This window comes from Coturnix japonica, chromosome 2 (genome assembly GCF_054131305.1).
Source record: "Coturnix japonica strain WE chromosome 2, WE-NBRP24, whole genome shotgun sequence".
NCBI classification, from domain to species: domain Eukaryota; kingdom Metazoa; phylum Chordata; class Aves; order Galliformes; family Phasianidae; genus Coturnix; species Coturnix japonica.
In genome coordinates this window covers 40,728,335-40,780,414 of record NC_140664.1, presented here as the reverse complement: position 1 = coordinate 40,780,414, position 52,080 = coordinate 40,728,335, and the positions used below count along the sequence as shown (strand labels likewise).

At 38.6% G+C, this 52,080-nt stretch overlaps 1 long non-coding RNA gene across 2 annotated transcripts; it reads right to left on the bottom strand.

Moving 5' to 3' along the window:
* Nucleotides 1–5,925: 5,925 nt before the first annotated feature.
* On the bottom strand, nt 5,926–51,875 carry LOC116652954 (uncharacterized). 2 transcript variants are annotated; one of them, XR_014942596.1, is made up of 5 exons: nt 51,793–51,875; nt 49,613–49,775; nt 11,625–11,761; nt 9,182–9,264; nt 5,926–7,358 (listed from the first exon to the last, which is right to left on the bottom strand). It is a non-coding gene; the product is annotated as an uncharacterized LOC116652954 (long non-coding RNA). The 2 variants fall into 2 exon arrangements; XR_014942597.1 differs by lacking the exon at nt 49,613–49,775.
* Nucleotides 51,876–52,080: the final 205 nt, after the last annotated feature.

Genomic DNA, 52,080 nt, shown 5'->3' with positions numbered 1-52,080 from the left:
GACATTTAAGAGATAAAGAAAACATGTCCTCAGAGGTAGGTATAATATTCTCTGAGTTTTTATGACAAACATGAAAGATATAAAAATCAGAGAAACGCATGGCTTACAAGATCTAAATCCTCAGAAAAAGCTCCATATATTTATTCATATTGTAAGTTGTAGAAAATCTCATTAGCTGTTAATTCCTCACACTGGGGAATTATTCAAAGTTTTAGAAATACTTTAAGGTTGCTACTCTTTACTCACACACATTAAATCCTAATAGCAAGAAGATTTTGTAAGACAGCTTTTATCATTAAATACAGGAGTAATGTCTTTTGTTCATGTCCTGCATGGAAATCATCCCCTCCAAATTATGGACACAACATACACAATATCTACTAGGATATTATGAAAATTTTAACTAGGAGGAAAAATTTTACATGATTGCATCACTAATGAAGTGATTTTATCAGACAGGAGAGAAGCTTTCAGACATGCTTAGCGTGTCAAATTTCTGTAGTTTGGTAAATGTTGAGAACTAGTAATGCAATATATTACGTATTTAGTGATTCGTTTAAACTACTCAATAACCAATATGTGCAATTCAAGATAATTCATATGTATATTAATAGGCATAATAAATAATTAGATTCCATTTACAGAACACTTAATCTGTACTTTAATGATATCTAGAAAGCAGAGAAAATTGAAATGATTGCTTTCATTCAAATGACAAGCTGAGAATGTGACTAAAATTCCCACACTGATTGTAGATCAATGTACTTTTAAAACTGAAAAACACAAGTTATGCTCTGTGTCTTTTTCTTCAAAAAGTTTTTAAACCACATTGCCTTTTGTATTTTACCAGACAGAAGAATTTAATCCTCATCAAGAGGATGAGAGTTACACAGGAGCAGTGGTGTGAAGATACATGAAGAGTATTGTGTTTTGTTTTTCTTTATAACTAAACATACATTATCACATTGATACATCATCAGTTTGGTTTTTTTTAAAGAACCTCTGTGCCTGTATGAAAATGAAGAGAAAGGTTTTTGCAACCAAATCTCCAACCAAGCAACTATTTGTTTTCCAAAATTCAGAGCATAGTTATCAAATCCATAAATTGACAGACACTGAGTATGATCTCTGATATGTCTTATCTTTCCAGTTCTATCCAAGAAACCAGAAATCTACCATTACTTTGAATATGTTTTTGCATTTTTTTCTTGAAGTCTAGAAATTGTTTATTTTCAGTAGGATCTAAACACTTTCTTCACTTCTGAAATGCCTCTAGTCTAAAGAGTTTTCTCATGGCTGAAACAGAATTTATAAGTAGGCTGGCTACCGTGAAAACACCTCCTTGCCTGAACCAAATTAATTTAGACAGTCACTGAATCCTAAGTCTGCTGAATCTTGCTGGAATAACATCTCTACATTGTGAAAATTTTAAAAGACCCTCTACACTTGAGAATGAATTGATAAGTGGTAGGTCTTCACAGAATACCTGAAGGTGTAAAGCAAAATGCCTTCAAGACTTAAATTACAGTAAAAGAACAGCGCAAGTTGAGATTTACGGCAAACTAGATTTACAAGTTAGAAAGCCTAGAAGTTAAGGTTGACAGGCCAAGTTTACAGGATTTTGTTTAACACCTTGCATACTTTAAAATAGAAAAGAAAAATAGTGTCTTGTGTTTGGCATAGAGAAGGAGAAAAACATGCCTGAGCAGAAGCCTGTGGATGAGTTGTGTGTGAGAATTTGGTCACATTTTTTTAAACAGAATTTGAGTTTTTGCTGAGTTATTTTAATTACTATTTTTTATTTGGCAGATAATGCTGTAACTCTCACAAAGATGTAGGAATGGATAAAGTTATGCCTAGTTCATTTGTTTGTAGTTAGTAGACCTTTGTATTTGCTGCCAACATCTGCTAAGCTTGTATGGTTGAAGATATGTAAAAAAAAGTCAGTTTAGTATATTAATGCATATGTAATATCAGCCAACATCACAAGCTACTCTGCAATAACTTCTTTGTTCCCCTACAAAATAAAGATGATAGTACTGTTTATATTTACTTTATCTTGGTGCAGTATTGCGCTCCTTAATCATGTCCTGCCATGCAAGTACACTTAACCTTTGGAAGTCCTTGAGGAAAAGAAAGAAAAAGGCAAAGAAAGAGCAAGACAATGTGAAATCAAATTATATTGGAGGAAGGGGGAATTCTAAACCTGGTACAAACCAGGATTGGTTGGATGTTTTTGAAATAAAAACATCATGTGGTCAATGTTTTCCCTTCACTTTTATGGAAGATATTTATAGTTTTTAATAACTGCAAAGACTCACACTCAGCATCTAATGTTGCATGCTCTGTTGTGGCTATTATGTGGACAATGCCATAAAATCAGCATTATAGTACCTCAATAGGAAGACATCATTGTATGTTGTATGTCATATGGGATGTGACCCCCTCCTCTATCACTTCCCCACATCCTGTGGGTTTTCCTTGGCTGCTTGGCAGCCATTTGCTGTTTTTTAGTAAGTGACAAAAAAAAACCATCTTCCTTTTTCGTTCCACTTCTTCCCAGCACACATACAGCTTCTGCTGTCATCAAAGGTGAATGGACCTTTGGAGAAAGATGATGCAAATCAGGGAGGGGACAGTCAGCCCATCTGACCTACAGCTGCTAAGATTTAGGATATTCCTATCCATCACTAGGATCGTTAGGATGATGGGGAGATAACTCAGTTTGTGAGTTTCAGCTGAGAAGGGGAAAGAGGGAGTGGAAAAGAAAAACATAGAGAGTGGACCATGGAGTAATGAGAAAAGAAGGAGAAGTTAGAAGGAAATTGGAGATTGCAATGAAAAGAGGGAAAATGGAAAATTAAGAGAGTAAAAGGTAGGGTACAGCATCTACGAGAAGGAGTTAGGAGAAAAGGAAGAGAAAGTAAAAGGAAGTACTGAAAATTGGTTTGGAGTTTGCTGACACTGTCAAAAAATGTGTAGCATCAGGAATTTCCCAGAACTCCCCAACTCTGCAAAAAGGAGAAGATAGGCAATGGCTGAAAGTGCTGGTCTCAGTTTAATTAAATGTTTATTCAAGTCTAACGTATTTGAAAATTATAATTAGTTTCCCCTAGCAATGCCCTTAACCAAGCCCCTCTGACAAAGATCTTTGAAAAGCAGTAACTCACAAAAAATCCCAGTTGGCAACTCTTTTTCCCTGAAAAAGAAGTTTACCGAAATCTTCAAAGGCAAGGGTCTGGCATAATTTTCTGTTGAGTAGAGTTAACTCTGCAAGTTAAAGCCCTGCCAAGCAGAACAATGTACTCTAGCTATCTGCAAGCTTGGCCTGACCAAGCTTGGCCCCAGACCTATGAGCAGGAGTGACTGATGGTGCTGCCCATAGGGAGGACCAGTCTAGTCCTTCTGCATAATCCATCCCTGCTCGTGGACCACTAAGCGTCCAGCTGTGGTACTACAGGTTGCTGTTTGTAAGTATAGGATATCCCCACAGTAAGAACAAAAGACATGAGTTTGCACAGTTTCATTCTGCAAAGTCTCACACTGCCATTCAGTGTCAGTGGAGATGCACTACCAGATAAAACACAACATGCAGTAAACGTATATCTGAGCAGTGTTGCCATTCAAAGACCACATAGCCAATACATGGCTCAACTGATCATTTCTAGGACAAAGCTTCTGCTCATGATCATTAGCTGTAAAAAGTGTGTTGGAATGACTAATTGTCCAAAAGCCAAAATAGACAGCAAAAAATCTGTGTATGTCTGATACTGGGAAACAAGGGACCTGATGTTCTATAGATATGACCTAGGTAGGACACTGTTACACTCACATCTCATGGCCTTTGTAATTCTGGCATTGGAAGAGACAGAATAAAAGGTCAACGGGATAAAAAAAGAAAAAAAGAAAAAAGAAAAAAACCAAACAGTAATGATGCAAAAAATTGAAGTCATGTCTTTAGCAAATATAGAGTGGAGCTGGCTAGGAATGTTTAGGAGGAACCATTTTTCAGATATAAAAATCAGTTTGTGAAAAAAGGCTCTCAACAATAGAGTATCTGCAGTTTCAAAGTGGAAAGAATTTCTAGTCAGAATGCATATAGAACCAATTATGCACTGGCTATAGCCCCTGCTGGCAGGAGGAACAGAAAGTCTTAAGACCTTAATTCTCATCAGCTCAACTCAGAGAAGAGTGTTTTAACTACTGGGCTACAGTGTGAGGCAGTTTGAGGAGAATATTTAGAGCTGGACAGTATTTTACACCAGCTTCTCTGCTTTCTTCTCCTTTCTTGTCCCCCACCCCACTCCAAACAAAGCTTGGTAGTTATGACACTTTTCTGGGATGTGCGTGGAAATCTAAAATGGGATGTCTCCCATGCCATAGAGGAATATGAAAGACCTGAAGTATCACTCTCAGCGAAACCTCTTGGTTAGAAAAAGACTCATGCTCTATCACTCTTTGTGGTTGTTAACACCTGAGGAGTTCATAAGAGGGAGTTGAGTTTTCCACTTCTGAAGAAAAAAACAAATGACTTGCATCTGAGTCCAGGACCTAGGCAGACACAAATAAACAAAGTATAATTTTTTAATTTCTTTTATTTTTTCATTTCTTTTATCTATAAGACCACCTAGATGCACTCATAGCAATAACAACAACAAATCAGTGTTTATGAGGAAATGCAGTTAAGTATTAAGATCTAATAATACACTGCCTTGGAAGTAGCTGTAAAATTCTTTGTTTCCCTTTACAAGCAGAGTGTTATGAATGCCAAGAACCAACAAGTGTCTAATATTATTCTTTCCCAGATGAAATGAAAAGATATTGATTTCTACCAAATAAATTCCCTAATACGTAAACTCATTATTCTAAGGCTTAGATGAATCATATACTTTTATTTCTGTACTGAACACACTCAAAATAAATGTTTTATGAAAATAAAGTGTTGTGTATGCTTCTTGAAAAATGTACCAATATCTAAGGCACCTTTTCACATAGTGGATATATACATTCCCAATTTTGCCTTATACAAATAAATAATAAAATAAATAATAAATAAATAAAATACTTATTCTAATAAATGTCACTGAACACTGAAAGGTACAAGGTTGCACCAGTGTGATAACATCATGTGTAGTTGTGAGGTTGCATTTCAAAAGCAGATCTCCTTGCTCTACACTCTGTTGCCCTACTCTAGCACAAAAAACACTGAAGAGATGGGGAATAGGGATGAATCAGATACAACAAAACTCCTTTTATTGGAGTGCATCTGCAACTGAAAGTGTTTTCTCATTAAATCCATCATTCTTTTCCTTCAAAAGGGAAACATTTAGAAAGATTTCAGAATTTTACTACTAGTCTTTCAGTCATCTATGAGTCATCCCAGTTAATGGAATGAGAAGCAGGAATGCTCCAAGTACTGCAAAAGAAGAATAGATACTGGCACTGTTTACAGCCTAACTGGGGGCAGAAACTGTCAAACAACTAGATAATATTCTGAAATATTTTCCAATTAAATCCTTGAACTACTTCTCAGAGTCCCTTGCCTGTACCACAAGTAAACCAGGAAATCCATGGCTATATCTAGCTGTTTCTATATACATAGACTGGAAGAAACTTTTCAGGCTTAAATGTTTTAATTTTAGAAAGATCTTGTACTCTTTTGTTGCTGTTTTTGTCCCCTTCTTTTGCTCAATATGGAATGCCATCATTTAGACTTATTTGAGGTACAGGCTCATCAGCTGAAGTACATTTGTTCCAGAGTCTTGTCAGTGGATACTACTGTTTCATATCTTCAGTTTTCCAGCAGCTTTGCCTTTTCTTGAGCACATACATATTGAAAAAGGAACGGCCTCAGTTACCAGCTGCTTGGGAAGGACAAAGAACATTTCTGTATCTATCAGAGAACTATACAAAAAAAAAAGCAAAGAGGAGAAACAGGTTTTTTATTCATTGCTAACCAGGACAGCATAAGGAGAAGGCAACTCTGAGAGTAACAGGAAAAGAAACGATCTGATTTGTGATGGCCATAATACCTAGTTAGGAAAGAACATATACTGCAATTCATGTTAAATAAAAGCCTGTTTCTGCCTAGTACTTGGGAGAATTTGTCCATGAGCACTTCATTATTAAACAGTGTTCCTGTGGTACATCCAAGTTTAGAAAGGTTTTATTTAACATGCCATTACAGCAATTAGCCCCAGGGAAAGTTCAGCTTGCATACCCAGCTTTTAAATATGCATTAAATTTATATTTTTCAATTGAGTTTCACCCTCCCCTCCCCCCAGTTATAAACTTTCCCTTTTCTCCTCACCTCACAGCTACCACGAAGCTTCCAAACCAAGCTCTTTTATCAGCAACCAGTCTGTCAGAGCCCCAACCCACCTTCCCTCTCAGCACACCAGTACAATACCAGTCCTCAGCAAGGTTGGCCTGTCAGGCCCCAAATGTCAATGTGTCACATGTGATCACCACCACAGGAATAAGTCAGTGATTCTTCTGCAAAGCAGGGTGATTAGGAGACAGAAGGTAGGTTGAGAATATTGAAATTTGGTTTCAAGCTCTGTTGTGTCTTGTGGGAAGTCATTTAGTCACTACTGTACCTCAGCTGTATGTGTCTGCATGAGGATATTATCATTAGTTTTTGTCCATCTTGTTTATTCGGTTCATAGTAGGTGAGCTATCACTTGCAATGCTCATTTACAGGACTTAACACACCTAGGGTCCAACCTTTCCTCTGGCCTCCAGACACAACCGTTCCTCACAAAGCTTTCTGATCCCCATGGCTTTGATCAGGTCCTGGTGACAAAGTAGGATTGACACACAGTGTGGCAGAGGAAATGAGCTCTGGTGACTGAAACATTCTGGTTTTAAGTTTGACAAGTTAACTATCATCTTAAAATACATAAATAAATGATTTAACATTCTTCAGGTTTTGACTACATGTCAGAAGAATAAGGAAACAAGCATTCCGGGTTCACACAAATGCTGGTGTGGCACTGCTGCTGTGCACTGATCACCAGCAAACTTTCAACATTATTTTTTGAGTATGCATATTATAGTTGTAATGAATTACGAGTGTTGCAAAATAAAAATGTTTCAGAGCCTCTTGCTGTACATATGAACACTGAGAGGTTTAGGGAACGCCATTGCCTGAATTTTTAAGGGTAATATTGCTTTGACTTTTCCAATATACATGAAAAATTAACCTTTTTAGTCTGTGTGCAAGGTCCTTTTGCATACCATGCAGAATATACATTCATTATACTCTAACTCAGTACAAAGCACAGAGAAGTCACGCTGCAGTGATATCAGGGGAAGTTTCTCTCAAGCAGCATCAGGACTGGCCAAATTCTGAGTTGCTGGAGGCAAAAATAAATAAGTAAATAAATAAACAAATAAACATATATACATACATAGAGAGAGTTTTATTTTCTATCACTTACACTATCTAGCACAAAACCGAAGCCAAAAGCAATAATACTTCCAGCAAATGACTCAACCTACAAAACCATCATTCCCTGACAGTTTCAACTATTGGATTTTTTATTTTTTTTTTTTAATTTATTGGTTAACCAGTATTTTGACCCATCTGTTATAATAGTCTCCATAAATTAAAGCCTGAATATTTCCTAATCTATTTTCCCAGCATTATTTCATTAGCATTACATCTCAGCTGTTCAGGATGAATGGCTGCAGCTAGAAGGAGGAATTTCAAGGTCTTCACGAACACTACCCAACATACAGCTGCAGTATAAGATTAACTGATATCAGCTTGATCTCATGTCTGCCTAAAGGAAAATGATCAGATAGCATTTGGTAATGTTTATGAGATGTTAGTTCCTACTGTGGTGTATGCAGGTCTTTAATTTCTTGTAATTTATGTAGAGAAGGCTCCCTTAGGCACACTGCTTTGTCCCAGAAGCAGTAGAGAGTCAAACTTCAAGCCTGTGACCTCTTTATTCTAACTTTTCCCTGGTATCTTTTGGAATGAAAGGAATGTGAAAGAGCACAGTGCAAGCATGGTGAATAGACTTTATGGGGCATAGACTTTATGGGGCAGTCATGAATAAAACTGAAATGGGTTATGTAAGAGAAAAGATATGCAGCTGCTCATAACTACTTCCTTGGTTGCACAGTGGTTATTAGAACACAATTTTCATTGTATTAATTTTTATTTAAGAAAAATTATTACTTGCAGTGTAGTTTGGAAGAAACAAAAGTTCTGCTTCCTGATCATAAAAGTTAAGGGTCTGTGTCACATTTGAAACTTGCTTTAACAAATGAAATGAAAAATAATACAAAGTTATACTAGAAAAATAAATGAACACAAGCTTTTGAAATCAAACTAGCTTTGATCAAGAGCAAACTTCTACGAAATTTTAGGAAACCACTTGTACATTTTAGTGGTAAAAGCTGTCTGGTTATAAAGGAAAATAATCACATCTGCTTTTCCCTCTGTAAAGTCTTGAAAATAATAGGGAATGGCACAGTGGCTGTGAGCATTTCATAGTTCCTAGAGTGGAGAAGAAGGAAGTATTTCTCACTGATTTCTAGTGACCCCCTGTGGTAAGCCAAACTGAATAGCATTGCTGAAGGCTGTGGCATCTGGGCGATGTCCACCATGGCCAGGAAGTCTTAGGAGTTGAGTCTGACAATCTCAATGAACGTGACACCTTAGGCTGTCCAGAGCCTAGGAGATGATCAGAGTTCAAAATGTGCTTTTTGTGAGAAGATACCAGACTATGAGCCCTACTTAGTATACCAGGATGTAATTCTATCCAGCATGCTGTAGAGATAGCTTAATCCATAGGCAGAAATTGAAAACAATTACTCCAGTTACACACACACAAAAAAATCATAGGATGAAATTAGAGTCTAATCTATATACTTTTTATATTGCACTAATATGGAATATGATTGTCCATATAAAGGTCTTTCCAAGCTAATTTCAGCAATGAGGTGAGCAGTAATTCAAAGGAGGGAGCTGCCAGCATGCTGGGTAATTTAGTTTAGAATTCAGCCTGAAAGAGAGAAGACAAGCTATATGAGGAATATCTTCAGGCAGTTCAACTTCTAGATTTTCTGAAATGCACATTAAGTCCATCTGTAAGACCAGAAGTTTAAAGAAAGTTCTACTGGAAAAAGGATTTATTAGAATTTATGCTCACTCACAAGTACTTACAAATGCTTCATAAATTGCATATTCACTGTGCAAACATTCCTTCAATTGGGAACAAGCCAAGGTTCTCACTAGTTCCATTTGTCCTAGAAATAAAGCCATTTGCAGAAGAAAAATGAGCTAATAGGAATATTAAAGAGCATGTAGCAATTTGGTTTACATAGAAAGCGTACATCTGGATCTCATATAACTTCTATACCTGGAAACTGTACGTTACAGATTTTGTCAGCTGTCAAAACACAAAATGAATAGCTGAAAGGTAGTTATTGTTTATTGATGAGGGTAAAAATCCATATAAGCTGTTCTAAATTTCATGTCATGTTTCCCTAGGGTTTGCAAAAACAAGAGGGCTGCTTCCTTATCTGATATGCCTTCATTACAGTTGGTGGTTAGTTACATTAGTTGGGAATCTGTTGCAGGTTATTTAACACATATGTAATCAAGTCCATTGGCTCAGTCAGTATTGTTGTCATTCTTCTCCATATTATGAAAAAATGAAAAAAAAAAAAAAAAAAGAAAAAAAGTTGGAATTATGAATAAACTTTATGTAAGTTGGCTAAGATGACAATGTACTGTATACATAAGCTCCCCTTTCCATGTGTTTTTACTTGTTTCACGTTCTTCCCGTAAAATTGCTTTTGTAATGTCCTTGAAAAGGAAGGGGAAAAAATGCCATTAATATTTTGGGTCTCTAAAAACCAGACTATAAAGACAATAAAAACAATGGAACTTTTAAATTTTGAACAAAATAACTGGGCAGCAAATTTTGCAAAAGCACCAAGCAAAAATATTTATTTAGATCTAAATGAATCTGGCCCTAACCAAATCTCCCTGTCTTTCCATATAAAGGAATGTGCTCTTGAGAAAAATCTTTCAGTTTAACTTTTGGACATGGGAATAACACACCACAGTCGTGCCTGACAGACCACCCACAATGTTTAACATGGAACTTCTGACACCAACAGAAATGGGAAAGTTAGGTTAACTGATGGATTCTTCCCCCTCAGCTGTAGAAGTAATATCATTACAAATCCAAGAAAATCATCCTGAAAAAAGTTTAATCTTTCAGGGATACTGCCCTGAAAAAAAATCCATTTTTCCTTTATCAATTTGAAAGAAGTTTCACTGGAAAATTTCCAATAGTTCCACTCACCGAGTAAAACAAGCAAGCCATTCTAAAGGTATGTGAGCTATAAGTTTGGAGTTTAGTTTTTTTTCCCCATTTAAACCAGGCTTTAAAAACAGTTCTTAAATATATTTATTGAAATCTTAAGATTTCTGGTTATGATCTCTACATTTTCATAAGTTTATACTCAGAATATCCTTCTAGAACAAAATTCATCATCATATTTTCCTCTTTGTTTATTTCATCATCAGTGCCTCTTTAAAATGCTTCTGGACATTTTTGGGAGGGGTGTTTTCAGAACATTTTAGATATCTGAACAGATGTAGAATTAGTCAATGTTGCAAATTAAACAAGTTATGTACTGCAGACACACTTGTCACAAAATTCAAATATGATATTTATCAGCTTCTAAATGAGAACACAACCATCAACTTCAACTCAGTGTAGGATAATGTAATGTTTGCAGCTGAAGAATAGCTGATTATACTTACAGAGGTGCTTGCATTTAATGGCCACATTTTCCAGTCTCATGGTACAACAGCAAGAAAAAATCTTTCTTTCTTTCATATATGCTAATTTATAACAACAATTATTATGATTTTTATATCTATACAATGCTGCCTACAAAATATTTAATACCTGAGCAGCTGGTGCACTGTGGCTGATGCTTACTAAATCAATAAATGTTTTGTCTTCTGTTTCCCCCGTGTACTTGCATCCATCTGTTCTCTTGTGTCTTTTTTTGATTGAGGCTTAGGGGCATGATCACAAAACAAATAATGTCAGTTTTGGTTTTGTTACCAGGGGGGCCAAGAACCCCACTTCCAGGCTGAGAACACTTTGGTCCTTGCTGCTGCAAAGAGATGCTTTTAGCTTAGACACAGTAAAAAGCCACACATTAGGGTGTGCAAAAGTTAGAATGAGAACTTTAAATTGGTATTCATTACAGGACAAATAGTTTCATCAAGTGCACACTCTGAGTGAAAGCAGATTTACCAGGCTGGCAAGGGAAATGTTAGTTCCCCATAATAAGCACTGTAATTGAAGCGTGTTCTCTGGGTCAAACAACAGGCGAGCATCTGTTTCATGTCCCAGCCACCACATCCTTGCTGTGCCTGCAACCTGCCCTCACTGAGAAAGGAGCTCTCAACCCATGCAGAAACCCACCAGGGCCATGCTGTACATGTGCTTAGCTCTCAGCTGTGCTGCACTGGCTGTACCTCCTTGATACTGCTGTACAATCACTCTGCTGAGCTGCAGTACAGGGCCGTGCACCTGCCTTGTCTAAGTCCTTTCTGTACAGAGGACAATAGTTCTCACCTGCAAGGCTATTCCAGGCAGCCGTGTTGGGGATAAGGATGACTGATCTTGGAAAGATCTCCTCCCTCTTCGCTGACTGCAGGGAGAGACTGACTGGCTTCCTCAGTAGATCGATTCTTGTGCTTGACACCCTGAAACTTTTCAAATACATCAAAACCACTGCTGGGTCAGGATCAAACAGTAAGTTCTGAGGATTTCTCTGCTCAGCTCTGGCATTAAATGAATAAATTATTATTAAATGAATACCTGGATTTGGGTGATGCATTTATGAACCCATACAACCATATGCATTTACAGTTATCTCTAAAGGAATTTTATTCTTGTATAACACCTGAAAATGTGCTGGTGAAGGTTCACATGTTTGAGTTTTCATACACAGAAAAGTTTCTACACACCATGTAGTAACAATTCAGCAAACTGAGAGTGAACCTATTGAAATCTGACTTGTCCAAAAGCAATCATGTCTCTTTCATTAGAAAGAGATGGAGTTGCAGAAAGAGTAAGACTGAAAAGGACCAAGAATTGCATCCGGTGGTTACAGACACACAGGAGACTGTGCTCCAGTGTATTTGAATAGGAAACTTGAGAGATCCAGCATTGGTCTTCCATTTCTAAATCTTGGGCTCACTCACCTTACCTATGTGACCTACCTTTTGATTATGTGATCATGAAGAATAACTCAGGAAAAGGTGAGAAGGATTTTGTCCCAAATTGGAGAATTCTAAGATATGTCTGTTCCCTATCTCATAGACTGTGAGTTCAAGTTTCGCAAGAAACATCTTGGAGTTGTCTGTCTGCTGAACAAACAGCTTCAGGGACAAGGAGCTGCACCCTGAGCTGAGTGAAGTAGATTGTCCCTGACACCTCTGTCAGGACAAGTTTTTCTCAAGAGAAAGACACAATCACTTTCTCTTGCAACCACATAAGAAATCATTCGGTATGGCCATATTTGACAACTAAAGTAAATACAGCTATATTCAAGAATTTCAGCCAAGTAATTCAGTATCGTAGAATTATTTTGACATACAGTTGAAGCTAATGACCCATTTTCCATTTTCTTCAATCCCAAATAAGACATATTAAATATTAATTACTATCTGTTCAAGAGCATATCACTGAATCTTGAAGGCCATTCCTTCCGGAAGCTAGAATAGGAAGAAAAGGGAATTTTCTCACACATTCAGAAGATTTATTCTGTTTTGTAAGATTGCAGGCATGAGTACAATCCTTGCCCTCAGAAATGGCTGCATATCAGATGTATCCAAGTAGTCTGAAGCACCAAAATTAATGAAGACAGATACAGCAAAGCTCAAAAACTACTTGGGAGAAACTGATCAAACATCTGGTAACTTCTATCATCTTCCTTCCCTTCTAACATAGAATGAAGTCATACACTGGTCCTTACCTTTGACTAATTATTGGGATGAAATTATTTCTGTTCAGAAATCTTTTTTTCCTAGTTCTGTTTTTATTCAAATAGTTGTGGAGACACTGACTACTGATCATTCTTTTGCTACTAATTAAAGATTCCTGGAGTCAAGGATGGTTTCTATCATCTCTTTCTTTTTCTTTTTTTTTTTTTTTTTCTCTCTCTCTCTGCATTTTTGGTAGCAGTCTAAGTAAATTAATAAATAAATGCTTGATTAGCTAATGTAGCAGAGGTGCTCCTCTGAGCTCTTCTTGCACCACTTGAGTGAGCCAAAGCCTGATGGTGGGGCCAGACCCAGATCCCTGAGATTATTATTACTGCTCCAATAGCTTCTACCCCAATTAGGATCAGAGCCTCAGTGTTCTAGGCACTGCATACTACATAGTATCTCTATACTTGCTGTCCTCCAGAGCCTTCAGGCTGATATGAATAACAAACGAAGCCAAAGGCTGTTCTGCCATTCACTGGGGAAGCAGACTGAGTGGTTGTGCTCTGTGGATTTTGTGTGAGAAGTGTCTTCGACTGCCTGCATTTCCAGCCTTTGTTGGATCCCCAGAGCATGACTAAGAAAAGGGGAAAAAAGGTAGAAAGATGAAGGTAAAGTCAGTTACAAAGTTGTGTATTTGATAGAAAGCTACATGGGGAGTAAAAACAAAATTACAAAATGACAGAACACAAATGCAGTGGGAGTTGAGGAAAGATGAAAGAAGGAAGGAAATTGGATAACAATAGTGATCAGAAAGAATAAAAGCAAAGAAAAATAATGACAAGCAAGAAAGAAAGAGGATCAGAGTTGAATGATGAAAGCTATGGAAATAAGGATGGTAGCTGCTATCAGAATTACAGGAAGTTATTTTATTTAAGATGTCATTGTTAGAAGTCTGAAAATATATTTTTTTAAACATAGACAATCCTAAAATGAGGAAGATTTCAAGGCAAAAGAGACTTAGGGGAAATGTACAAAATCTACAGAGAATATGTTTACATGGCACTAGCTGCTTCTGGAGTTAGTTCAGGATTGCCTGGATCAGTGTAAAAAAAGCAGTACAGCTTATGTTAGCACAAACTTTCACATAGCATAAACAGTCCCATTAAAAAAGTAAGGAATTATAAAGTGCTACTTGAAAATACTCTTAGATGCTTTTGAAAATTTCATCTGAGCACGATCCACTGTCATGACTTGCTGCTTTCTTTTCAATTATTTAACAATGTCAATTTCTGTGCAGGGGGGATAAAAAATTGCTTTGTCAAGAATATCAGCAAACTTCCTTATGAATAGTTGATGCATGTTGAATAGCATAGTTTCTGGAGTTTGTTTTACAGGGCTGACTCTTGGGATTCCAAACCTGAATGATTGTTAGGGCCAACCGGTAGAGCATCAAGTCTTCAAGTCTGAAATGCGGCTGAATCTCCTTCTCTTGCTTCTCTATATATGACTCACACCCTAAACAGACATCCAAGATGCTCTTGACAATATGCTATACTTACATTATATAGCACTGAATGTCTTATTTAGGGAGCAGATACCCGAAAAGCCATTTGTCATATAGTTGGGATGAGGGTAGTGAGGAGAAAGACAAGGACAGGAGAAGAAGAGCCATGGGAGTCAGGATATAGATGACATTCTGGCCAGGCACAGAGTCCCCCATGGCCAAGTGATTTCCAGCATTCTGTGTTTGCAAGGTAAGATTCTGGAGCTACCCAAGCTGTTGTGGCTAACAACACTGATATGAGTTTTGCAGCACCCAGGTTCTGAGGCAGTTAAAGAGACTTGACAAATTTACCACTAGGAAAAAATAAAGAGGTATGAATCACAGCTGATGTACAGGCCATTTAATTTAAAGAAGTCCCACCAAACGTTAATGTTATATCCCAATTCTGAGTTCAGTAAAAACCACATTTCTCTCATTCCTTGTAATTATGTTTTGATGTCCCTAGAGAATAATGTTATTTTATTTAATTGCAGTACATGTGTTCTGCTAACAGCTAGAATACTGTTAATAGCTAGAGTTTGTAAACCATGTAATACCTGAGTTCCTAAGTAGGATTGGTATATCACGGTACTTCGTAGCAAGGATAGTCAAACAAGCTTAGTTTCTCTGAGGATTATATTTCATAGGTTTTCTTGTCATTCAGGCTATTCAATTTAGAATAAAGGTAAAATTTTTAAGGCTTGACTTGTCTAAAAGTGGTGCTAGGGTTTTGGAAAATCAAGGGTCTTATGGTGCAGGACAGCCATACATCTGGGAAACTGGGGACACTAGTAAGATGGACATGAGTCAGCAATATGTCCTGACAGCCCAGAACGCCTGGAGAGGTGGTGGACATCCTGGGCTGCATCAAAAGTAGCTGTAGGTGTCCCTGCTCACTGCAGGGAGTTGGACCAGATGACTTTAAAGGTCATGACAATTCTATGATTTTATGATTTTTTGACTAAAATGACACAGTAGCAGAGATAATATTTGCAGACTTTTTTTCAGCCAAAGCTCTTGCCCAGATCAGCTCACAGAATGAGAGATATCTGGCTGCAAAGAGATGCATAAACATCAACTATCAGAGCTGGATGGAAAAAGATAATTCCAGCTTGGGGAGGATTTCAATATTTGATGAGCACTTTCATGCCCATTTAAAATGAAAGCTCAAAATGTCAACGTTTTGCTTAGCCAGACTCCAATCTCAGTTTAAAATCCAGGGCAAGATGCAAACTGCTCCTGAAGCACCACAAATTTTGAAATAGAAACCCTGATGACTAATTAATCTTTCATGTGAAAGGTTTTCCCACCAGGAAGGGGAGGGTTTCTGAGGGAAGGCTTTTTGAAGCACAGAGCAGGCAGCCTGGCATACACAACCAGAGGCCAGTGGTGAAAGCTTTGCTCTCACAAGAGTTTCTTCCACTGAACCCCAAGCTTTCTCTGAGTATGACCACATCTCTAATGAAAGACCCCTCTATGAGCCATCACTATTCAGAAGGAACCATCTAGAAACTGTGCTCCTTTCCATTCAGAATCCAAGGCGGTTACAGAGAGTGCCATGTTTCATCAACATAAATAATTAACTGCAGAAGGACATGTAATATTCATAGCTGAAAATCATTAAACAAAATAAGCTGGGAGAAAAAAAAAATCTTAAACATGAAGCAATATTAATCATTTAGCCACAGATTCAGCTTAGAGCTTCTCTTTTGTTTAATTTAATTATTATTTCTTTAAATCCATTCACGGGCAGATGTTTCTCTGCAAACCCACGCAACTAATTCCCACATGTGAGGCAGTCAGCCTGAGGTTTAGCCTCCTGCAGTATTAATTAACATCATGAGGCACTGTTGATGCTAGTGGACAAAACCAAAGTGAAGAATTTGCACTGCTTGCTGAAACGGGGATAAAAATGGGTCAAAAGAGCAATGCTTTTCAAGCAGTGTTGTCTTCTCATCTGTATCATGCACTCTCAAGTTTGTTCGTTTATGCGAGATGAAGAAGAAAAGCTTTTCTCTCCAAGCATGCACAACAGGGGTCTCTGAGAGCTGAGGTGTTTACAAGCAGAAAGTACCCCAGCATTCAAAGGATCCCCAGCTTGGGATTTCCAATCAGGAAGACAAGAAAGTATTTCCATGTAAGAGCCAGAATCTTCTCAGCAAGCAGCAACACCCAGAGCTACACCTCTGCTCTCACTGAAGAGGTGATGTCAGGGCAGACACTACTAGCTGGCTTTGTTCAGCTCATGGCCTGGAGAGCCATCACACACAAATTAGCAGTGTCACATCTCACTAAAGGTCTCATTGTCCTCGTGCCTTTCTGACATCCCTTCTCTCTTTCTGTTCTTCTGCCCAGAAAACAGGCTCAGCCTGAAACTAGCCTCTGTGAAATGGCTACAGTTTTGACAGTTGGGAAGATAGTGTAGAAAACAAGAGGGAAAAGTGCAGAGACAGAATGGTCAGAAATGTCTCTGCTGGCAGCTGGAGGTGGGACTATTTGATTCTCTGGGGTCTGAGGACTGCTAGCTGTCAGGAAGCTACACGGGATCTGAGCTTAAAGGAGGAAATGTTACTTTTTTCTCATCTATTTATTTCTTTTTTTCTGTGTGTGTTGTTTCTTTTGTGTGTGTTGGTTTTTTTTTTCCTCCTGGAATAACGACAATGACCCACGGTGGCATTTACATGGAAATATTCAAAGCTGTTCAGAAACACTGCATTTGCACCACTTTTCCCTGCAGTGCTGAGGTGCAGAGGGATAGGACCCTGGATGCCTGAGTTGTAAAGCATTACCTACTTGAAGTGATAGACATTATTCTCTTAAACACAGCTGAATGCTGCAGCCCTTTTATGTACAGGTCTGTAAGCTGTACTTGTACCAGAGTACTTCACACACAGCTTGGAGCTGCAGACAGATCTTGAACCTTGCAGAAGCCCCCTCACAATATACATAAAACAAATACGTTCTCCTGGGTAGATGGTTGTTAACCTGGGCCTTGAATGTAGCCAAACATCTGTGAAAAATGCATCTTAGTGCATCTTAAGGTCCCTTTTATTGCACGTATGCTTTGGAAAGCAGGTGTAAAATCAACACAGAGAGGAATCTTCATTCACTCTCACTTCACAGTTATTTTTAATGTCTGTTTACAGTCACTTCAAAAGGCTGGAGGGGACTGCACCAATGCACAACAAGGGCTTATGCACTTACAGGTCATATACAGTTCTTTCATGAAAGGTGCAATCATACAAAACACCTACAGTTCATATTTATTTTTTTTTCCAGCAAACTGTCTGTGACAGTAAAGTGAGAGATCTTCTTTCATTATCTAGCCAACATCAGGCCCAGATGCTGAATATTTTATGCTTCCGTAAGGGAGTTACATACACATACATGCTTTTCTGTTTCATCCGCAAGGTTATTCAGTCTTTAAAAACAAACAAGAAAATTCTGATTATCCCATGGTGCTTAACTGCACTGTGTTGGGACGGTCTAAACTATATGGAAAAGGATTTCATTTCTATTTTCAATGAAAATCATAACACAACCTTAACGATGCAGGGGTCACCAGTGTCTCCATGGCAATTCTCAAATGTGTAAGCAGGTAGTCAATGAAAGCTTCCAGCGAAATAATTTTAATTGTATCATTTACTTTTTCTTTCCCTGTTTATCTAACTCCCTGTGCTGGGCTGCACTCTCAATCAAGCTGTGAGGTCTCTAGGACACAGTGGCTAGTGTGATGCACACTTATCAGCGATCTTAGCTCTCACTTAGGATAAATAGGTCATCTCGCATGCTATGTGCATGCCAAGATGGTGAACACTGAAACCTCTGTGTTGTTTTCTGCCAAGGTAGGATTTTAGGATAATATTCCTACTAGTAATGTAAAATGTAAGAAAGACAAACAAACAAACAAGCAAATTTTCCTTGATGGGAAAGTAGGCAGCAAGACGAACAGAGCAGAACTCTGGGTGGCAGTGTATATTGTATGTACAGAACAAACAAACAAAATTGATGCATCAAATCTATGTGTGCTACGAACTGATCAATGAATCTGGCAGGAACCAGAGCTCTCTATTTCTACTGTCAAGATCTGAGGGCATAATTACATGAGCCTTAGCACTTGTAAGGATGTTCAGTGCAGTCATGAATTTATTAGAAAACAAGGAAAACACATTTGCATACTGAGTTAATATTTCTAGAGGAAGAAATCAATGCACTATGCCAAAATAAGAATTTAAATGATCTAATAAAAATTGTGAAATGTTATGAATGATTTAGTAACATCATCAGCATTAGCACAGATGGCTCACCATGTTGGTGTACCACTCTGTCTGTATAATGGGGATGACTGAGAAACGCCACACATCTCTATTACACAGTATTACCCTGAGTGCCAGCACAGTGAACTACTGAAGAAGTTCCAGCACCAGAGCATGAAAGTTATCAGTTGGATTTCAGCTGCAGGAAAAACTAAAATAAAATAAAAAATAAAAAAGTCTTGTTAATTTATAACTACCATGATGTTCAGGAGAGAACAGAAATGATCTTTGGTCTTCTCTGGGAGACATATACTCTGCAGAAGTTAACAAAGTGGACTTTTGTATGGAGCATTATTGCTAAAAACTTTTCTCCCTGAGAAAAGAGGGATAATTATGAACAAATTCCTCTGAAGCTACTTGGTTACACAATATAAACGAACTCCAGAAAATTAATAGTGTTTAAGTGCACTGGTATCTTCAGTATGACTTAAGTTGCCTTTGAGGGAAACAGGTTATTCAAAGGATGATTAGACATTTACTGAAATTTCTGAGATTTGCAATTGCTAGTAATTGATGAGATGATAATGAATGTGTGTTTAAAAAAAGAAAGCAAAAAAATGCTATGTTCACATCTCTAGCTTGATTAAACATGCAGTCTTACAAAGTATTATGATTTGTGCTTTGGAGAATAGGTGGGAGAAGCAGGGATGGGGACTAATCACAGGTGCAAATATGTGAAGGCTTCTTGAGCCAAGCCTGCCACCAAAACAAATGTACATTAAAATATATGCTTAAAATCTGATCAATAGAAGACTCATGGGACTCACTTGAGATCCATTATTTTCTTACACTAACAGTGGTAGCAAAGATGTGGCTGCCTTGGATAGGATACAGCAGAAAGCATGTACTTCTTAGAAAATTTAAACATATCATTCATGGTTGGCATATGGCAAAGATCAGAAAATTTTAACACAAAACCTGAGAGCAGGCAAATGTCCTTCCTGTTTCAGCCTGCATTCCAGATTGTCTAAAGAAGCAGAAAATTATTCTTATTTTAATATTTTATTCAACGCTGCCTCTTCTGGTTTCATTAAAACAGGGAATTACCATGAAAAGCAACAGAGCATTAAGAAAACTCTGCTTTCCCTTTAGTTCTTGGCAAAACTGTCATTGGTTTTGAGAGGAAAAAGATTTGATCTTTTTCTGCAATGCTAATCTGAGTCCTTGCAAAACAGAAGTTTTTGAATTTTGCACTAGGACACATCTAGTGCTATCAGGCCTCCTTTGAAAAATAAGCACTTCAACTGCTCTTACTCTGAGCAATGGCAGTTAAACTGGTTTGCTTCTCATACTTCTGTATGTTTCAAGGCTGAAATAGAGTGGATCTTGGTTAAACACTAATCAGGGCACCAGGGCTAGCTTGCATATGGCAGCCATCACCTTCACTTTCATCTCCCACTGACAGAGCACCTACTTTGTCGGCTTTCAGTAGAATGAGTGATCAACACTTTACCAAATAGAGTTCATGGTGAATCCCAGAGCAGAGAACTACAGGAAACACTTGATTTCTGTAAGAATTTCTCTTTACCAGACAACATGGCTAGAAAAATCTTAGTATGTCAGGAGAAAGCACTTCCATCTCAAAAGCACTGTTGCTTAGTAGATTAGGACATTTTTGTCAAGGATTGGTAAGACATATCGTAAAGCCTTCAGTATTGTGCATTAATTCACAGTAGTTAGCAAGTTAACTGTTAGGAAAAGTAATCTGACATAGTTTAAAGCTGGTACTTGACCTACTGTAAAGGCAGCAACTGTTGTCTTGTAGCACACAGGGTCCTTGGAAGTCAGATAGCTTTTATCTTGGTGCCATGGATTGTGGTTTATGTGTTCTCTCTACCTGACAAATGTAAAAAGCAGGTACAGAGTAGCGAAGAGCTCTCCATGAAGTTTAATGATCTGTTATTTATCAGTGTTTATAAGTGCCCTTACTGTACATTTGCTATGCTGTCATGGAAACAGCCATTCAGCAGCCAATTAAGTGCAAATCAAAGTGATGCTGTCAGGATAAGCATACATTAGAAATGGATTTCTTACCTGTTCTACCTTAAAGTCCCCCAAATATTTTTAATTCTTAAGAATCTTATTTGTCATCATCTTTCTGGAGAAATACAGAAGCTATGTCACAGACCATTTCACAAACCAAGAAAGAGCTTTGTGAAGTCTGTGCCTTCATACAACCTGCATACAGTGGATAGTGAGTGACTTTACAAGTGCAGTTAATATACTGACTTCATTTTACTTTGCTTTGATTGTTTCCTAGCCCTCACACGCAAGCAGCAGATTACACCTAGGGGTGGATACAAGCTCTTTTTCATATGGCAGAATGTCAGAATAGTGCCTGCATTATGCCATCCCAGTTCTACATTCTGCCCCAAAGTTTTAGGAGGCTTGTCTGAAGCTTCTCTGTGGCTATGGTTTCACAGTAGCCTTTCCTTCCCTTCTTTTCCCAGCCCCTCCCCAGCTGCATCTTCATTCTCTCACTGCACTGGCATAGGTGTGCATTTGATCTGGTGAAGGAGCAACATCAGTTTAATTTTATTCCCAAACCTGGTCAGATGAGCACCAATACCTCAGCATAGCTAATGGAGAGAATAAATTACCCAAAACAGCCTGCTCAGTTTAAGCTCTCTCAACTATCTAACTCTTAAAGGAACGTATTACTCTGTTTACCAGAAAACTGTTCTGTTCCATTCCCAAAGTCACCAGAGTCAGACTCTAAAGATTCTCAGAAAATAAAGAAAAAAAAATAAAAATATCAAAGCCTATAAAGATAACTCTTCCTTTACTGTTCTTAAATCAGATGAAAAAGGTGAGACAATAAATCAGTGCTGCTATGTGTGAAGACCTGGAGTTTGCTGCAACTTTATCTGATTATATATGGTCAAGAATATGGCTGATGAGAGTAATTATTTATAGCAAGCATAAAAACATTGCTAGTTAGAAGTCAATAGGTGTCATCATCACTTTAACAAAAACTTGTGAGCATGATACCAATTTAGAGGTGTCATACTGTTGCTTAAACTGTAGAAACTGCTGTTGTTTTTTTTTTTTACAGCTACTAGGAAAATGATCAGAGTAGCAGCAGTAATCAAAATGAAGGAACCCTACAGAAATATAATGACTATAGACCTGTTGGCAATTTTTCCTTCCTGTTCCTAACAATTCAAACAAAGTGCATAGTAAACAAGAACCCATGATGGCTGATAGCTGCAGATTTTCTACCTGTTCCTTCATTCACTCAGAAGTGCCTACCCTTATCCACGCATTATATCTGGTAATTAAGAGTCATACAAAAAACAAGGCTTTTAAAATATCACTTGATTCTGTGAGGACTATTTATGGAAGTGTTTTGGTCTTCCTTATGCTGTTACTGAAATTCAGTGTCCATGACAGTCACACCAAGGGCCTTCATCCATTCAGAACAGGCACAGTCGCCTTAATTATTTATCCATACAGTATGTTAATTCCTGTAGTAGCTTGTTTTCTTCTCCGAGTGAGTAGTATTGATGGAATATAATTAACTTATGCCCTTTCATTTTCAAGTACTCTTCCACTAAACTTGCTTTAACTCATGATGAACAGTTTCCCAGTGGCAATCTAAAATAAAATATTACCGTAATAGAGCAGCATCACATTCCTTCAGGAACACAGTAGTGCAAGTGATGTCCCTAAAACAAGGTTTTTCTCAGGTGGACCTTTTCAAATCACCTCAGTCATTTCCCGTTGTGTCCCACAATCTTCGTCAAACGACCTCCGCTGATGCTCCCTGCCTTCAGAAACTTCAGACATCTGTGTCACTCTTTTATCAGACAACACAGATGCTGAATTTATTCCAAAAGGTAATTCAAGAGGTCTCTAGTGACTTTATACAACTTTCAAAGCACTAAAGATATTAGGCTCATCTAATCTAAGACACCAGATCTATAGCTCGCCTCTGATTCAAGAATACGTTACATCTCTGAAGCCTCGAGGTAATCTAATCATGTATGGATGTGTGCAAGTCTGTAGGAGTCACAGCAGCCTTAAACTTTGGTCTGAATTCTTTGTAATGAACCAGCCTGTGAGCTTGCCCATTTCACTCCTGTTACAGTAACTTTTTCACTTGATCTAATTTTATTATCACTTTTTACTAGAATATAGGAAATATCAAAAGAGATAAAAATGTCTTACATCTGCATTTAGTTCAAGAAAATATTCTATTTCCAGCAAAACTGTGGTATTTTTATATTAATCATGTCTTGAGATACTTGCAGTGATGATTAGTTATTCATATGCTAACTTCTTTAACAGTTGTTCAAGGTTAAGCATACATCTGCTTTTAAACAGTTTATGATCTCACAATCCATTTTATCCCTATTTTTAGAAGTAGGAATTTTAATAAACCAAACATTAAATTAAAAAAAAAAAAAAAAAAAAAAAAAGCTGCTTAACTATCAGGGTTACTTGTAGGAACACTGAATTCATCAGCTTGTAATGTTGTTGCTGTGCGATACCCAGCAACCTTGGAATATTCTTCTCCTTTCCTTTGAACCTGGGCAGTGTGTCACCAGCTTTGAGCTTGATATGTGAGAATCTGATTTTAGGATTTATTTATTGTAATCCTGCTTTCAGAGATTGCCTGTTCTTCCTTGTTCAAATTAGGCTATAGTGTATCACCTCCCACACCAGCCCCATTGCAACTAGTTTAGATACACATATGCCAAATTTTTGACCTGTCTGAATCATAGAATCATAGAACCATAGAATGGCTTGGGTTGAAAAGGACCTCAAAGATCATATGGTTTCAACCCTCCTACTGTGGACAAGGTTGCCAGCCACCAGACCAGGCTGCCCAAAGCTACATCCAGCCTGGCCTTGAATGCCTCCAGGGATGGGACATCCACAGTCCCCTTAGGCAAGCTGTTCCAGTGCAGCACCACCTAAACCTCCCCTATCTCAGTTTAAAACCATTATCCACCCTTGTAAACAGTTGTACCCCTTCCTGCTTATATGCTCCCTCCAAGTACTAGAAGAAATACACACACCAGTAGCAATTCATTACCTTAGCTAGCAAAGAGTAGGTTAAATAGAACAGAGGACCCTGGGCACCTCGCTGCCCGTCTCGCCCCTCTCCCCGCGTTCCCAGGGCTGGAAGACGCCACGCCTGAACGCGCTGCCCCTTGCAGCACCACCTCTGAAAATGAAACCCGACCGATTTTATGGCGTTTTCATATGCCTTATTTAAAACACTAGGTGTCACTCGCATCCTCCTAACGCAGCCTGTTGAAAGTCGGGAGCCCAGCAAACCCTACTCCGTGCGCGTTTGAAGGTGTTTGCAAAGCAAGCACAGTGCAAGGCGACTGCCTGGAGTAGGTATCCACATGGGAAGCAGCAAGAGGGGTGGCAGCCAGCTCAAATATCTGATTTTGTGCTTTCTTATTGGCCTCAGGCAGAATGTATGAAGCAGGGAAGAGCCATCAACGGGGATGAAATTTTAGCTCTACTGTAATCAAATCCAAATGCTGCCAGAGGTTTTTATAAAAAATGTTCTCAATCACAAAATAAGTCTGAATAAATGATCTGGGATATGTATTTTTTTCCTACCTGTTGGGTACATTTTAACAAGTTATTTGTACTGAGTTTTATATAATACACTCCTGTGATGTGATACAAGTTCAGCTTCTGCACAGGTTTTTCCCCCCTCTCAGCAAGTCTGTGGCTGCTGAGAACAGCAAGGAGTGCTGGCATGAGTAAGGTAAACACAAGCAATGTTCAGTGGTGCACAAGAAGGTACCTTTCAGTTTTTATGACAGCCTCTGGAAAGAATTGAGGCATTCTCTTCCTAGCACCTACTGCCAGACTCTGGATGAGGCACAGGGTGAAATGCAGACTGGCAACAGGCAGCACAGCAGCTATCCCTCGGTGAATAAATCAAGGACAGCAGCCAGGCATGGGTGAGAGTCTCTCTAAAACCATTTCTCACGTGTTTGTTGCTATCTTTCTGTGGCCAGGAATTTGGAGATTTGCCCCCAGATTTTGAAAGCATTCAAAAGGGCACACAAATGGCTGAGTCTCATCTGCTGTACAAGAGCTGGGTATCATGGACTGTGCTAATGATGGTCTCATTTAATGACTACTGAAAGTCTGAAGAACAATTAGAAATGTAAAAGGTAGATCAAAGGTGCTATCTGCACCTCTACAGGGCTCATCACACCCAGCTTCATAGAACCCCAGAATGACTTGGATTGGAAGGGACTTTGAAATCTATACAGTTCTAACTCCAGGCCACGGACAGGGCTGCCATCCAGCAGCTCAGCTGCCCATGGCCCCATCCAACCTGACCTTGAGCATCTCCAGGGATGGGGCACCACAGCTTCTATGGGCAGCTGTGCCAGTGCCTCACCACCTCTGAGAAAACAATTTCCACCTAACATCTAACCTAAATCTTCATCCTGGGTTCACCTTCACAACTCAAGTCTCCCTTTCCCCCCATCTTCATCTTCCTCCTTGCACTTCAAAATGCTGACTAGAACTGTGTTTCATACTGTGCTCTCAAGAGCCACCATGGCTGGTCCCAGTCTAAATAATTGTTACCCAAGACCAGCAGTCTGTCTGTGTTGCAGGACTGGAGCTGTCAGTGAAAGGCAGAGCCCAGGTCATCTCATTCTGGATAAGCATAGAATGAAAATGAGTAGAAAACATATGATGCCATTTCAGATAAAGCTATCCAAGGATAAAATCTGCAATAAACCCTTTATTTCTGAATCATTCAATCTTCCTTTGTATTTTCTTTGTGCATACATTTTCCACATAAAAAGTGGAGTTGTTTTGCACAGAAATCAACCAAGTAAAATTGTTTGTTTAAAATATATTACAAATTTATATAGTGGGTTATTATATATAATAGGATTTTTACAAATTCAATCAATTTTATACATTCAAATGTGTTCCATACAGCAGGCATACTAAGCTTTGTTCTTCCCTTAGAACTAGCCAGGCTTTCTAATCAAAGGGAATACGCTCATATTTAAAACGTTGCCAATCTCTTTGTTCCCCCTTCCTAATGTAGAGATTCTCTTTAACAGTTTTTCAGACTGCCAAGCACTGATATAGCTAACAAAGTGAAATGTTTGAAAATCTAATGCAGCTTCCGAGGATGATAATGCTCATGTGTTCATACTTCACAAAACAATTTGTTTACTTGTCTTGAGGAGCTTATCTGGTTCTCACGGCACTGAGATGCACACACTCAGCAACACTCACATCCTTCTGTCTTTCACAAGAAAGAGATATTAGCCTAAGTTTGTGGAGAGAAAATTTCCAGTGAAACACCAATGGCAAGGAAGTTTCGAAGTATGAATATCTTTCCCAATCCCATCTCTCCACATTGCCTTAAATTTGTTTCAGTCCCTTTCAGAAGTTCTGTTTCAGTAGTGGCAAAATCAGAAGAGTGCTGTCAGCATTACATTTATATTAACTGCACTAAGCACTTGCTTATTTTTGTCCTAAATATTCCAGTTTCTTAAGTCCCAACTGAAGTGTTGATTCAGCAGTGGTGCATACTGCGTGAGGTTTATGTAACATAAACTTTATCTACTTGTTGAAAAGTTTAATAAGACAAAATATTTAAAAAATTAAGCATGGTTTTATTTTGTATATTGCAACATTATCTCTGAAATGGATAAGTTACATCACTCTTTCAATAAAATGCCTTAATCACAATATTTCATTGATTTCTTAGGACAGAAAGCTGCCCCAGATGTATAATTCATGTCACGAGTAATTTAAGTAGGTAAATGAACAGTTGCCATTTTGGTTTCAGACAGCTTTAAATGTGCATTCAGTAGCAATAGTAGCAATTCAAGACACTTTGAGGAATCCATGCTAGGTTCTGCTACTTAGGGGATAAAAAGGGTGTATGGTTAACTTCCAAGCCTGTTGAGTCAGTATTTCTGCATCTTAGAATATGTGGTTTCTTCAGAAGGTATTGCAGCTTCTTCTGTCCTCATCACCTTCCACATAGTTTGCCCCATAAATCTTTTAGCCTCCATGCTTACAGATTAGCTTATTTGCCCCACAAACTATAAGACACAAGCTTCAATTATTCTCAGTTATCAAAACTACAAAACTTACTGCATCCTTCCTCACAGCCTGAGTTATTAGCACACCCATCTGTGTGGTGTGGCAGCCTGTGTGATTAGCACATCCGTCTGCTTCAAGTCTGTTGATTATCCACAGATCAAAGTCCCACTTGACTACGGCCATTAACACCTTTCAGTGCAATAATATAATTCAGACTGAGACTGGGAGGTGGGAAGGCTAAGAATTTGAGATAACTGTTTTCTCAAGGAAAGTCCCAGTGCTGAAATGGTTGACAAACGGGTACAGAAGGGTTGCAGTATGATAGGATCTGTGAGCCAAAAACCATGGTTGCTTATTCAGTCTTCCAAGAAGCAGAAGGGAGGGGCTGGCTCTTTACAGTTCTCTTGTATTCTACTTCATAATGGTGGGCACAAACAGTATTTTCCTTGGGTGAAATCTCTTGTGCTTTAAAGACACCTTTATTTTTGAAGCAGGACTTCGCCATAACTGAGCTTTCCTGTTTGACAAATGTGACAAAAATTAGGTTTTCTCACAAGATTAAAATGCTCACATTGGCTGCACCCTCTTCTGTTTTAGTTTTGGAATGATTTAATACAAATAGTAAAGAGTTTCCTAACATTTCATTCTCCAGGACAGCCACAAAATAACATTTGTTATGAAAAAAAATAACTATTTCATTGCTTTATAAAGTCAGATATATCAGTTGCATAATTTTCCATTTGAATCTCTTTGGTAAATTTATTTTACAAAGAAACACTATATCACAAGAATGTTGACTGAAGTGAATCCAAGCTTGGTATGCAACACAGGGCCCAAGTAAGAAGATAAATCTTTCTGGGTTATCATCTTTTTGTTCTCACATTTCACTGAAATACATTACCCACTGTGAGAGAGGAAAAGCCTCAGGGGTTCTTGATATTTCTCAGCCGTGAATTTCCAGCTACTTGCTGTATTTATGGCTACATTATCAGTCTTCATCAGGATGCAGTAAATACCTTTGCAGAGGTCAGTATCTTGGATTTAGTTCAATTGTTATTTTCAGTGGTGATAGAAACTTGACTTAAATCACTCCTGTCATGTACTTGAGACGCTCAACTTGTTCCAGCATCTGCCCCTCCCTTCTCAAATGAAGGACAGATCCCCTGCTTGGAACCACTGGGAGAGACAAACCTTGCCCTGCCCTGCTATCTTACCAGCTCTTCTTTGGGGTTTATTGTTCACCAGCACCGTTCAGATTCTTCAAGGTCCACAGATAATCCAGTAATTTCTACATTATCACCTTGTGGCTTCCAGTATCTCTGTCTGCAATATTATGTCTCCTTTGTTTCATTTCACCTTTTTTTGTTTGTTTGTTTTTTGGTGTGACTTATGCCCCCAAATCTCTTTTATTTTTAGTCCCACTTCCTGTTTCTGTACGACCCACCTTTCTATTCCCTTACTTCACTGTCTCCAGATTAAAAAGCACTGCCAATGACCGTTTCTAAAAGACCTTGGAACAATACAAAGAAATGTGTATCTCTAAAGATCGGTTATCTCCCATGTTTTACATTCAAGTAAAATCCAAGGCTCAGTTTATCTGGGCTTCAGTACTGAGCACCATAGCACCCAGCCATGCACAACTTCTGTAACACTATGTTTCTCAGATTCTGTATTGCTCAGATTCCTGTCATTTTCTTCTGAGTGAAAAGTGATGCTCCTTCAAAGGACTTTTCCCTCTTTCCACGCCTACGCCTTCTACCCACCTACACATGCTTCACTCCTGTATTTGACACAGACCTCTAATTAGCCAAATTAAATTAGATAAGCATGTCCCCTTTATAGAAATAATTTATGCTTTAAAAACAAAAAATAAAAAACAGACTGGGCTGAAACGTGACCTCCCTGAAACATTCTTGCTCAGAGCAGGTGTCATTTGTAAAAATCCAGTCACAGATTGCCTGCCTGAGACACAAATCTTCCTCCCTCTCAATCTCTTAGCTCTTCTTTTCTCAGTCACTTGTAATAGCCTCAAACTCAAAACCAAAGTCCTTCTTAATCTCCACCTAGGAGAAATACATCCACAGCACCTGTTCCCTCAGGGAGCTGACACCCCCTGCACCTTGTCATAGTGCTTCACTTTCACTTGATTTTGACTAACATTCTAGCTGTTTCCCATTAGCCTTAGACAGGTTGCCCTATAAGTAATGTTTTCAAACTGTACATCCATCCTTCATCTGGCCATTCTCGACAACATATTTCTAGCACAGTCTAATCCAATGCAGAGAGAATCACACTGTCTCTCTGTCTATAATCCCTCTTCTCCAGGGACCACTGCTGCAGCATGTACATAGCTCTGCTGGCTATGCTTGAACTCTCAGGTCACAGTCTCCTTCTCCTGTTACTTTCAGGAGGTCAATCAGCTCTACTTAACACATTTAAATACCACTCCTGCACCGTAAGTGTAGAAACTGAGTAACTTCTTTCTGACAACTTTCATCCTGCAGCCCTCTGCTTGGCATCTTGTCCAAGTTATCAGAATATCATAGAATCACAGAACGGCCTGGGTTGAAAAGGACCTCAAAGATCATCTAGTTTCAGCCCCCCTGCCATGTGCAGGGTCTCCAACCACTAGACCAGGCTGCCCAGAGATTCATCCAGCCTGGCTTGAATATCAATTGTCCTCATTGCATTTTGGGGTTCAATAACAACACAGGATTTATTAAGATTTCCTTTTCTATATTCAGCCATGAACTTCACAGTCTTACAAACCACGCAAACTCAGAAAGTTAGCATTGGCTCTTTCTGTGCTTATCTCCTCCCCTTTTTCTGTATTCAGAGTGGATTTTTTTTTTTTTTTAGAAGATCCATATTTAATTTTGAATCTTTCTGTTAATGTAGAATTCACAAGGAAAACATTGGTAAATTGACTCACAATAATTGCGAGAATGTTTTCACTTCCCACTTCCATTGACTAGATCTTGCTGTGCTTTTGCTGGAGAGCAAAGAGCCCTCTGTCCTCCAAAGACATTTCCCCCATTAGTTTTTCCTTAAAATAAATCTTCTTTCCAGATGACAAAATCTCTACAATAGTCCATTTCTGATATATACACAATACTACGTAAATAGAAAAGAGAAATTTAGTATTGTATTCTTTTCTTTTCCCCTCTTCCCTACCATGTTTCAGCTACATATTTTCCTTCCTTAATTAGAAAACTGTGCTTTTCCTAGAATGTTCTTGAATCTTCCCAGTTAATACTCACATGTTTATGAACTATTTGCAACCCTCAATGTAACTTCATCTTTTTTTTTTTTTTTAATCTGAAAATTCAAATGTTTAAATTACTAGTATAAGATTTACTCTATTTTTCTGTAACAAATGTTAACATGTTAGAAAACACTTTGCTTTGAAGTTACCATCAAACTTGATCTACTAATGAATCCATCTTTGTATTTCAAGATATAGTCTAATATAGAAGTCCCCAGAGCTGGATACAGCACTTTTTGATTTAAGAAACTGCCATCTATAACATTTAAAAATTCCAAGGACATTTTATTACTGGCAGCATGAGACTAGCGGTACCAGATACTCGGATGGAAATTCCCCATGATAAAACACTGCTTTTTACACACATTATGCATAGATACTTGAATTATTAGTTACCCTTTTCTCTAGAGCAATGCCTGTGGCACACTGTCCTAAGCTCGTTCTTTTAGGGCACTGATCCTTAAACATTTATGGGCTTTTGGCTTTTATGTGGTCAAAGCTTTAAGTATCATCCCCAATCTTATCAAGCTCAGGCTCTGGGTAAAATGACAATGTCATTTTCCAGCAGCCTTTCCTCAGTATTTGTTTCTTTGCTTCTCTTTCCTATTACTTCAAAGACAGACTTTCTCTTATTTAAAGACCATTCTCTATCCTTTTCCGCCCTATTCCCCTTCTCATTCCTCTCCAGTGCTTCATTCATTCAAGTCCCTTCTACTGCGCCAATAAATCCACTTCCAGTATACTGGGTCCATAAAACCTCATCACTTCCATTTCCCCTTTCTCACATATTTTTTGGATATGAGATTCCCCACCAGTTTCCCCATTCAAATTCTTATTCTCTCCTTCTCTCTCTTAGATACTGTCTAATTCTCTCAATTAGACAACAAATTACTTCTTGTTCTTTCTTTCCATTCTTCTTCCATTTCTTTCCATAACATTGTTTTTTTCATTTTGGATCTCATCCACCTTTGTCTTCTTATGCTTATTCCCAAATATCGTGCTCTTTTACAAATCCTTTTAGAAAACAAATTAAGATAAAGCCTCAGATCAACACAGAAAACTTCAGGAGGGGTTGAAAGCAGCAGGAAAAATATTATTTACCTGCAGCTTGGAGACCTCCTCTTTTCTCAGAACTGAGATTTCCTGAGGATCTCAGTTGTACCAAGGTCAACAAAGATGTTCTTCTCACTCTAAGATTTGTCAGAGGAAGTGTTATGAAGTACTGTCCATCTTGTACTGTGGGCAAAAGAAGAAGCATCATTGGTCTAATCCTTTGTCCTAGTCTTGGTTGGCCAGTCAAAAGAACAAGGAATCCATGCTTATATCACTAGCGAGAATATATAAAAAACTATGCTTTTTTGTTGTTGTTTGTTTTTGTTTTTCTCTTTCCTTTAGGGGTTACAGAAAACCTCTGTACATTGCCTGAAGATTATTTGTGTTAATAGATTAGTAGCATATATGAAAAAATTAAATCTATAAATTGTTTGATTCAAATGTGACAAATGTAAATATCTTCAGTTCCAAAGCATTATTAAAACAGTAGAAAAGTAATAAGGCTTTTAGTTCCCCCAAACTATGAGCATTAATTTGGAAGCAAATACCAACTACAGACAGTAAGTTCTAATTTGAGACTGTACAGAAAAATAACCAGAGTCTCCTACAGAGTCCCTAGTGACTGAATGTGTGAAATTAATCTCTGACAGGTGGAGAGGACAATTCTCCATGCAGTGTTAAGCTTCCTATTCTCTGAACGACAGCCAGTTAGAATAAGAGAGCCAAAGATAATAAGAGGTACTTTGCTGCATTAACTTTCTGATCACCAGCCATGCACCTGCAGCAAAAAGGGGTTTGTCCAAACCTGAACTGAAAGTACATCTTAAATAAGTATATATTATCCTGTACTTACATTTCTCTTGGAAGTCTTCCAAATGCTGTCACCATTAGCTACATCCCTGGATAAATTCCCTTCTCCTGAGCACTCACTACACTAGAATACTTGGTGCAGACATGGAATTCATGGGGTTTGGTCTCTCTGTTATTCTGTGCGAGCTCCTCGTTCCTCAATTGCAATACTCATTACGTGGGAATACTCTGCATCATGAGAGCCATTGGTTCATCTTCCCTGTACTTAAACCTTCTGTGTCCCTGAGACATTCCATGATGTACTTCACCGTCCTTGCCAAAAAGCTTCACAGATACATCAATCCGGAGTCCTCTGAAAAAAGCGAGTGTGGAGGCATTAAAGAGGCAAATAATTGAAACAACCCCATGTCAGATCCAAAAGAAAGAAGATGCATTGAGCTATGGAATTTATTGCCATAGTATGGTCAGGATGCTTAACACAGTGCTGCCATGCCTAGCACTAAATAAAATCGGGAGGTAAAAAACTCTTGACCAACAAGCATTAAACACAAGCATAAAGCAGTGGTCAAGGAAGTCTCTGAGCTGCAAATCACTGGAGATTGAAGTAATAAGCATTACTGTATGCTCTAAAACTTTTTAAAATTATTATTATCCAGTATTGTTCTCTGTCACACCAGGATAGTGGTATAGATCATTCTTTGCTCTGAGTTAGATTGGCTGTGTTCTCGTGATACAAAATGGCAGGAATTTTACAGAGAAATATATGCTTCAAACAGTAGCGGTGTCATGATAAAGGCTTAGAAAATGATACACAAGCCTAAGGAAATCAATGCCTTCATTTCTACATGGAAACTAAGTGCCTGCTCTGTTGCAGAGGAAGACAGCTTTTAGTTTAAACTTTCTGCCTTTCTTTCTCTTCGCAAAATCGTAGGTATGAGACTCTTCATTGTCTATACCTCAGTGGTTTGTAAGAATGAAATAAACCTCCTTGTCCAGCTCCAAATGAATGTCAGCTACATGAAGTCCTCCAGCCTTCGATCAGCTGCTTTCTAACCAGCTCACCTTGAAGAATGCACATGAAATCAAGGGGAGGCACCCTTCTCTGTAAGGGATCAGCAAGACTGCTGTGACACAAAGCAGACATAAATTTAGCTGCAAACTTAATTCCTCACACTGAGATACATGTGGTTTAAAGGAATAATGCCACCTAAATAAAGGTAGATACTTGTAAGGAGAAATGTGTCAAATGCTGGATGGACATAATCCCGCCAGCAGCTTAGAGCAGGAAATGAAAGATAAGCGTCATAGACTGCAACTGCCAGGCAAAAATATTGAAAGCAGCAGGCATTTTTTCTAGGTGGGAATTAGCTTTCTACACATGCTGCTAAATATTTGAGAAGTTTTTCTCTGTATTTAATAATATATAAACATATACATATGTGAAAAATAGTTGCGTTTCAAAGTCATGCAGGACACATAAGATTAATTAAAAAAGAAAACCCACACCGTTCTATAAGCATGTTTTCTTACTGAGTTTCTTATCCAGACTGTAAAGTACAGTTCCATGTCACTCACATGGCAGTATTTAAAATCACAGCTAACGCCTTCAGAAGCTGTTAAGCCTGTTTCAGAGCTGTCAGCTAAGTCCCTGTACCTTTATCTGGAGTTTGCGTATGCTATGAAGTTCAGTGTCTGCTTACCTCATATTCACAGTAATATTTCAACATCTTCTGCAGTTCATCCAAAAATCTCTCAGGATCAGTGTGTCTCCTGAGGCAGGATTAAGCCAGTACTCAGTAGGGCACCAGTCATTCTGGTGGCCTGATTGCTTTCATCTTTGTTTATAAAAAAAACAACCCTCTCATCTGTAAGTATGTGGAAAGTTCTTATAAATGTGAACCAAATGCCATGCAGTTTTCTGAGACTACAAGAAATTTACAACATATTCTCTGAAGCGTATGGTCTCCTCTGTCAATCTTAATGGACCATTCATTCGAAGACCCAGATATTCCAGCTATTTCACTGCTGTCTGGTTGCAAAGCAGAGCCATGGTTCACCGTTTATGATACAGAGAATAGAAAAACTCTCACGATTCATTCTCGCATCCAGTCTAACTCCTCTATGTGCTGCTGCTGTCCTAGCTGCAGTGTAATTAGCTTGGCTCTCCAGACCCTGAAGATAGCTTGCGTGGGTGAGTACTATGCTGCCACCTGCTACTGCTGCTTGATCAGGGAGCTGTTCCTGAAAACTGATGTCCTCTAAAAGCTGGAATGAGATTTCCATTTCTTTTTTTTTTAATTATTATTTATTATTATATATATGTGTATATTATGTGGGAAGTGAAGCAAAGGTAAAAGGGAGCTTCACACAGTTTTCCCCATTACAATGGCAAACCATAGCAGAAAGAGAGGGCTAAGTAGAGCCATTGGTGCCTTTTCATTTACCTTGGCAGAGTCCATTCATTGCATTTGTTGATCCGGCCTTTGACAGGGTCTGTAGAATTTTAAAGAACAGTTAGTTATGAATAAGTAAATTTGCTGCCAACTCTTTTCCTTTTGATTAGTTCTTTTTTTCCTAGTGTACATTTCAAGCTTGAACAATGTTTTAAATTTGTATTATATGTCAATTTTTCTTTGTTTGTTTGTTTTTCTGTTCAGCAGTGTGTCAGCATGATATCTTTGATGCAAGTCAGTCCCTGCCTGCACTTTGAGCTGTTGTACCTTAAGCAGGGACAAACCCCAGACTGATTAATGCTGCACACTACAGTGGAACACACAAATCCTATGGCCACTGACACAACTACAACATGAATGAAATCCGATGTGTGTTTGTACTGCCCTGAAAAGCAGCAAAACCCACACTGTTTTCATTGGGTAATCATTATTATTTTTTAATTCAGTTCTGCTAAAGAGAATTTCTAAATTCAGGCTGAATGTTGTTAAATGTTAATGCTGCCCACAGTGCTTTGGTGTGATTCTTTTCATAAACTGAACAAAGTGACTGTGCTCTCTTGCCAGCCACAGATTTATTGAGGTATGGATTACACATATTAAACACAGTCATCAGGCCACAAAAGTTCCATCACAATCTGCCTACAAGCTAACATCATTAAGAGGCAGACTTCATATATCTTCATGACTGATATGCTGATCATTCTCACTCCATTGACTAATGAATTGACATGTGCAATATTCTTCAACATTAGTGTGCACACCTTTGATTTACAGCACTAAAGTATGGGGCTGTAAGCTCTCAGATACTGATGAATTCCAGACAGCACTTGCATCTGGCTGACCAGGATGCTTCTCTCTGAGGAGAACAGTGTTTGCATCCCAGAATTGTACAAAATAAATGCTGTGGGGGCTCACTCAGTCTGCAGTTTCACCTCCACAATGCCATCAATGACTGCTTGCCTTCCTGAACCAAATCCCTAGCTGCTGTAAATCAGTGCACATTGATTTACGTCGGTTGAGCTATCAGCAGTGTCTGAGCCTTTTGGTTTGTCTGTTTTTAAGATACACCTGGGAGCCACCAATGTACACTCATTCCCAGGGTTTGTCAGTGCCAGGGAAAAGGGCTCAAGAGAAGGAGAGTTAACGGATTTCTACCCACAATGGTTGTCAGCCCTGCCAACCTGCAGCTGCAGTGTGAAAACCGTGGCTGCTAGCCCATTGCTGCCTTTGTGAGCAGAGGGGAGGAGCGAGCCTGTGAGAAGATGAGTAGTGAAAGGTGCTTTAGTTTGGAGGCAAAGGTGGTTTAGCCTGCAGGACTAAGTGCCTGGTTACAGGCTCGTGTTTTGCTTGCAGCCTCATGTTTAAGTTACCCACTATGCAGACTGACTACCAAGTTCTAATGACCAACATGAAATAATGACAAATATCAACACTTTGGAAGTTGCCATCGCATGGAGCAGCCATCTTCCAGTCTGCTACTAAATCCATGCGATAAAACAAAAGAGCCATTGCAGGTACCATCAATTATGTGAACAGGACAGGGCAGGAGCAATTGCTTGAATGAGTCCTGAATGAAAGACTGAAAGTGATTTGTAGCAGGAGTCTGTGGTGTACTGAGTGTACTGAGCAAAAATAGCCAGCAAAGACACTTCCAAAATTAAAATTAAAATAGGAAATTCTTATTTTATGTGGCAAATAAACCATAATTTTAAGAAGTCTGATAACAGATGCAAAACTAAATCATCCAGATCTTCCCACAGGGAGATATATTCTAGTCTCTGACACAACATTTTAACGATGACTGAAATATAGTACTCCTCATAGATTCTGGGATTGTTTGTCTGTTTTTAATTTTGAGATGCCTCCTATGGCTATTCAGATTTCATATCAATAAAATGTCATAGATTTAAACCTTTTCAAATGGAGGATTTTGAGCCACAGGCAAGTTTATTTCTGGTATTCACAGGAAACAAACAAACAAACAAGCAAACGAACAAAAAACCCACCATGCAAAAACAATTAAAACAGATATCTGAGCAGACAGTCTGATTAATCTGAGGAAAAGAAAGAATTCTTCCTTTTAGCTCACTTGCTAAGATGGTCACCTCACTTAAAAAAAACCCTGGCAGACTTATCACATGACTATGTATCTAGTCACACTGCAAATAAGGACTGTGAAATGTGTCACTGAAGACAGAAGGGGAGACATTGTTCATGCATTTAAGGAAATGTTAATAGTAAGGGTTGTCAGTTCCACATCCCTTTTAAAAGAGCAGATCCAAAACTACATTAAAAATATAGGAAAACAAAGCAGAATTTCTATTAGTTGTCCATGTTCTGATTTTGTGGATAGAATCAAGGTGGTAAAAAGAAACTGGTTGTTAGTGTTTGTAGCTGACAAAAGTTGAGGCTGGAGGACGTCAGCAAATAGAGTGATGACACAATGGAGATTGTTATACTATTTGCAATCAAAATTAGATCATTTTTCACAGCTGCTAGGTATGAATGTAAGCTGCTTCAAGGCATGTTTAATTTATATGACTGCAACTGGAAAAGCAAATAATGTATTTTGATACTCTTCTTAATAGTATTACAGGATAAAATGTGTCACAGGGTGACAATGTCCTTTATACAGCATTGCTGAACCAGTTGTATAGGGAGTACAAAAGCCTTTCATTTTAATATGTAGCTCATATTATCCTTCTTTGTTAATACACTATACTTGTGCTGATCTGGGTAATAGAAAGAAGACATTTAAAAATCTAGGTAAACTAGAAATCAGATTCTTGATTTACAATGCTGACCATATTTCTTTGGATAATCTTCATGAAGGTAATTTTTGGAAGCAAGATGGATTTGGAAGATGGAGATAAATTTCATCATGAACAAGGTGCAGCTCAGGAACTACCCTGAAAGTTATTGTGCAGCCTGGAATGAAGACATGAGCCAGTGATTGTGAGAACATGATAAGAAACAGAAAGAGATGTAAGATACTGGGAAGAAGATACTCTTCTCTATAGGGAGGAAGATCTGCTCTGTACCTGCAACCAAGTGTAATGTGGGACCATCTTCCAGCAGAATGTGGAAAGTGAAAGAGCCCCCTGCCAAACCAAGCAGGACTGTTCACCCACTCACCAAAGGACTGGTTGAACTGCACAAGAAAAACCCCGTTATTCTCCTTGCCTGAAGCTGCAATGTGATTCTCAGAGGAAAAGCAGCAGCACGGAGAATACTTGCAGATAGTCAAGAGCAGAACTTCGTCCCTGAAGGAAAACGCTGAGTACTTCCTTTCACAGGAGGAGCCTGGATCTGTTCTTACACAGAGGAGATCTGCTTAGAAAAAAAGGACCAGCAAGCCTTGTGGGGAATAGATCCCTAAAGAGTTGAAGGAAGAACACAACTACCAGATGTTTTACTAAAGAAGTCTTTTCATTTAAATACATTTCCACAAGACCTCACTCTTTTTATCTCCTTTGTCATCGTTCTTACTTGGCCCCTGGGAATTTGCTGCCCTGGATTCCAGAAACTTTTATGTGTCCAAAATGTCGTGAAACACTACATGATTTTTTTGTTGAAAATCTCTTTGCTGAATGCCATTAATCTATCTTGAATTCCCAATTTCCTGCTGTTCAACTTGCCTTGAAAAGTTCCACACCAAAGAAACATTCTGTTCTCTCCCACTCTGCATCATATCTGCTGTCTCCTTCAGTGTTCTCTTCCCTCAAAGTAAAGAAGAATATAAAAGTTTTTAAAGTTGTCTGTCTGGTGTTCCAGGTTGGAGAAGAAAGTGGACATGCTCAGTATTGCTCAAACTGCATAAGCACAACTTTTCCCTTCTCTAGAAGGCTTGTATACTTCTTCACAGACCAAAAATATCTCCACAGGAATGTGTGAAATAAACTGGCAGCAAAAAAAGTCCCACATTAAGTATTACAGAGCTGTGCTTAAGTAGCTTGTTCTTATCATAAAACAGAGGTTGGATTCGTCAGGGTAAGCAAACTTACACAAATAGACTGTTGTTCAGTAGGCTATCTACTGAAACACAGCACAAAATTGTAATCTCTGTATGCTTTCTGTGAACCATTCAGGGTGTACTGAAAATACAAATCTACATGTTCAAATACACCAGACTGGCCCTTTCATTTGTCTCAATAAACATTATACACAACTCTCTTTAGATGTCCCGCAACATGAAGTGCACAATGTTATTGTGACTTCTGCACAGTCTTCTTCCTTCTCATTAGCTCCAATTTAGAGATGGGAAGAGAATAAACTGCAGGCAAAGTTTGATCTGAGCTGACAAGGCTAATTTTGGGAAGAATGTTCTTCTACATTCTCCAGTTGTCGGATTTAATATAAAGCAAGAACAATGTGCTGATAGTAAACATAATAGCCCCCTAATTATATTAAATTACCTCTCAGGAGCTGCCCTGCCCTCTTGTCAAAGTCCAGGAACTGGCTTTTAATGACAAATATGAACCTCGGAGGGACATTCTATATCATCATTTAGTTCAGAAAATGTAGTCCAAATTAGTTATATAGGTGTAATTAGATGCTGAAAAATAATTACCTTGGCCTTACCATTAAAAATTTCTTGCTTGTATCCCCTTGTGATCTATGAACAAATTACTTTATTAGGAAATCATTAGAGCTCAATTTGTCTCTATATACTACATCAATATTCATTTCTCATAATGGTACCACATATTCTTGTCATAAATTCATACAGCTACGTAGCCAGATATCAATTTGGAGTTGTTACCAACCTTGTCTAAAAGACTGGTTTTACATACTTAGATGTTTTTCTTAAACACCATTTTCCAGTAGAAAACTGAGCAGAAGTTTTAGTGTTAGGCCATGAATTCAGACAATCTTTGCATTTGTATGCCCCACTACACAGGAAGAGTAATTCATGTGGGTGCTACTAACAATATCCAAATTTGTGTCTGCTGAAGCAAACTACATCCTCAAGACTGTGAGAATACATCATACTATTTTCAGAGTCTTAAAAGCATCCTGCTTGGAGGGTTATTTTGGGGCTAGTTCTCAGTGTGTGCAGATGAGAACAGCTCAGTCCCTGTGAGGCAGTGGGGAGGCATGCACAGATGCCCTTCAGGACAACCTGGCCAGGACTGATCCATCCCATGGGAGATGCTGGCCATTGCTAAGCCATGACCATGGTCTCAGAGCCCACTGCAGCTTTTATTGGGCCTTTATTTCTCTGCAGATTTCTCCGAGCACTGAGAAAGCAGGCTGCTTCAGTGCCCTTGATGTGGGGACGTAGTATAGTTTCAAGTCATATCTAGCAGTTAAGTGATTTATTGACTATTAGAATTTACAGAGCAGATGTGAAAAGAGAAGGAGATGATTAGTCAGACCCCAGGTCACCTCCTGCTATAAAATATGTTCCCATAGTTTAGCTTTTAGCTTCCACACAAGTGCAGGTTCTCACTGAAGTCTATCATTGCAGGACTAAATAAAATGTCAAGGTCCAGCTAGTTCTCTACAGTGACAGTTAGGTATTTACTCACTGTTGAAATGAGCCAATATAGAGCTGTTGCCATCTCTGTACTTCTCAGAGCATCACAGATACCCCATACAAGTACTCTGTATACTAGAACTTCCAAATTTCCATTTTGGTGTGCGTATGCACACGTGCATTTTATACACTTTATAATGTGAACATTTTTGTGGATTTTAGTATGCCACAAGCACTGAAGAAGAGTTTAATTAAGAAGATCATATACAAGCAACAATATGCCCACAGAATTCATAGTCACTGCAGAAAAAATAATGTCAGTAGTGGATTTTTCAAAATGATTGCTTAAAAGTCGATGAAGACTGAGCTTGCTTTCTTTAACTTCCATTTCAACAGGTACAAATCTCTTACCAGTTATAAAATTCTTAGTCTAGAATATGTAGTAGTTTCACACTGACAAGCAGCTAAGCTCCACCATGCCACTCTCTCAATCCTCATCCTCAAAAGGAAGAGAAAACATGATGAAAAATGTCTCGAGAGTAGAGATAAAGACAGGTAGATCACTCACCAATTACAGTCAAGGGCAAAACAAACTCAGCATAGGGGAATTAATATAATTTATTGCCTCCAGTAATGGTCTAGAGCAGTGAAAACTCAAAGCAAACTAAAACCACCCTCTCCTCATCTACCCTCCTGTGTCTCTTCCCACCAAACAGTAAAGTAGAATGGGGATGGTGGTCAGCCCATAATGCTTGAACAGTGCTGCTTCTTCAGGGTCACTTCCTTCCCCTGCTTCAGCATGGAGTTCTTCCCAAACTGATTCCATATGAGCACCCTATGGGCCATAGCACTGCTCCAACACAGCTCCGTACCATAGGGCTCACCCGTCAGGAACTGCTCCAATGCAGAGCCCCATATGCAGCAGGTCCCCCAACCCTCTTGCCCCACTGTGGGCTGCTGGGCTCTCTCTGCTTAGAGAGGGCACTCGTGCAGCCCTGCACTACTAAAACCTTACCACATAAGCCCATTGCAGAATCACAGAATTGCTCAGGTTGGAAAAGACCTTGAAGATCATCAAGTCCAACCACAACCTGACCATACTACCATAACTAACAACCCTCCTCTAAATCATGTCCCTGAGCAGCACATCCAAACGTTTTTTAAACACATTCAGGGATGGTAGCTCAACCACCTCACTGGGGAGCCTATTCCAGTGCTTAACCACCCTTTCTGCAGAGAAGTTTTTCCTGATATCCAACCTAAACCTCCCCTGATGCAACTTGAGGCCATTTCCCCTTGTTCTGTCACCTGCCACTAGTGAGAAGAGACCAGACCCACTGTTGCTGCAATCACCTTTCAGGTATTTGAAGAGAGCAGTGAGGTCTCCCCTGAGCCTCCTTTTCCCCACACTAAACAGCCCCAGTTTCTTCAGTCACCCCTCACAGGCATATTCTCAAAGCCCTTCACAAGCCTTGTTGCCCTTCTTTGGACCTGCTCCAGCACCACAGTGTCCTTTCTGTACTGACATGCCTAAAACTGAACACAGTGAGTAATCACTCAGAATCATACAGATCCCATAGTCAATACTCCTGCAATCACTGCAGTGTTCACTCTGTTGCTGGTCTTGTTCACAGCTTCCACTCAGGACTCCCAACTTCTCCACTCAGGATCTCTCTGAATCCTTCTGAATGTAGCCATATAATGGGTGCCATGGCTGTTCAAGCTGCTGAGATAGGGACACTCAGATGGGAGCAAATGGAATGCCAGACTCCTTGCAAAGCCCTTGCACATACCTTAAGGTGTTGAAGTCGTTAAAGCAGTGAGTAGACAATAAGCATCTCAGGCCAGTTCCCTCATACAAAAGGAACAAAGGACTAAAGTCATCAATATAGGTAGCGTAAATCAACTGAATAGGCAGCTGGAAAATGACAGCTACTTATATTATGAGACTTAAAAAGAGAAGATAAAATATAGGTGGATTTTTATCTTTTGGGTTTATAAGGCCATGTTTGATGGACCATGAGATCTTGGTAGGCTTTATGGGCCTAATTCTTCCCTGGGGTAACTCTATTAAGCTTGGTTGTCTCCCATTAGGATGGTTTGAGCCAGGAGAATTATGTATGCTGCAGCAGTGTGAGGTGCTCTGCTTTTAAGAGCTGCCTTGCCTCAGCTAGTACATTAATTCCAAGGCTAGAAAGCATATATTCAAAACTGCAGAAAACAGCAGAAAGAACAATGCAGTGCAGAATCAAGAAGACAATTGGTGTTCCCAGCCAGCACATGCTAAGTGACAACTGAAGTGCTCAATTCTTTGCTTTCTGCAAGCTGCATCTTTCAATTATATTAATTCTTTTATCATTGTCTGCCTGACTGTCCCCCCCAAGTCAGTCCCTAACAGTATAACCAGAACAGTGCTCAGGAAGGGACTTGGCTTTGCTCTGGGGTAAGTGTCTTTAAATGTCATTCTGTCTCACTTAAAGTTATACAGATTTTTCTTGTTTTCTGATCACCTCCAGCTTCAAGTTCAGTCTGATAGAGTGACAGCTATTCTTGAAGCTGGCTATTATTCAACAGCTGTGTTCAGGGACCTAAACTGGAAAGAAATAGATCACCCTTTCAGTCTCTGAGTGAATCATTTTCAAACTGAGATATACTGAAAGCATTCCAGTGAAGGTGAGAAAAATCCTATATAGTGATTTAAGCATCTACTAACAGCAGGCTTTCTTGAACTTGGAATATAGGCTGGGAAACATCCCTCTGAAAGGTTTACTGCCTTAAAAATTACCTTTACCACTGCTGACTCACAGCAGTCAACCAACAATACATTGTTATGAAACACTTTAAGTAAAACATGGAATGCTTAAGATGAGGAAAAAAAAAATAATGGAACAAGATGACAAATGTGGAATAAGTCATTGGGATTCTTACTCCAGCTGTATTTTGTTTCTGACCTTGCTAAGAAGACAGATTATGATTACAGGACAGAAGATTTTACAAATGAAGGCTAATATGCAGTGACTTGGAAGTTTTCTTAGGTCCACACTTCCTTTCTTTTTCACCTACATTTTTCTACTTTTTTTTTTTTTGTCAGCTTGTAGGTACAACTAGTTCAGATATCTGGTCCTAGCAGCAGTCACAAGCAAATACCAAAAGAAGAAAAAAATACTTTGTGCCTACAACATCCATCTGTGCACTTCTGATAGGTAAAACATCAGAACCTTTTGTATCGAACCGGAATCCTAGTAGTTCCATCTGTTTACTGACAGCTCTTATACTGGAAAAGACAGTGAAGAGACAGCACCTATCCTTCTTGTCTGTGTCAGCCATGTCAGGATGCTATGGATCTTTTTTGTTTGTTTTCCTAGGCTGCTCAGCCATTCTTTGTACAGAAAAATTGTTACTTGTCTTTGATGATCTATTTTGAGGTACAAGGACCACATCATTGATTTTTCATGGATCTAACATATCCCCAAGATCTTGCTGGGAGTCCATCATTTTACACTGGAGTGGCTCTCCATCTTCATCGAGCTCATTGATCTGTATTTATCTGAAATGAACTTCAATTCTGTTGTGCTGCTCAGACTTGTAATATTCCTCCAGAACTCTTCTTACAGTGTGTGTGCATTACTAAGTGGTACATCTCAATAAGAACTCAGAATGAAACAATTATAGAGTGTACCAGATGATGCTGTGAATCCAACATCCATATATATGCATTTTGAGGTATGTGTTTGGGAGAATACTTGAGACTAGCCTGGGCATATGTATGGAAAACTAATTAGTAGTCAGAGCGCATCTTCCAGCTTAGTTTCTCCTAAACTGCAATCTAGATTGTGCACTCAGAGTCTTCCTGACAACACATGTACAGCCCAGTAATTGAGGATCATAAAATTTGCTTCAAAAGCACATTCTTGACAAAAACTGAAAGGCTAATGTGGGCACTCCTCTAATCTCTTCTCTCCCTATTACACTGAATAACTGTGTAGTATCAGCAAACTTTATACTTCACCGCTCACTGTATTTTCAATGTTATTTATAAATACAATGAACTTAAGATGTACTCCCAAATTCATCTCAAGATAATACATAGCTTCTCCTGCAAAGCAAACATGTTTGAGGATGAGTCAGCTTTATCTATTAACCCTCCTGGGAATAAAATTATTTGGGGCATGAGTTATGTTTGAAAGTGCCAGTTTCAGCTGTTAGTCTGATATTTACATTACCACTCTTGGGCTAGTCTTTTTGTGCTCCCACAGCATGTCAGTCCACATCGTTAATGACAAATTGCCTGAGTACTATCCTTCTTATCTTAAACGTTTCATAAGTAGCAACTATTTTTAAACACATCCTATACACAATCTAAAAACTCCAGTGACTAAATGTTTATTGCAACCTTGCTTGGATAGAAAAACTCCTAAAGACCCTTTTATTCCTCTCTTGCATATTGTTTTTCAGCTGGATGTGTTCCTCATTGTGGCTTACTATTTGGCAGAATAAACAAATAATCTCTGGGGTACACGTAAAGCGGGAATGAGGGAATAATGATACAAGAAGGAATTGAGGATATCTTGTAGATGAAGGAAAACCTATCTAAATATGGTCTGAGTTGCATTCATGTTTACTAACATTTCTGAAAGTGCTGATAAACATTTGGCATTCTGAAAATTATTTGAAAATTATGGAAGAAAATTCTGCTACCAAACATATGCATCATCTGCAGACTTTGTAATGGTGCATCTCTAGTCCTCCAGATCTTTGATAAAGGCATTGAACAGTAGAGGTCCAAACACAGAATCTGGACCTGTAACCATCCTGCAGGTACAGCACAAACCATGTCCATGTCATTGTCCATGGTACTACTGCATACTCTAGTATAATACTGCATTGTATAATGAAGCACTAGGTTAATTTTCATATCTAAATATATATGTTTTTAATCACAACAAAAATTACTCAAAAAAAGTTTTTGGTATCTGAATTTATGGGCATAATAAATAAGATGCTGTGCTGGAATGATTTCCATTTAACAGAAAAGGTCATTCAAAAATTCTATCATAAAGCTTATTGAGGAGAGCACTAAATTAACAATATTTGTTTGTCCTTGTGCCTTTATATGAACTCTTCCTGTGTGAACTATTAAATGGAAAAATGTGGTAAGAAGGTAATAAATGTTGAGAGGCATCAACATTAGTATTATTAGTGGAGTAGCAGTAATGCATAAAATCAAGTTATTCTTAGTCTTACTTTGATAAACATTTAACACTGGGGAAGAAAAGTAGAATGAAGAAAAGATGACTGCTGATTTCTAGGCAATACCTATATGTGCATACATGCACTTTTTTATTATGTGGCATATAGAGATTAAGATGAATCAGCCTGGAAAAAAAAAAAAACAACAAGTTGAAAGCCATGTGTTTAACATGAATCCTCAGACATTGAAGAACAGTTGATTTTTGCTGTTCATCTTTCATTTTATATTCTAGCCTTTCGCTGGGGGCAGAAAAATATAAATATCGTATAAAAGTTTTTGCTTTTGTTTTGTTTTGGTGTTGTTTTTTTTTTTTAATTGCAGAATTAAGTCATAGCGGGAGTCTATGAAGGAGGAAAAGATGTTTAGAAATTCATGCTTTGTTAATATTTTAAATTCAGTTCCATGAAGTATTGAAACACATTTCTAATGGACTTTTACCGGTAACTCTGGATACTTTTTTTTTCTGCACACTGTGTCTCCTTAGCTGTTTGTGTCACCTATCTGTTGAAGGACACTGTACACTTTTCCAAAAGCATAAAAATACAACATCTTGCCATTGCTGAAATTTGCATTTGTGTGAGTTTTTGTTGTTGCTGTTTCTTGGTGGTTTTGTTTTTTTTTAATATGTATATATACAATAAAAAATAATAAACTGTGACAGAATTGGTCTAACTTCAATGAATTTTTGGCTTTGATGAACAGCTTCTTATGAAGTGCTCAAAGCAGTTCTGTTTCTGCTGTGTCATTAAAATAAAACTGGGTACATTCCATAGCTGTAAATCTGCAAATATATATAATAACAAAATTCTGGCAGGGAATGAAATAACTTAGATTTTCTTCTTTACTTAGAACTAAATTTGTGCTAACCAGAATTTAGACAGCTCAAGACTGTAGTCTTTGATGGGCAAAAGGAAGAAAGATCCCATAGAAAAAGTAGTGAAAAGTGTTTGCTTTTGATGCATTGTAACTACCTCATATGGAAAATATGATATGAAACTTACTCAGAATATTTGTCTTTGTAAGGGCTTTAACTGGTTTTGCAGTGCATCAGTAGCACTCAGTAAATGATGAAAATAAAGCCTGTTACTTGAGAATGTGATAAATAAAGCCTGTTACTTGAGAATGTGATAAAGGTTCAAGATGTTCAAGCATATTATAACAGCTGTTTTTGGCAAGTCTTCAACTAATTTACCTGTGTCACAATTATAAAGGAGACAGACACAGTAAAAACAGTTCATGGGAGAACAGACAGATAGACCAGAAGACTAAGAAACACGACATACTGAAAAAGATTTGAGGACGGTTCTACAGAAGAGAAGACAGAGTGAGAACTTCTGTGTTACAAATGATGAAAGTAAATTCTATCCTCTGAGTCCACTGTTTGTGGGGTAAGATTCAATAAGATTGACTTTCAGCAATTTCACTGCAGTCTTTTAACTAGAAAGACTCGTATCATCAGAAAATACTTTGTAACTAACAAAATGAGAGTCTAAAGGAATACAACACAGACTGAAATGGATTGTAGTTTGCAGTGTCTCTTAGACTATCTCAGGAATGGAGCAGTTGAACATCTTTCTGCAGTAGCAGTTTAGGCTTTGAAATGAGGAAATGGAAATGATGATTTTTGAGATTCTCTCTGGCCATGTGTTCTATGGTTTATATATCTGGCTACAGAATACTCTGGAGCTGAAGAGACACTGGAAAAGCAAATGAGATCCACCTCCCACCCCTACTCACCATCTGTAAAGTAATTCCCTGTCCAAACCTTGCTGAGTATACATGCACATTTTAAAGTATGCTGCATTGACACTCTCTTCTGTGTTTGATTTGATTTTTAGAGATTGCTGTGATCAAATTCTATTAACCACAAGTGCTGAGAAAGCACTTTAAAGCTGTTAGGCACAAATACACCTTGAAAGTGAATAGGAAAATTCACAGGAAATGCTGTTTTCACTGGTAGACTGAGTTGTATGACAAATTCATCCATTCAATGAAAAGCCTAAGGGATGAAATCACTACTTTAGATCACAAGTCATAAATAAGCTTCATGAAGAAACTGCAGGATCAAACATGAGAGGGAATATTCTCTTGGACTATCTACTGAAACAAACACAGTGGATAGATTTTACTAGGGTTTAGTATGTTAAATTGTTCACTATTTTGTCTTGGTTTGTTAGCTGTCCTGCAATCTCAGTGCCCTCTCAAGAGAATGAGAATTAGAGAAAGTTTTTTAAGTGGGTAAAACTTATGGGTAAGAGCCAATTTTATTGAGACTAGACAAATGAGACCAGGGGAAAGAGGGCAAATAGGTCATCTTTCTCAAAGTTTTGACTCTAAGCAAGTCCTATTTCTTTTTTTTTTTTCTTTTTTGTCACCTGTAATGAAAGCAAAAAGCAATAACTTCAGTTACTGTGCATTTTAGAGCATCACTGGAAGCCCAATATGAATTAATGAGGAATAGGCTGTGCAGAAAGTGATGAGATCCATATCTGTTATAAAACTCAAACCCTGAAAAGCACAACAAAACACCCTCCCTTCAGAAAGTAGCAATCCTGCTGTGTCTGCTGCCTGCATTCCAGGGGGGTGGGGGTGGGTATTTCCTTGCTTACTACTCCCCATCTGCTCCCCCATCTGCCAGGCAGCTTACCTTTCCTGTCCTCACCCCAGAATGATTGACAGGCATTTGGCTAAAGCTTCAAAATACAAGTGGCTAAAGAAAATTCACCCCTTCGCATTTTCTCACTGCCTTTGATATCAGGGAGAGAAGAACATGCACTTATGAGCATGCATGATTATTTTAAGAATTAAAAGATTTCATTGGCAATTTTTATGCCTCTAAGCAGGTGCTGATCACTATCCTGCTTACAAAATATTTATAATTCAGCTGTTATTCTAGAGGATTCTATATGAACTGAAATTAATTTGTGGTTGGGACAATGCTTGCAGAATACTTCATATGTTGAACTTGTTTGCTTTTTAACATACCAAGGGTTCAGTTTTAACTGAGAGTTATTTTCATAGAATCACAGGATCACCAAGGTTGGAAAAGACCCACAGGATCATCCAGTCCAACCATCTATCAATGGCCAATAGTTCTCACTAAACCATGTCCCTCAACACAACGTCCAAACAATCCTTGAACACCTCCATGGTTGGTGACTCCACCACCTCCCTGGGCAGCCCATTCCACTGCCTGATCACTCAGTCAGAGAAGTAGTATTTCCTAACATCCAGACTGAACTTCCCCTGCCGCAGCTTGAAGCCATTCCCTCTAGTCCTTACCACCAGTTACATGAGAGAAGAGGCCAACCCCCAGCTCACAACCTCCCTTCAGGTAGTTATAGAGAGCAATAACATCTCCCCTGAGACTCCTCTTCTCCAGTCTGAACAATCCCAGCTCCTTCTGCTGCTCCTCATAAGGCCTGTGCTCTAGACCCCTCACCAGCTTTTTTGTACTGCTTTGAACACACTCCAGGACCTCAATGTCTTTCTCACGGTGAAGGGCAACGGCAAATTGGCAGAGAATTGAGACAAATGACAACTGGAGGCCTTCAACAGTCAGTCAGGAAAGTCATGCTACTTGGTAACACTGAACAACTTAGTCTAAAATGCAAAAGGCTCCTGCCCTCAGAAAAGCAAATAAGTCAGTATTAATGGGTACATAAACTGGCCTTCTACCTCATGTTCCTGGTTGTTCCCATCAAAGAGAAATGCTATCAGGAGACATGATTTCTTAGGCACTCTCCTTGTTAGAGTCCTTTTGCCAGGTTTCTTGGGCTCCAGCCATTCTATTTTGGAGACATTCAAACACTATCTTTTGTAAACAAGAACGCAGCATTATGAGCCAGGCAAGAGTTATGCAAAGTAGTACCTTGAGGAAATATCACATGCTACTTAGCCTGTTCAAGAGGGTGAGGGGATTTTTTGGGTCCAGTTTACAAAGCAATGAGCAAGTAGAAGCTTTTTATTCAGTCTAGCATGACTCATACATTTCAAAAGAGACCATTTCCTTTGTAAATTTTTTTGAAACTCCCTGCTTTCAGAACAAAAGCCACATTTTCAAAATGCTCATGAAGTGGAACTTATGTCCTTAGATACTAGTCCAGTGCATCTGTAATGAAGGACTTGTCCCTTCATCACTCATGCAGTGCCTTTTCAATGAACTACAAGAATTCACACCAGGGATTTTCCTAGATCTGTCCTGTGTAGTGCTGCCTGTGCTATCCTTACTATCAATAGTAAATAATGTCTTTTTTTTTGTTATGAAAAGACATTTTGAAAAGATTGTGTGATCACCACTCCCAAAGACTCACCTCCAGAGGGCCATGTTGCTGAATTTTCTCAGAAATTAAATGTGTATGCATGAGTGCGAATGAGAAAGACAGAGGGAAATTAATACCTTTCGGTGTCCTAACTTGGCCTCTCGAGTCCTCATTGGTAACAGGTTCATCACTCAAAGAGACTTTGCATTCAGTCCACACTGCAATCACAAAACACTTTGAGGAGCCTTTCTTCACAGTGAGGCTCTTACTCATTTCTTGTCCTCCAGTTTACAACTGTTTCTGGGGAGAATAAAAGCAGATTCCTCCTATTGGAAGGGGGCAGCTTTAGAGAAGGACAGTTTCCACCTTATGTACCTTTAAAGTATAGTTTGTTTGTTTTATTTTTACATACACAACAGCCTCAGAGACAGTTAAAATATCTGTATAGAGATCACAGTCAGCACAATCTCTGAATTATTATTCTGCCTGTCCTACTTATTAAGATCATACCTTAGTGACTAAACCCATTATTATACATTGCAGGCAAAACAGCTAATGTTGTGTCAAAACAGTGAGCATTTCCCTCAGTATAAAAAGAAAATTAATTTTGCAGTACTGACCAAGACAACTGATGAACCACTCTTCTGCAACATTTGCAATTTGCAGAACCATGAGCTGGCACTGCTGCATGTAATCATCATTTACTCTACAGAATACATTAGGAAAAATATATATATATATAAAAGCAACAACACTTCACCTTCTCAATAGGTGATGTAAATGGTGAAAATAAATAAGGAATTATTGATGATGCTTATATCATTCATATTCCTGCAGAACAACACTGTTGACTATTGCATCCTCTCAGTAGTCCATAGAGATACACATCTAATGTAAGATACAGCACTTGCTTGAATCATCTCCTGATAAATCAAAGCACTGTTTCTGCTTTTAGAGTTGCCATTAAAATATCTCCTCTGGACATAAGTACTCAAGTTCTGGTTCCCTGTGCTGTTACCTGAAGTACTGATAGGTGCTACAGAGGGCATAACAAAAGCATACCACACATCATCGTAACAAGCTGACACAAGATCGCTTCAGATGAAGGATCTTTTCAAACCTGATGCCTCCCAAGACACCCACTAATAGCTGAGACAGCAGTGATTTAATCTGACTTAAAGCAATTGGACAGAAACTGGCTTGTGTGCATGTCCATATGTCTCTGAATGCATGTGCAGTGCTATGAGATGTCACAAACTTCCATTTTTTTTTTTTTTAACTCAGCCATAAACATTTGCTCCAGGCAAAACACAGTACACAGTGTTCCACCCTGGGAACAATTTTTGTTTAAGCAAATTAAAAAATATCAATTTGCTCTTTTTTAAATTTATGAGTGCCAATATTTCTTGCTCCCCTCTTCTAATATCCACCTACGTGACTCTACATATGACTCAGTAGGGATTTGATTTATTGGAATTAATTTGGTAAGTGATTAGTTCATACCACAAAGTAACGGCTTCTCACTTTTTTTTTTCCACAGGGGGAAGGGAAGTTGAAGTAGTACAGCTGTTAGAATGGAGAAAAATCTACTGTGAGGGTGGAGTACCTATGACAGTATAGGTTTTCTTAGGATTATGTGACCTCTTCTTTGCTCACCCCCTGTACAGAATAGCAGAGGTTAATTACTGCTGGGAAAATCATCCCTATTCCAACAAATGTCATAATAGGATATTGAGCCCAGAAACATGGGATATCCAACTTCTGGCAATTAAAAACTTATCTAGATTTGCTATGCCAACATATCTGTATTTCCTAACTTTGGAGAAACAAAATGATCTCAGGCAGCTTGCTTTTTTTTTTTTGCCTTCCAGCTAGACATGCAGAAGAGCTATGTACCAGCAAAAAAGGTAGAAAGGTATGTATTACAAAACTGAGAAAAGATAAAAGTACTCAAAAATGGAGAAAATATAGGCTTGCAAAACGCCTAACACTGGTGTGGTGGTCTTTGTTGTTAAAGAAGATGAAGCTTCAGGAGATCTACACAGTAGAAAGCCATACCAAGCCCTACAGTCCTGCCTTCCAAAACATGGTTCCTTAGCTCTAGCCTCCATCTGGCTAGCACTGGTTCCTTCCTAAGTGAAGCAAGACTTCTGTTAAGTAGTCACAGGATTGAGTTAATTAATTAAACATTCTGATTTGCTTTGAAGCAGCCTGATGTGAGTCAGGTTAGGAAGCCAGAAGAAATATATATATATATATATATAGGTGAGATTTTTCCCTTTCAGAATATATGAGAGGGTGAGTCAAGCTTACTTACAATATATTCCTCTGTTTTACAGGGGCTGCTGGGTGTCAGCTCTCCATCGGTTCAGAGCTCTGTAGCTTGCTCGGAGGCATGGCTTCTCTCTGGGGTGTTGTATTTGTGGAACCTTCTTTATACTTGAGTATCAGTTTTCTACCTTGGGGAGGGTAGTGCTTCATGTAAACTTCTGAGCATACAGTTCTGTCAAGCTGTAATATTTGAAACCCTTTTAACCGCAATCACAGAGATACTAAAACTTTCTCCTACTTTCCTTTTATTATCTTTTCTAACATTAAATACCTA